At 35.5% G+C, this 64434-nt stretch overlaps 4 protein-coding genes across 5 annotated transcripts in view; 3 read left to right on the top strand and 1 right to left on the bottom strand.

Annotated features, from left to right (window-relative positions):
• Positions 1-3721: 3721 nt before the first annotated feature.
• On the top strand, positions 3722-26299 carry LOC136797932 (importin-5-like). Its single transcript, XM_067054519.1, has 25 exons — positions 3722-3986; positions 7080-7157; positions 8115-8304; positions 8399-8501; positions 8952-9150; positions 10727-10852; positions 12415-12538; positions 12952-13039; positions 13286-13392; positions 13602-13826; positions 14664-14830; positions 15446-15664; positions 15966-16182; positions 16552-16730; positions 17203-17248; positions 17507-17566; positions 18062-18174; positions 20059-20170; positions 21357-21412; positions 21928-21957; positions 22272-22364; positions 23008-23082; positions 23846-24219; positions 25508-25649; positions 25907-26299. Exons 1-25 carry the CDS (start codon positions 3906-3908, stop codon positions 25979-25981), a joined length of 3279 nt encoding a protein of 1092 aa, XP_066910620.1. The 5' UTR covers positions 3722-3905; the 3' UTR covers positions 25982-26299.
• An 87-nt stretch (positions 26300-26386) lies between these two features.
• Positions 26387-30807, top strand: LOC136797947 (homeobox protein MSH-D-like). Its single transcript, XM_067054531.1, has 6 exons — positions 26387-26926; positions 27166-27261; positions 27508-27659; positions 28062-28130; positions 28369-28711; positions 30321-30807. The coding sequence occupies exons 4-6, from the start codon at positions 28125-28127 to the stop codon at positions 30695-30697; spliced, it is 726 nt and encodes a 241-aa protein (XP_066910632.1). The 5' UTR covers positions 26387-26926; positions 27166-27261; positions 27508-27659; positions 28062-28124; the 3' UTR covers positions 30698-30807.
• A 7149-nt stretch (positions 30808-37956) lies between these two features.
• LOC136798230 (phosphatidylinositol 3,4,5-trisphosphate 5-phosphatase 2A-like) overlaps positions 37957-64434 on the bottom strand; it is a 48594-nt gene continuing 22116 nt past the window's right edge. Inside the window, exons 15-37 of one of the 2 annotated variants that reach the window (XM_067054811.1) lie at positions 53776-53878; positions 52740-52942; positions 52142-52259; positions 51596-51692; positions 50805-50937; positions 50177-50285; positions 49699-49787; positions 47586-47667; positions 46755-46844; positions 46446-46504; positions 45552-45609; positions 45024-45157; positions 44473-44557; positions 43541-43637; positions 43224-43291; positions 42687-42725; positions 42431-42484; positions 40469-40921; positions 40254-40302; positions 39949-39982; positions 39146-39190; positions 38462-38617; positions 37957-38127 (exon numbers count right to left, since the gene is read on the bottom strand). In XM_067054811.1, coding sequence (XP_066910912.1) covers positions 38071-38127; positions 38462-38617; positions 39146-39190; positions 39949-39982; positions 40254-40302; positions 40469-40921; positions 42431-42484; positions 42687-42725; positions 43224-43291; positions 43541-43637; positions 44473-44557; positions 45024-45157; positions 45552-45609; positions 46446-46504; positions 46755-46844; positions 47586-47667; positions 49699-49787; positions 50177-50285; positions 50805-50937; positions 51596-51692; positions 52142-52259; positions 52740-52942; positions 53776-53878 — 2412 coding nt within the window. In that variant the 3' untranslated portion in view covers positions 37957-38070. The remainder of the gene's footprint in view (positions 38128-38461; positions 38618-39145; positions 39191-39948; positions 39983-40253; positions 40303-40468; positions 40922-42430; positions 42485-42686; positions 42726-43223; positions 43292-43540; positions 43638-44472; positions 44558-45023; positions 45158-45551; positions 45610-46445; positions 46505-46754; positions 46845-47585; positions 47668-49698; positions 49788-50176; positions 50286-50804; positions 50938-51595; positions 51693-52141; positions 52260-52739; positions 52943-53775; positions 53879-64434) is intronic. The other variant, XM_067054820.1, reaches the window with a different exon arrangement.
• The window catches only part of LOC136797857 (uncharacterized), a 3030-nt gene continuing 1444 nt past the window's right edge, over positions 62849-64434 (top strand). The window contains exon 1 of the mRNA XM_067054441.1: positions 62849-64434. This exon is cut by the window's right edge and continues 33 nt beyond it. Within this exon, the coding sequence (XP_066910542.1) occupies positions 62908-64434 (1527 nt within the window). The 5' untranslated portion in view covers positions 62849-62907.

Genomic DNA, 64434 nt, shown 5'->3' with positions numbered 1-64434 from the left:
GGCAAGGGTCGTAAAATTCCCAAAATTTTCCTTTGTTTTCTCCTTTTTAGTCCCGGTAAGGGTCCAAAGTTCGAAAGTCGGGCGGCACCCCCCCCGTCAGATCGAAACCCTAGTACCCCCTGACCCCCCCCGGATCTGTATCCACAGACTGACTGCTGAATGGGGAAGTCTGCAATCTATGGTGGACTGAAAAACACTTCGAAAAATACTTCACTAATACACGTATTCAAGTAATGTTACATTTGTCACGAATGATGACATGTGGCTTTCCCTATCTACTTCGTGCTATACAAAGCGTAACAAGCGACGACTTACACAATTCATACTACACTTCCATGAATATTTGAAACATAACCTCACTTTATTATGAATGCGTGTCATACTATCATACTAAACTTACACATCACCCTCTACAATGAAAACATAATACAAAGTGAGTATTGCAATATACCCCTCAGGTAATGGTAATTGCAGTAATTTCGGTAATCACGGTAATCACGCCCTTACGCCACAATATATCGCCCTTTATAGCGCCACACCATAATAAGACAATGTATACAATATACCCCTCAGGTAATGGTAATTGCAGTAATTTCGGTAATCACGGTAATCACGCCCTTACGCCACAATATATCGCCCTTTATAACGCCACACCATAATAAGACAATGTATACAATATACCCCTCAGGTAATGGTAATTGCAGTATGTCGGTAATCACGGGTAATCCCCACCCTTACGCCACAACATATCGCCCTTTATATAGCGCCACACCATAATAAGTATACAATACCCCTCAGGTAATGGTAATTGCAGTAATTTCGGAATCACGGTAATCACATCGCCCTTTAATAGCGCCACAACCATAATAAGACAATGTATACAATGTACCCCTCAGGTAATGGTAATTGCAGTAATTTTCGGTAATCACGTAATCACGCCCTTACGCCACAACATATCGCCCTTTAAAGCGCCACACCATAAAAAGACAATGTATACAATATACCCCTCAGGTAATGGTAATTGAAGTAATTTCGGTAATCACGGTAATCCCACCCTTACGCCACAACATATCGCCCTTTATAGCGCCACACCAATGTATACAATATACCCCTCAGGTAATGGTAATTGCAGTAATTTCGGTAATCACGGTAATCACGCCCTTACGCCACAATATATCGCCCTTTATAACGCCACACCATAATATAATAAGACAATGTATACAATATACCCCTCAGGTAATGGTAATTGCAGTAATTTCGGTAATCAAAGTAATCACACCCTTACGCCACAACATATCACCCTTTATAGCGCCACACCAATGTATACAATATACCCCTCAGGTAATGGTAATTGGCAGTAATTTCGGTAATCGGTAATCGCCACCTTACGCCACAATATATCGCCCTTTATAGCGCCACACCATAATAAGACAATGTATACAATATACCCCTCAGGTAATGGTAATTGCAGTAATTTCGGTAATCACGGTAATCACGCCCTTACGCCACAATACATCGCCCTTAATAGCGCCACACCATAATAAGACAATGTATACAATGTGTACCCCTCAGGTAATGGTAATTGCAGTAATTTCGGTAATCACGGTAATCACGCCCTTACGCCACAACATATCGCCCTTTATAAGCGCCACACCCAAAATGACAATATAACAATATACCCCTCAGGTAATGGTAATTTCGGTAATAATGCAGTAATACTTTTATAGCGGACACGGTAATCACCCACGGTTACGCCACAATATATCGCCCTTTATAACGCCACACCATAATATAATAAGACAATGTATACAATATACCCCTCAGGTAATGGTAATTGCAGTAATTTCGGTAATCAAAGTAATCACACCCTTACGCCACAACATATCACCCTTTATAGCGCCACACCAATGTATACAATATACCCCTCAGGTAATGGTAATTGCAGTAATTTCGGTAATCACGGTAATCACGCCCTTACGCCACAATATATCGCCCTTTATAACGCCACACCATAATAAGACAATGTATACAATATACCCCTCAGGTAATGGTAATTGCAGTAATTTCGGTCAATCAACGGTAAATAAGGTACACGGTAATCACGCCCTTACGCCACTTACGATACAATATATCGCCCTTTATAACGCCACACAATAATAAGACAATGTATACAATAAACCCCTCAGGTAATGGTAATTGCAGTAATTTCGGTAATCACGGTAATCACACCTACGCCACAACATATCGCCCTTTAAAGCGCCACACCATAATAAGACAATGTATACAATATACCCCTCAGGTAACGGTAATTGCAGTAATTTCGGTAATCACGGTAATCACGCCTTTACGCCACAATAAATCGCCCTTAATATAGCGCCACACCATAATAAGACAATGTATACAATATACCCCTCAGGTAATGGTAATTGCAGTAATCACGGTAATCACGCCTTTACGCCACAATAAATCGCTCTTAATAGCGCCACACCATAATAAGACAATGTGGCGTAAGGGTGTGATTACCGTGATTACCGAAATTACTGCAATTACCATTACCTGAGGGTTTCATTGTACACATTGTCTTATTATATTATGGTGTGGCGTTATAAAGGGCGATATATTGTGGCGTAAGGGCGTGATTACCGTGATTACCGAAATTACTGCAATTACCATTACCTGAGGGGTATATTGTATACATTGGTGTGGCGCTATAAAGGGCGATATGTTGTGGCGTAAGGGTGGGATTACCGTGATTACCGAAATTACTGCAATTACCATTACCTGAGGGGTATATTGTATACATTGTCTTTTTATGGTGTGGCGCTTTAAAGGGCGATATGTTGTGGCGTAAGGGCGTGATTACCGTGATTACCGAAATTACTGCAATTACCATTACCTGAGGGGTACACATTGTATACATTGTCTTATTATGGTGTGGCGCTATAAAGGGCGATATATTGTGGCGTAAGGGCGTGATTACCGTGATTACCGAAATTACTGCAATTACCATTACCTGAGGGGTATATTGTATACATTGTCTTATTATGGTGTGGCGCTTTAAAGGGCGATATATTGTGGCGTAAGGGCGTGATTACCGTGATTACCGTGATTACCGAAATTACTGCAATTACCATTACCTGAGGGGTATATTGTATACATTGTCTTATTATGGTGTGGCGCTATAAAGGGCGATATGTTGTGGCGTAAGGGCGTGATTACCGAAATTACTGCAATTACCATTACCTGAGGGGTATATTGCAATACTCACTTTGTATTATGTTTTCATTGTAGAGGGTGATGTGTAAGTTTAGTATGATAGTATGACACGCATTCATAATAAAGTGAGGTTATGTTTCAAATATTCATGGAAGTGTAGTATGAATTGTGTAAGTCGTCGCTTGTTACGCTTTGTATAGCACGAAGTAGATAGGGAAAGCCACATGTCATCATTCGTGACAAATGTAACATTACTTGAATACGTGTATTAGTGAAGTATTTTTCGAAGTGTTTTTCAGTCCACCATAGATTGCAGACTTCCCGCTGAATGGGTGTATTCTTAAAGTGTTCTATTAATTAAAAGCTAAGAGCTTTAGCTTTTAAAAAGTATCCTTGTTTCGAGAGTCAATGTACATACATTAGATCATCAAACTTCTGGCTTTTAATTTACGAGAACCTCTGATACAAACACTGCAAACAATAGCCGTTCCAATGACGTAATGAGGCTAGATAGAAAGAAAGGAAAGTATAGATTGCCTTCGCGGTATTTTTAGAGAAATTGAAAAAACGCGGGAAAAATAATTTGTCCACGGTAATTTCCCCGATATTAGCCCGATTTATGCTCAAATATTGAGATATTTAGGTTTCGGATTCACACATTCCTTTTTACCACGCTTGCGAAAAACAAAATGGCGGATCAAGTACAGCAGTTTCACGAACTTGTACGTTCTCTTATGTCAGCAGACAATGAGACAAGAAATAATGCAGAGGTATATTTTCTATTTCTACCCTATTTATAACCCTAACTTCTATTTTTTTTGTTTCACAATGGTTTCTAAATGATAAACATTAGGAAAAGATGGTTCCAAACAGAAGGGCGGTGGTTATATGATGAAATATTTTTTCTCTAGAGAGTTTGCTTGAATATCACACCTTCAAGACAATATTCAGGGAGAAAAAAAAGCAACGTGTCCTGAATCAGATTTATAAAGACATTTATTTGTGCAGGGATGTCCTAAGCAAAATAAAAATTGAAAATTTACTCCACGTTTGACGAACTTCCTTTTTTAGTTTTCAAGGCAGAAACTAAAAGTTACAAACTTTAGTGCGAGAGTTTTATATTGTAGATGGGGTTTTCCAGCCACATCGTTAGAATTTTAGAAACTTTGGTATGTCACTGGGCTACAGCGTGACATTTTTCAAAAATCCATTTAGTATAGGTGCCGTCCACCACACTGCTCTAACTTGCTTTGGGGCGATTAGTTGAAACATGGGATTGTTGATATCTGGCCTGTATTTACTGTTAAATCTCTTCGACAAGTTTGTTTTGATAACTCTACCTAAGTTTATCAATCAAACTTTCTGTCATAACATGTCACGATAACTTTCATTGATAGAGCATGCCCGTTTTAATTTTTTTGTTTTCATTCAAAATTTTGTTTTTATTCAAAATGACCGGACGCAGATTGGAGAATCAGAAGCAGCCAACGAGCACATTTACCCAAAATATCTGTTTCCCTTTTCCAGGAGGAGAGCATTTTTCGAAAAATGGGGAAGCAGATCTGATTTTCTAGGAAAGACCTTTTCTAGGAAAGATCTGTTTCCCCGCTCCAACTGATGACGTCATCAGAGAGAAACAGATCAATATTTCTAGGAGATGACATAAATTGGGAAACATATGTTTCCAAAAAGATGATATTGCATTGGAAACAGATTGAACTTTCTGAAGGAAAAACAGATATCAATCCCAAAAAGCAAAGGGAAACAGATGAAAATTTCCAGGAGAGGGAAACAGATATTCTATTCCTTATCAGCTTGGGAGAACAAATCAAAATTTTAATTCTGAAAATTGTGGAAACAGACCAAATTTTCTAGGGAAGATACTTTTAGATTGAAAATTTAGTTTTTGAGGAGAAACAGATTTTCATTTCTAGGAATAAGATTTTTGAAACTTTTGGCCAATAGATCACATTTTCCAGGAAGGCTATGTCTGGGAAACAGATGTTTAAAAAAAGGTCCTTGCTGGATGCTTTTGGAGAATTAGAGAACACCTGCCATGTAACCGCCTATCGTCTGATAGGATTAACAAATAAGTGACATCAAACGCTTAATCGTTTTGCAACTAATTTGTTTTTCTTTGTTCCTCATATTTCCTACTGCGTGATACAAATTGCGTATTTTCATTGGATGTTGGAAATTTATTTGTCAGTATAGACCAACTCTTCATACAAAAATTACGGAAAACACATATTTGGACTTTGTACCCTATGCTGCACGCAAGCACGTACGCTAAAGTCCTACGAAAGCAGGACAAAAATTAGTTTTTTGAAGTTTGCAAAAAAACACCACATAGAAGATCTTTCAAATTCAGTATGTGAATAGAGCAGTAAAAAATACAACTTTTCTATTTTTCCTTCTTTTTGCAAAAGTTCTAGGAATGAAAATAAAGGAATAATGATAATTGAATATTATCCACTGATGATCCGCGGCACTATCTTAAAGCTAGAATCGCTTTGTCTACTCTTCGCTTGAGAAAATGATTGACAGATTGAAGTTTTTCACCCGCGCTGGCGTTCTGCGAGCATTCTCGGCTCAATCCTCGGACCACGCTAAAAATGGTAGACGTAGCTGTGATAGATCATTTCAATGAAAGTTGTTGTAATGTTTACAAGGCTCTTGACAGAAAATCGTTTGTTTTATTGTCAATGATGACAGTGTCGTTATTAATTTTGTTAGATCTGACATATTGATGTTTGTAAGTGCACTTTATAGTTTTGATTCCCATTGAAGAATCATATTCTGGTTTTCATGTTATTAAATGCTGTTTTAGAGCTTTAGAGCTAGCCTGTTTGTCACATGAAAAGAAGTTCTAGCTTAACATTTTTTTTAAATAAAATGGCGAAAGGATGTTTTTCAATGTATATGGATTATGGAAAGAATTGAGTTGATTTAAAGGTTTTAATTATTTCTTTTCTATGTGTACTAAAAGATTCTACAATGTTTAAAGATTGGATATCAATTATCAATTATGGTGGTTTTTTCAGGGTTTATTCTAGAACTATTTGGGAGTAGTGAGCTTATTACAGATCTTAAAGGTTTATTAATTCTTTAGATGTAGTCAAAAATTTAGATATTGGTGAAAACTTATTTCTTCGATCAAACACTGACACACGCATTTCCAAATCAGACACGCGTGAACTCAAAACCAGGCTTTTGCCAAAGGCCTTTGTTTTAGCTGAGTATATTTTATGTTTTTAGTAAATGGATGGTCAACATGGTCCTTTGCTCTCACTATTATATCACACCTAGGTCAAAAAACATTGATAAAGCCCATGTTCAATGTTTCTCATCGACTGTCAGCAAGTTTTATTGACTGTGAAATACTAATTATTGACAAAAAATTCTTTACATTGACTGTCCATTACTTATATTGACAGCCGGTAATGAATAAAAAAATTGACTGTCAATTTACAACAGCTTCATGATAAAAAATAAATATTGATGGTCAATATAAACACTTTGTTGTCAATAATTTGTATATTTGAGAGTCAATGAAGACATTGAACATGGGCCTAATCAATGATTTTGGACCAATTAGTGTAAAGCCCTTCTTCTTTTTTCAATGACGTATCTGTCTTATGGTTGGGGAGATGAAAATGCATTCCTGTAAACCTAAGCTTGGAGATTATCATTTTATAAGACAATTTTCCATGCCTTTTTAGAGTTCGTTTATGGGATGCTGCTCCTCCTGAAATGGCTAAAATTTCAGTAAAAACAGCCTTTCAGTGAAAAAATGAAGAAAAATTATTTCGTCTTTTTTTGGTATTATACTCTGATATTATTCAATACTTTCCTTTTTATAGTCTCAATACTTCAACATTGATGAGCCAACAAGATTGCAATTTTTATTACAATGTGTTATTGCTGGAGATGCAATTGAGGTATATATTTTTCAAGTATCTTTTAACATATGTTGGCCTGTTAATTGGAATTGATAAATTATTCAATTTCTAAGTTGCCGTTACTATAATTACTTTAACCCTACCTACTGAGAGCTATTTAGGTCCCTTAGAACTGAAAGGGGGGGCACATAGTGCCCCCCGTGAATAACTTAGGATAGGAACATTATTTGGTCATGAAATTTGGTACAGCAATGCTTTAACCTATAACAAAGAAATTTATCAAAAAATTTTTTTGCAAATTTAATGCAATTTTTGATGACGTCATCAATTATATCAACAATTGACAAAAATCACCCAAAGAACTAAAAAAAAACTATGTTTCTTAAAATTGCTATTGAAACAGATGTAGAAACACATTCTCCTTCATTTTGCTTTTATTTGAAAGCTTTTACAATGTACTAAAAGGAAATTGAAATCTTATTCAACAATTTTGTCGTGACGTTCTACTATAGCGCGCCAAAACCGAAGAAAATTTTTTAAACTATCAAAACCGCGTAAAATCAGAACATTTCAACTTTTTCAAGTCGGTGATACTTTTTTTTGTCATATTTATATTTATTTTTTGCTGCTAATTCTACTTTAAGATGTAATAGAAGCAGTACAAATGAAATGGACCATTAAAGTATACCTGGTAACATGTTATAGTATCTTGGAGTAAGCACATAAAACAGAGCAAAATAGCCTGCGCTGCTGTTGTGGGATGGTAGTGGTCACCGACAAACCTGTAATTGGGACTAAAATAATTGACCAATGAAAAAAAAATTTTATTCAAAACATTCCCCATAAAATTTGATGAAAAGTCATAAAATTTCAGCTTCATAGCTTCATTAGTTAAAAAATGCCAGCCAATTTTCTAACAGGGGGGGGGCACAAAGTGCCCCCCCTCTCAGTAGGTAGGGTTAATGCTAAAATTGGATTGCGTTTGTATTATTTCAGCTCCGAACAATGGCTGCTGTACTGTTCCGTCGCCTCCTTTCCAACATAGATGATTTTGCGGGAACAGTTCCAGCAAATGTTCAAGATATCTGCAAAAGTCAATTGATTGAAGCTGCCCACAAAGAACAAGATGAGTCAATGAGAAAGAAAATCTCTGACAGCATTGCTGAACTTGCTAAGTGCTATTTAGGTAAAAAGATCCATTTTTTAGAAAATCTAAATTACCTTCCTATTCCTTTGGCTTATGAACCCAGTTTCTGTGAAACATTCTTTTTATCAAACAGGTGAAGATGGCAATAACCAGTGGCCAGATATTTTAAAGTTCTTATATGAATGTTGTAACTCAGACCAAAACACAATGAAAGAAGTTGCTCTGCATATTATCATGTAAGCTTTGACTCTTTTTTTGTTAATTTCGTATTCTATATACTAAGTTTTTTTAGAATAACATTTTATTTTAACTTCTCGAGTGAGTTTTACATAGAATTTCATTAAGAAGATAAATAATCATAAATAATTTAGATCTTCAAGCTAGTATGCCCAAATGTCTAACTCCAGTTACCTATATACGCTGTTGACAAATCAAAAAGGCAAATCTTAAAATTAGTGCTTAGAGTCAGCTTAGAATTTTTCTTAGCTGACTATAAAGATTGAGAACGACCCTGTTTCATGTAGATGGGACCCTTCTCATTATATAAAAAGGGCAAATCTCAAATTTAAGGTTAGCTAAACAGAAAAACCCTTAGCTTTCTCCAACACTAATTTTGTGATTGGTCCTTTTGATTTGTCAACAACAATACAAAATATTTTGGTTTCAAAAACTTAATTTCATATTAGTGCTTTCCCTGGTATTTTTGGAACTCAACAAGATACATACATCCAAGTTATCAAGGAAATGTTGGTGACATGCATTCAGCCACCAAATGCTGACAAAGTACGATTACTCTCTGCAAGAGCTGCAGCCACTTTTATCACTGAATGTCTTGGTGAGGCAAAATTCAAAAGTTTTGCTGAACTTTACCCTGGAATTTTAGAGGTGAGTATTCTATTCATCGCCATCAAAATAACTTTCTAATGAAGCAAAAATATATGTCCTATCAACATGATATGATTGGCTTTTTGATGCTCAACCAAGGGGGCGGGTACCAAGTCAGTGAACTGGACCATAGGGCACTAACTTAATTTTTGGATTTTTTTCCAAAAAAATAGACCACCACCCTTTTTAGTACACTGTACTAACTTTCTCCCACGGCCGGGGCTTTGACACCACCCTTTTAGTACACTGTACTGACTTTTCTTTATGACCAGATTTTTGATACCACCCTTTTAGTACACTGTACCAGGCTTTAAACACCACCCTTTTAGTACACTGTACTAACTTTCTTCCACGGCCAGGGCATTGACACCACCCTTTTAGTACACTATACTACTGTTTCTCCACAACCAGATTTTTATTTTTATTACCACCCCTTATGCACTGTTCTACTTTCTTCTTGGCCATACAAATTTAATTGCCACCATATATAAAGGTTTTGAAGCATTTCGCTAAGAAAAGCACCAAATTATATAAAAGGAAAGATTTGAATATTAAAATATTTGAATCCTTTAGTAGTACAAACATTGAAACAATGAGTAATTAGCTGAAATTAGCACATCAAAACACTCAAAATCAACTTTGAGTTATTTCCCTTCTTATGATTTGATTTCTGGTTGTCTGGCAAGCTGTAGCAGTTTCTTTTTTGAAAAAAAAATAACTTGGTTAGACTTGACATGTTCACAAACTGAAATGGAAAATCTTTTATCAAAACATAATATTATACCAAAAAAGGTGCTTTCGCTTATATACAGATTCTTTCCAAGTATATGTCCAACAAGGTTACTAAAAAACAGAAAACAAAAGATCGGTTTTGTTTTTATAAAACTTGAAAGCTTTGATTCAAACGTTTACACATTCAAATTCTTTTGTTGACATAATGTAGATAGGGCCTTAAAGAAAATATAAACAATATTGGACTTAAGGCCGGTCTCCACTTGCGCACGCTGCAACTCTGAAACAAATCCAATCAAGTAAATTGGAAACATTGGGAGAAATCAGTGTACCAATTTGTATAGCTTAACGAGCCTTGACTTAAAGTCTCCGACTAGCTTGGACCTGGCAAATTAGGGCAAATATACATGGGAATTCGCTGGGTTCGTGTGTTTTTACCACTGAAATTAGTACAATGTACTAACTTCTCAGTGTATCAATTCAGAACACCACCCTTTTAGTACAGTGTACTAACTTTTTCATTATATTTTTCTCAGAGGACCACTCTTTTAGTACACTGTACTAACTCAATTTAACCTAAAAAATACACCACCCCACCAGCTATGGGCCAGTACACTGACTCGAAACCCCCCCAACTGGCTCAACAATAAAGCATTGACATTGTCTGGTTTGAAACTAGTTATTTTCAGGTTGTTTTTTTGTTGTTGTTTATTTTTACAAGTGTTGGTAATGCAATTAATGCAATTTTTACACTCAATTTTTTATTTTTCATGGTTTATCTTGGCTGGAAATGTATTCACTTCCTTGGTAAAGCTACATGATTGTTTATACTTCTCTTTATCAGGCCATTGGTATTGCTGTGAAGAGTGAAGGGGATGATAATGTCTTGAAAAGTTTTGTTGAAATGGTGGAAGTTGCACCAAAACTCGTCAAACAGAATCTACATGGAACTCTTGGAATGATGCTTGAGGTTTGTTCATTTCACATTATATACTTTCCTTTCTTTCTTGAACTTTGGTCTGATGAGTCAAAAAGAACCCCGTTGTTAAAAAGATTTAAAAATAATTGAAACCCATATTATGTGCGTTGAACAGCTAAGTACAGGTTCTATTATCAAATTCTTAAACTAGATTGATTGTATTGATGAAACTTTCAGGGAATGATCCATAAAGGTAATTTTTGATTGAACCTGCAAACTTTGAAGATCGAAGTACAAAAAGAGTTTGAAATTTTATGCCAATTTTTCAACACCCATTGAAAGCATCCACCAGAACTTCAAAATATCTGTTCTGAAGGCACGTTCCAGCTGGATATGGTGGTCTGTTTTTAGTGAACTGAAGAAAAAAGTCAGCTGGAAAAAAGTGGCCTGTTCTACTGAAGATTGGGACCAGCTGGAAAAATATGGTCTGTTCTACTGAAGATTTGGACCAGCTGGAAAAATATGATCTGTTCTACTGAAGATTGGGACTAGCTGGAAAAATATGATCTGTTCTTATGAAAAAATAGTTTGATATCCAAAAAATAGGGTGTCTAAGAATTTCCTATCTGTTCTGAGGGAATTTCAAAAAAGTCCAAAACTCTTTGAGGCCTGTTCTTTTCTAGCCTGGATATCCAAGCTCAAAATTTAAGAAAAAACAAAATTTACCTCAACATACAAAGTTCTTAAATTATAGAGCTTGGTCTCCCTAGAGAATGAAAGTGAAAACCCATGTTTCCTAGCCAACCCAGGGCAGCAAAACAGAAATTAATAAAAAGCAGTCTTACAAGATCTAAAACTATTTAAAACATCCAAAGATTACACCAAAGTCCATAAAAAAGTTTGCATGCATTATCATGACCAACCATGTTTTCTTGGAAAATGAACTTGCCTCTGTTTTCTTCTTTTTCATGTTTTCATGTAACAGAAAGCCCTATCTTCACAAGCAACTGGAGGACTATCCTAATTTTGCTTTAGAATTGCTCAACACTGTGTAGATTGGCCCTTACGGTTTTAGCGAAGTGAGCGCAAGCAAGCAGACTGCATTCTCTTAAAGAGAATGCAAATCGCTCTAGGGAGACCAGGCTGTAAATCAGAACATAAAATATCTAAAACTAGACTGTGAAATAATTTACAGCCTGGATATCCAGGCTAGTTCTTTTCCTTCTGAATGTGGTTGCCTGGAGTGGCAGCTAAAAATTCTCCATGTATGTAGAACATCTGGAAATTGTCGATCTGTTCGCACAGATAATTTAAACTGTTAGCTGGAAATTAAATTTTTGTTCTTAAAACTCCTTCAATGTCGAGCTGGAATTTAGCAATCTCTTCTTATAAGATTTTGTCAGCCCTGGTAGATAAGAACATTTAACTTGCATAAAATCAATCGCCTGGTAATTTTGTACCTGTTCCAAAAGTTTTTTTACCTCCTAGCTGGAAAAATATAACTGTTCTTAATTTCGGGAAAATTTTTCCAGCTGGCAAATCAGAACAGATATTTGCAAATTTTAGGTCGGTGGCTGCTTCTGACCCAATATCTGTCTTTTTTTTCCGTTCAGATCTTAGCTAACACAAATTTGGAAAACAGTTGGCGTCACCTTGCTTTGGAAACCATTGTTACTTTATCGGAAACCGCACCTGCAATGATCAGAAAGAACAGTGCTGATATGATCCCTAAAATCAGTAAGTTAAAAAATCGTTCAAATCATTCTTTGGTAGTGAAATACTTACCAACTAACAAGATGAACAAAGCTTTTCTGATTGGGTACTATTTGAGAGATAAGCTTCATTATTTCACAGGCTGCTTCTTGTCCAAGATAGCAGCCTTTGCCATTTGAAAAATTCAGGGATGTGGTTAATTTCAAACCTGAAACCTATTTTGGAATTTAAGCATCAGTGTTCAACTCTTAGTGGTAAAGTATAAATTTTTGGCGTGTTGTTTTTGCATTCCTTGAACATTTTTAAAGGTGTGTTTGGAGGGGTTTGCGTGCTATGGCACACCTCAAACGATCCAACCTGATTAGAAATTTAAAAAAAATTCTTTTAAGTTAGATAAGTAAATTCAAGACCTTGTTTTCTACTCTTCAATCTTCCAGTCCCTGAAATTCTTGCATTGATGGTGGACTTAGATGAGGATGAAGATTGGAGCTTCAGTGACGATGTTGAAGATACTGATATGGAAAGGTACTTGCATTTTGTTTGAGTTTGATTTGGGACTAACTCTACTTTTTATCATCAAAGTTGGAGTCTCCCAAAAAAAATTTAGTTAAATGGAAACTTTGTGACCTCACCTTTATTACAACATTTTCTTTTACTGTTTAGCTGAGAGAATTTTAGGGTTTCACTCCTTTCTTAAACTAGGGTAGTATTTCAAAAATTACAAATTTTATTTACTTGGATATAAAAAAGAGAAAACCTTCATTCTTTTAGTAATCCAGTGGCAGGTGAAAGCAGTTTGGATCGATTCACTTGCGCACTTGGTGGTAAAGCTGTTTTACCACACATCATTGCTACTATTCCTCCTATGCTTGAACATGGTGAGTATGGTTACTTGTGTTTCAGTGTTATTGTTCCTTTTCTAACAAACCAATTTGTTTTTTATTCTATTATTTGGAGTTGATGTCTTTTTCATTACTAGAAAAGATTACATGCACAAGCACAGAATAATTGACGATAAGATCTCTCTAGATGAAAAGGTTTGCTAATAATGATCAGTTTCTTCTAATTCTTTTTTTCTCGCCTTCAGCTGATTGGAGATACAGACATGCTGCCCTAATGGCAGTATCAGCAATCGCTGAAGGTTGTGCAAAACAAATGGAACCATTACTTGCTAATGTTGTTGATTCAGTCTTGCCATTCTTACAAGATCCTCATCCAAGAGTCCGACATGCCTCTTGTAATGCTTTGGGTCAACTTGCAACTGATTTTACTGTTCTTTTTCAAAAGAAATTTCATGCTAAAGTCATGCCAGGTAATAATACTTCTACCAGCTTCTCCTCTCAGGCCTTACTTTAGAAAGGCAGATTTTAAAGGGGAATCATTATGGGGGGCTAAACAAAAGCGGCATTCAAAATCGCCTGCCTCTCGTGCTACCCATTCACACTGATGATTCACGGTATTGTTCAATTCTGCCCATTTCTGACAAAAGGAAGTAACTGACATTTTTATGAATTTTCATTTTTTTTGCAAAAATGGATTCTTTGGGTCAAAACTTATTTTTTTAGCTTAGAAAATTTTTTTTTTGTGTTGTCAATCTGGAGAAATTTTTTGAATAACAAAGCAACTGACAGTTTTCTGGAGAATGTTTTCTGACAAAAAGAAGTAAATGTCTGTTTTGCTTCTTTTTGTCAGAAAAAGGTATCACTTACTTCCTTTTGTCAGAAATATTCTTCAAAAAACTGGTCAGTTACTTCTTTCTTCAATTTCTTTTGGTTGAGGTTTACTGACAAAACAAGGGTCTTGTTTTTCTCTGCAACAGTGAGCATTGTGAGAAAAGCAGTGATGCTCAAAGCTAATCTTCAATGAGTAGAACAATAATCAGTCATTTGTTTTTTGATATGTACTATCTGCATCCGATGCCAGCATAAAACGCGTATGGTCAATTTTCTCAATTTCGACTTCATGTCAGTTACTTCCTTTTGTCAGAAATGGGCAGAATTATTATCACAAATATCAATTTCTGGTAGATTGATTCTACGTTTAATCTAACAAAGGGTTGCATTTTAACTGTGTTATAGCTATTCTATACCAATTAGGACTTGTTAAGGTTGTTGTATGAGATGACTTGTGCATTTATTCGTTCACTTAGGTCTTGTCAATTTATTGCTTACTGATTCTGCACATCCACGGGTTCAAGCTCATGCAGCAGCTGCAATGGTCAACTTTTGTGAAGATTGCCCACCAAAGATTATTGAACCTTATCTCGATTCTCTTGTTGATGCCTTGGAGAATGTTTTGTCATCTAAATTAGAAGAAGTGAGAATTTTTTTTGTTAGATTTCTAAACAACCACTGGCTATATCATATGGAAGAAATATTGCTTTGCTCTAAGAACGATATGACATAATAAATGAATAGTTGGGACTCCCCCCTTCTTATGACACCTTCCGAAAAAATGAAGAAGGGGGGGTCAGAAATTTTTATGAAAAAAGGAGGGGATAGTAAGGAAGGGGGATAGTTTAAGAAGGGGGATAGTTTAAGAAGGGGGGCAGTTTAAGAAGGGGGGCTTACATATATTGTAGATCATTTTCAAGCACTGATATGAAATTAGGTCTTCATGAAAGGAAGTTTTCTGTTTGAGTAGTCTGGGTCAAAAGAAGAAAAGTTTATTATTTCGCTTTCTCTCTCTAAAGTTATATCACATATATTTGTTGGCTATTTTTGTCCAAATCCTTTGGGGATAGGCATTTTTAGATGTTGGGGATACCAACAAGGGGGTCAGACCCCTTTCCGCACTATGAAATGAAAGCTGTCTAAATTTGTCTGTCGTATCTACCTATTCATTCTTATTCTTATCATTACAATTATAAGTTTTTGCTTATTTTGATTTTTTAATCAGCTGTTTATTATATCTTATTTTTTTTGCATCAAGCTTCTAAAGAGAGGCGTCAAATTGGTTCTTGAACAAGTTTTGACAACAATTGCTACGGTTGCTGATACAGCAGAATCCAGATTTATCAAATATTATGATCGATTCATGCCAAGTCTCAAATACATCTTTCAAAATGCGACACAGAAAGATTATAGACTTTTACGTGGTAAAACTATTGAATGTATCAGTTTGATTGGTCTGGCTGTCGGTGCTGAAAAGGTAGAACAATGTTTGTTTAATTTTATATTCGTGAAAATTAAAATTTTGTGATAATGCATTGAAATTTTGTTAGGCTTCGCTTAGTTCATCTTTTTAGTGATTATAGTTTGAAACATTTAAGCAACATTTCAAAAAGTATATACTTTTTTAGTTAGAGCATCTCTAATAAATTCGATTATACCCTGACATAGCAAAACAAATACTTGACTGAATTTATTTGAAACTTTTTAATATTTTGAATTTTCTCCTAAGAAAGTTCATCTAAATATCATGAATCTTGAATATCAATAATTATTTTCAGTTCTTACCTGATGCATCAGAAGTCATGCAATTGTTATTGAAAACACAAACCGACGCGAGTGACTTTGACGATGACGATCCACAAGTCTCTTACCTCATCTCAGCATGGGCTAGGATGTGTAAAATCATTGGCAAAGACTTCGTCCAATACCTCCCTGTTGTCATGCCACCTGTATTGAAAGCTGCTCAAATCAAACCCGAAGTCGCCCTATTGGATTGTAAGTCCACGTCAGATCTTTACTGTTTTGTGTAACGACAATCAAAAATCTTGAACAGTTTAAGTTCATCAAGAAGGTGGAGCACATGATGACAAAATCTCAAGAAACTATTCATTTGTGAAAATCAGTAGCATACAGTCCATTGCATGTGTCCATTGCATGCGTTTTCGATAAATTTAAAGCAGATTGTATTGCTATTAGGTGTTAAGACAATAAATGTGTTAAACATTAGGTTCACACAATGCATTAGGGAACAGTAGGGAAGCAAAACGAAAAAATTTAAGACAAAATTCAAATATATAATACAATACTGCATGCATCCGAGAAAAAATAATATGATTGATATTATAAGTTCAATTATTTACTTAGTGGACGACCCACAACACCAAAATGTAAATGAGGATGACGGTTGGGAATTTGTAAATCTTGGTGAACAACAAAAGTTTGGAATCAAAACAGCCGGTCTAGAAGATAAAAGTACTGCTTGTCAAATGTTGGTCCACTATGCACGTGAGCTGAAAGACGGTTTCGTTGATTATACTGAACAGGTTGGTAAAATTTTGCAGTCATCCCCTTTTTTAATCACTGTTTATAGCCTGTTTTGCATAGTAGAGTTTGTTCAAATTTTTTATTCATATACATCGGATGATCATCTCTGGCGTGAAACAGCCTGTTGTGTTTCAATTTTCTACAAAGAAAAATAAATTTTGAATTTAGCTCTACCTTGTATAGAGCACTTTTTCACCACAGATGTTTTTGGTAATCATCCCCTTTGTAATAAAGCTCCATCTTGATGATTTGATTGTTATTAATAATTTGCTCCTTCCTTTTATAAGCTCGGAGATTCTAAGTATCAACCCCCTAATTGTGCTTGTGGACTTCTATGGTGGCTCATCATTATCAACTGTTTTGAAATTTGAATTTGTTTTTGAGTTTGATTTTTGGATTAAAAAAAAACAATGATAACGATGGGCCATCATAGCGTTCAGTTTTTTTTCACTTCAATTTCTTTCCTTACAGGTGGTCAAAATCATGGTTCCATTATTGAAATTCTACTTCCATGACAATATCCTTTTCAATTTGAAAATTCTTGTGATTTAAACTAAATGGTCACTCTGAATAACCATTTACAATCAAATAGTGTTCACAATGACATTTCATTATTCAGGGGTTTCCAAGAGGCTTGTCATCTATTGTATATTGGATGCTTAGGTTGTTATTACTGCTAATAATTCAAAACCTCTTGACTTGAAATTACTAGATAGTGAACAATTTTAATGAGAAATAGTGTTTTCTGGTGAATTCTTCCTTGACTCCAGTGCACCTGTTCGAGTTACAGCCGCAGAATCGTTACCTCATTTACTGGAATGTGCTAAAGTAAGAGGTAAGAAATTCAATCTACATTTAACTTATTCTAATTCCAACTTCTATTCTTCGAATCTTTCTGTTACTCAAACTAAACATTGGACATTGGTTCCCTCAGCTGGGGAGTGGCGTAAATTACTCTCTCTAAGTCGAATCTTTCTCCATTCCGAGGAAAGCTTTTGGTCACTTGAACTGAAGATCGAATTAGAGAGTCAACTGTATATCCTTTGGTTTACATTTGAATATTGAAGATTGGATGATTCGATACTAATTGCTCATGTGCTAAGCAGTTTTTCTGTACCTTGCCAATTTTCATGTGAAAGTACTTTGTGGGAATACTGATGATTGCACTGCTTGCTGTATGAAAATGAAAAAAAGAAATCAGTTCATGGACTTTCCCTCAGCTACTTTTATTCAACTAAGTAAAACTGCATTTCAATGAAAAATGTACTCTGCGAGATTACTGATGATTGAACTGCTTGCGGTATAAAAATCTCCTATACTTTCTGCTCAGGTGACGAGTATTTATCGCAGATGTGGTCGTTCATAGCAACGGAACTGTTGACGTCCATCGAACGCGAACCAGAAGAAGCGGTCGTTCCTGAAATGATGGAAAGCTTCGCAAAGGTATGCTTCGATGTTTACACTCGATCTTTTTTTCTTCTTTGCGTAAAGCTTTTCCATTTAATAGTTTACTTTCCACTTGTAGCGAACAATGAAAAAATATTGAATTCTTTGATAGTCATTTGATAGTTTTTATTCCGACGGCGAAAAATTTTGAGTATTATAACTTACAGTAATATATCTAGAAAGGCCGCAAATCACCTATTTTATTGGGTGATGTACCCCTTTTTGAGCACTGAAAAAGGTTACTCCCCGTGGAGTAAGTGCTGGTGGTGGTGGTGTGACAAAGATTTTCAAAAATGATAGTTACTCATCCCAGTGTCAGTGGAGTAGCTACATGACCCCCCCTGGTTTAACCAATTTCGAACAATTTGAGGACACCCTGCTGGTTTTAAAAGAATTAAAAGTAAGGGAAACACCTTTTGGATATTTATAACATTTTCGATCAACATTGTTTCAAAACTTGATTCATAAACTACTTGGAATTTTCACTTCTCTCATTGTCATTTGATCCAGACTTGTTTTGCTCTTAGCTGTCAGGTAAGAGAGGGATTTATATTTGAGCTTTTAGGAATCGAATGCGCAGAACTAGGTTAATTGTTTCATTTACAAAAAGGGCATTAAAGCAGGGATTTCAATTTGATTCAATGCTAAGTAATAGTAATGATATGACATTGAGGGAAGTTACGTTACCTAACGCAACCTAAATAAAATCAGTCATATAATTAATGCTAAAATAGACAGAAATGATCCATAATACTATCACAGCAAAAAAAGATTCGGCACACTTGTTCTTTGGGTGAATATTTGGGTTCTTTTTCGGGTCCTTTTTCATTTTCAAAAGTTTTGATTTTTGGGGCCTGGGGACCAGCTTTTGCACTTTCTACAATCTACAAATTTGGGCTACGAATGATGCAGATAATACTGAAGTTGAGCACAGAGCACGTTCGACTGTTCAAGAAAAGTACACGTGGATTCATTCTTTTATGAACTTATTAAAATCGCAGGAGATGCGATATAGATTAGCTATTGAATCGACCCAAACGTTTGATAACGTGTTTCGTCAACGAATTATAAAAGTATGGTTCAAGAACCCTCCCCTGTATAAAAAAAATCCCCGTCATCGCCCCAGCCCCCCATCTCCCCGTCTCCCATCTTCTTATGAGAGAATAATACTAAACAATCTCAACTGGAATTTTGTTAACTTTGGTGTATTGTGATGCCCTGAATAAAATACAAAAGTTTATATTGATATTTCTGAACTTTCCATTTATTGTATAAACGTTCACTTCTGTTTTGATTATTCATACTGAATAACATTTTTTTGCATCTCTGTATTGTTCATTTACATTATTCATGTTCGAAAGTTTTTATCTTAAATCAAAGTCATGCTCGGGCCTCAACCACAAGTAGTTTTTCAATGCTATCTTCTAAATAGGAATGAAATTTCAAAAAAACTAGATCACACGATTATATCTCCAAATTGTTATATAATTTTTGGACGGTCTTTACAGGCCAAAACGATGAAGAATTGAATTATTTTCATTCCTTCGTGAAACCCAATACCATATTATTAAGCGAAATTTCAAGAAAAAACGAAATTTTCTGTTCGTTCTTGTATGTACAAATAAGTTCTATCCAGGTGAGAAACTTATAATATTCCTATTTTTATGGAAGTTTTTATTCAAAAGAAACAGCAGAATCATTATTCTGCTGTTCTGCGGAAATATCAAAAATAATCTTTGGTAAAAAGCGGTTATCCAAAGGGTCGAGTATCCTTTTTGAGGGAAGACAAAAATTCTAATCATCGATAGATATGTTTTTGTGTTTTGAAATGCTGCTTTGACGGACTGGTATAATAACTGATATTTTTCTTCTCTTTTCCAGTGTATCGAAGTTTTGGGTATCGGACATCTTGCACCGGACACTCTGACACAATTGGGACAAATTATGCACGATAAACTTGAACAACATTCCGAAAGGCAACACGAACGACACGGTACATTGTTATGTTATGTTATAATTTGCCATTTTTCTCTCTCTCTCAAATTCGTTGTCCACGCTTAGCTACTGTGACCGTGGTGCAGTGGTAGAGCACCCTGCTACGGTGTGTAAGGTCGTGGGTTCACTCCCGGCCTGGTCATACCAAAGACTTCGTAGAAAAATGATACTTGATGCCTCTCAGCTTGATGCTCAGAAATTAAAATAAGGATCAAGGGTAAGTGGAGCAAGCAGAGAGAAAGAGTATCGCTCCCCTACGTTCGGGTAGATAGCTATCGAAAGAGGAGCCTTCGGGTCGCCTCCGGCTACGGTCACAGACTTACTTAGCTTCTGCTTCAGTTTTATTTTTCACCCTAGTCATTCGTCACAATACTGCACAACTATAGAAAAGAGAAAAGAACTCTTTAATTTTTGAAATTAGGAACATTTTACTATTCTTCCATAAAAGACACATTTGTTTGGAGAAATTTATCAACTGTACAAAATACCAATGTGAGCCCTGGAGTTTTCTAAGCGAATTTGTGTTAAGGACTTATCAACCAAGATTCAGTTTATACAATTCTTGATCTTATTTTCCCACGCTCATTTTTATTTCCTTCTTGGAAAACTTTTTTCTGTAGTATCATTTTTGTTTTTTAATCACTCACAACAGCAATGAGCAGCGTGACTTCTTTCGTACGATAAGAAGGCACTTTGCACAAAGTAGTTAGACACTGACGAAACTTCTCTTCCTCTTTGATAATGCTCTGTTATTAGCACATTTATTTGTATCATAATCACAGATGCAAAACTATCTTAAGAAACAAAATTATCTCTTTAATATCTATTCACCAACACCTATTTTTTGAAAACAAACAATCCTTTTGCGCAGTCTTACACCTTGTTCTTTTGAGTATCTTAATGCAACAGCGCTTATTTTTCACCGACGAACGAACGAAACAGTGTTTTTCACAATTGTATACCGTCTACTCTTGCATATAATTCCAACAAAATACTTTTTTTTCGGATATTCTTTTTTACTGTTTCACACTTTGCTTCGTATTCTTATAAAATTGTTCTTATCGAAAAAATCGTGTGCGTTACATACGTATTTTCAGACAAATAAAAAGGTGCTTTTCCAGAATTTTACTTTTCCAATTCTTTGAACTCTACTCTTATTATCTTTCCAACAACTTATTTTTCAGACAAACGAAACGACGAAGATTATGATGAAGAAGTTGAAGAGGGTCTTCAAGATGAGGTGAGTTGCCGAAAATGCCGGCACCGAAAAACAAACCCTGGGTTTTCTTGATCACGCAAGTTTGTTGGATTCTGTACTTATGTCTTGAAAGCCGAAATCTGCCTTAAGCTGTTTGCTGTGGTCATGCTCTGAAATCAGAAGAAGCAGCCGAAGAAATTATAATTCTTTTGAATTTAAATCCCGTCCAAGTTTCTTCACAATTTTTTCTGAAGACTTACGATTTTTGGTGTCCAAAAAGTAGTTGTTAATGACCATAAATTATGGCTTATTGAGTCAATTTAAACGTACTTTTTGTAATGAATGTTTCTGAAAGATTTTAAAGTCTTTCAATCACATCATTATCCGTACATCATTTCAAAGCAATGGAGCCTCAATGTCTGCGAGCTACCATGCGTAATTCATCGCTTTTGACATCATCATTAGTTAAGATGGATGTCAACTTCACTTAAACACTGATTAATCTGTCATAATTAGAAATTAAGCAGCTCGTTTACTTTTGTTCTCTATATTTTTAGCACGAAACGGATGAATACATTCTAAGCAAAGTAATTATGCTTTATTTCTTTTATTTTTCTTTCTTACTTAACTTTTTACTCTTGTCGCCTGTCATTAGAAAAATTGGACTTAAAATGATAGGTTTTGACTGATTGATTTCATCGCATAAACAAACGCAATTACTTTTATCATTTTTTCTCGCGTTGTTTACGAACAAGAATTTAACTGTTTAATAGCTCGTTCAACCTATTCATTAAGTTATTAAGATTTTTCTGATAAATTATGAAATACGTATACATTTGTCGTTCCTAAAAATAAGTACCTCAGCGTTCACCGAGTCTAAATCCTTGCTTTTACCTCGCAGGTATCCGACATAATGCATGCCCTTTTCAAAACACACAAGGAAATCGCACTACCCTTCTTCGAGCAAATGTTACCCGATTTCTGCAAATTAATGGTAAATATATGTTTGTTATTACAAATCAAATTAGTAATTTAGTTCAATTTACTAATTTATCTCTGATTTAGTTGTAACGACGTACACTTATGATTTGTGTAATATTATCACCCCAATTTTCATGGTACTCTAAAGATTGGGATTTTCTCATACATGAATGCCAATAGTATGCACTTCTTGAAAACAAATACCGAATATTGGAAGGATGATGTTTAAAGTTAGTTTACTCTCGGGTACCTAATAGCCGTGGGGGGGGGGTCGACCGACCCTACCTCGAAACCTGCCGACCCAAAAAATGTTATTGCCATTTTAAAGAAGATTTCTTTTTCCTTCAAAAACTTCAAACAATAAAAAATCAAAACTCGTATCTTGTTTGTCTCAAGCATAAGAATCGTAAATTCCCTGCTAGCACTTCTGTTTTTTATTCAAAATTACCTAAATGTAAACAAACTGTTGACCCTTCCATGGACGAAAATTTCAAAAATCGCCAAAATAAAAAAAAATTCCGACCGACCGACCCACCTCCAAAATCTAGGGTCGGGTGACGGGAAACCTACAATTTTTTAAGCCCAGCCCCATAAATGTCCTATTAACCCCGTCGTTTTCCTTTAAAAATTCATTTTTTTATCTTTCTGTCCTTCAGACCCCACAAAGACCGGCATCAGACAGACAATGGGCTTTGTGTATTTTCGATGACCTCCTCGAGTATACAGGACCGGTGAGTTTGTCTTTTAAATTACTTTCCTTTTCACTTTTATATCAGCTTTGTATACAAACTGAGTAGACCAGCTAGAGACTTGTATTTAACATTCTTTGACCTAATGTAATCTTTTTGGACCTACCCCGGTGGGGTGGAGGTCCTATAAATTAACCTTTGTCCGTTCAGGTCCGTTCGTCCGTTCGTTCATTCGTTATTAGCTATTAGATTTTTTGCAACAATTATTCAATCCTGTAACTATATCGTGCGGCCACCTCCTTAGTTTAGCTATTTTGTCTATGAGTGTGGTCGCTCGTCTCGCTTATTAGGACAAATAAATCATTTATTTACTTACTTACTTACTTGCATGAAAGTAGGGTACCATCATTGGTAAAAAAAATTTTTGGCTCAAAAAACGCATGTTTATCTATAAGAATCACTATTGATAAGCATACATCAATGTTCTGAGCCAAATTACTCAATTTTTTGATGAGATAGATGTTTTTTTGCTCCCAAAAGTCTTGAATATGAAAGAATATTTCAAGAGCATGAAATTTTGGTTTTAAACGTTTTTTTTATAAGAAACAAACGACTAATTTTAATAGATCGTCACTATTTGTGTTCTGAATGATTGTTTGATGGTCACGCTCACGTAGATATCAATTATATATGTGTTAAATGCATAACTAGGTAGATCCATAAAAGTATCACTTGTTAAACTTTTTTTTACTGTTTAATTTTCCTTGTCCAGACTTTCAAAATAATTCACTTTTCCTTGTCACAGGTATCATGGAAATATCAAGGATATTTTTTGAAAGAATTGATCAGTAGTATCCAGGATCTCAGTTCTGAGGTGCGCCAAGCGGCTGCCTACGGTTGTGGTGTGATGGCGCAGTTCGGCGGTAATGATTATGCAGAGGCTTGTGCTAAAGCTGTTCCTTTATTGGTGACAGTCATTGAACACGCAGAAAGTAGAGCTAAAGAGAATGTCAACCCAACCGAAAATTGTATTTCAGCTGTCACAAAAATTTGTAAACATAATAGCAGTATGATAAACGCAAACGAGGTCATTACAAAGTGGTTGTCATGGTTACCGGTTACAGAAGATCAAGAAGAAGCACCACATGTATATGGCTACCTCTGCGATTTGATAGAAGCGTACGTTCTTTATTTTTTCCTCCGGTTTTCTGAAACTTTGATAAGATTGAATGAAATAAAATTTTTTGATAGATTTCATTAAACCTACTACTAGAATAACCTGATAATCTGAAACGTATTTTTTAATCAAGTTTTAAGGGATCTCTATTTCCACTATATGTTTTGTTGTTAACTGCAAATTCTTGATCGTGATTTGTATACAGAAAGAATGAGAGGTCACCGAGTAACGTTGTTAAAGTGCCTTCACTTCATTAGTTTAATCCAATTAGTGTCAGTTTCTTAACCTCGTTATTTTACTCCTCCCTTTACAAGCTCTTCATGGATAAGAGGTCAAATATGTAACGAGCCTATGGCTCAGGATGATAGTCTTAGTATAGACCATTAACCCTTTTTAATTCGTCTGCGAAATAATAAACAGACTGACGTGTTTCGTGTCGTCGATGTTTGGCACAAAGTGTCTACTCTTCAGCCTGATTTCGTTCTCACGTGAGGGCTGTTAATAGACTTTCTCTTGAAATAAAAAGTCTCGTTTTTTTTGTTGCGTGGTTGGCTCGCAATTTTCTGTCTCCAGACCAGATCAATCATGGTCCATTGATCTCTGGTGTTAAACCTCTTAAAGGATGATTAATCTTTAGTGTGAAACCTCTGAATGGGTGATAAGCAAGATCATTTAATTAGCAAGTTTCCATTAATGACTGCTCTCAATTGATTATGTATCTACTTAACAAGTTTTAAATCATACTAAAGTGGAAATCTCTTTTAAAAATCATTTAAATACGTTTTCTGATATGAGTTATCTGTGTGAGACTAAGGGCGATCAAACTCTTTTTAATGATACATTATATTCCTTAAATTCTCACGAGCTTTGAAATCAGGTTTGATATATTTCAATGTCCAGTCATTTGAGCGAGCCAGTGTTTTATGAAAAATGTAAAAACTCTCCCCAAGGACATTTACAAATGAAGCTCTAAAGTAGATGACCTTGTTTTTAACAAGCTGATTAACTTGACAATCTTCCCATCACAAACTCTCAAATCAGTGGACATTAAAATATTTTAGAAGAAAACATTTTTAACTCCTCAAACTGTACACATATAAAAGGGATGGGCTGGAGTTTTTACAAGAGACTTCACTAATTGGTTATTTGAAGTAATAGAGATGACGCGTTCTTTAGAAAAAGTAACAAAATTGTTTTATTACAGGTTAACGACCAACCAAATCAAACGAGAGCTTGTAAAAACTCCAGCTTGTCCCATATAAAAAGATTTTCTTTTTCTTTCTTTTTAAGGAATCATCCTCAAGTATTGGGTGAAAGTAATAGCAACTTGCCAAGTATAGTGAAAATTATAACAGAAGCCATTGCAGCGGATGTCTTTGAACAATATCCAGACTCTGCTACCAGAATCAAAGCTATATTTGCCACAGTACAGGTAAAATTGTCCTCACACAAAAAGTTGAAAGAATTTCGATTAGTATTTCTTCGGAGAGTAACGCTCATCAATCTGACTAGCTCAACTAGTCTGACTTAGGCAAAGTTTATTGAGGGTCCCTGCAAAGAAATTTTTGGGATTTCCCCCTTTTTTGGCACAAAGAACAACTGTTTTTTTATTCGGTAGGTGAACGAGGTCACCATACCACAGAATTTCGAGCTCAAATCCGTCAATTTGATTTTTTATTTTATTTTCAGCAAAATGAGCCAGTATGGACAGCCTGTTTATCCATGCTTGACGAAAGACAATTGGAAGCGCTCAAGAATTTCTGACATCAATAAATAACCAATAATCAATTTTCAGACACAACAGATCAAACTGTATTTTATATTTTTTTCAAACAAATTGACTTTATATTATATAATTTACCCGACCTTTAAATTTTTTGGATTTAAAATTTTTGAATTTAAAATGAAAATCTACAATATTGATTAGAGAGCCTTTATTGTTTAGTGTTTGTGGAAAATGTTGTGATTCTTTGGGGATGGATGACCCAGGATGATATTTTGTAATTATTAAGAATGTATATTGTTTTCATCTATTTTCTATGCTCCTCTTTTAAAAAGACTATCTGATCTTTCTAAACTTAACGAGCAGTACTGTTTACATTTTCTTATTTTTCTTTGACTCCAAATTTTAGCTTGATTAAGATTATAACAAGGGACTTTGTGGCCCAGAGAGCAGTTTTATTCGATTTAACAGGCCGCCCGGCGGAAGCGGGAAGACTGAGGATACTTCGGCCTCCCCACTTTTGAGCAAATGAGATTCTTTTCTCGAATTCTTAGCGAATTTTATCTCATTTTGAGCCTTCAGCCTTCCCACTTTTACGGTTGTTCCGCCGGGTCTGATTTAGGACTATTCTTTAAAAATTTAGCTTTATTGATTCGTTTTCGTCGTAATTTAAAGAGTTGTTTTTGAAAGGTTAACGATTTTTTGGATTTTTATCAATTTGATTTCGCAGTTTTTCGCATATTGTTGAATAAACTGTCTCCATGAAAAATAAATTTCTATTCCGGATTAACTTTCCTGGATACTTTTCCTTATGATATTGATATTCTTTTAAAATTATTTTTTAAGGTTTTTAACAAGCTGATTAACTTGACAATCTTCCTATCACAAACTCTCAGATCAGTAAACATAAAGAGGGCTGTAAGAAAAAAATATCAAAATTGAAATGATATATCTACAAGCTGGTCCCTCTACAAGCCACATCAAAGGTTAAACGATATTTTTACTATATCTTTTTAATCAAACAATTTTTTGATGAGCCAGGGTAAAAATCCTTAACTCTTCTAAGATGGTCGATGTCTTAATCGCCCCCAAACTTCCTTATCACGTTCCGTTTTCGGCCGATTTAGTCCTGTTTTTATTAGATCTTTTGAATGAAGGGGGAGAAAAAAAGAAATATCAAATTTTGTTAATGAAATTTTGATTAAAATTATTCTTTGTTTTTTAGAGGGAATTAAGCATCATAAAAATATTTGTGAGTGATATTTATCACATTGGCAAAAGTATGGCTTATACTTCTTTCGCAACCACACCAGGGAGATTTGTATGTTTGTTATTTTTTACAAAATATTGTTTAAATGAAATTTTCTAATTTTAATAATATTGCACACATTTGGCGTTTGTCGTTTATAAGAACCTTCACTGCAAAGGCCGTTGATTTTTCGAAGTAGCTTCACTTTGTATCAGATTTTTACTTGGCCATACAAGAACAGACTCTAAAGCTGTTTTAAAAATCTTGCCATTGTGTTTTTCAGTATGCTTAATAAAATTCTCTTTTAATTTATTTTAGGATGCTCTACCAAATGGTTTGATTGAACTAATTGATGAATCGATCAAATGAACCATCATGCAATGCTTCAAGGGTTGTCTAGATAGAAATCTCCCTCCCAATCGCTCATTTCAGCATGCTGTCAAAAGAAATCGTTTCCATCATATCTTAACGTTAGTGAGCCTTTCAAAAATTTGATTGCTCTCTATTGATCATTACAAAACCCCCGTCTTTTAATGAATCTTATATTCACTTAAACCCTTTTGAATGATAAGTCTTATGTTTGAAAAACCTTAAACCCTATCAGTTGACCAATCAGAATAAATATAAAAATCAGAGAAAGAAATTTTATAGTTAAACCCTAAAGCTATCTCTATCTATTCTTTGTTTTAAAGGTGAAACTTTTAACTGTAGGTCATCGAGACAATTCAGCAATTGTTTTTAATTGTTCATTAAGAACTCATCTTCTTATCGTTGGGGTTCAAGAATTCTTTTATTCTGTTTATTATTCTATTGTGTGTTGATAACAATAGAGTGAATACCAGCTTGATTAATTGCTATTCATATCTCTCTAGTTGACCTTCAAGATCAAAGGATATCAACTCGTGAAAATTGTTTTAAAAGAAGACGCACACTTGATGATGGTAAGTTTTCATCGTGTATCTATTGATGAAGAGCTAGAGTGATTTCAAAGAAAAGATCTGGCGGTCTACAGATACAGAATTATTGGGTTATTTTCCTTTTTCATTTGAACATTGGAAGGTTTTGAAGACGAATTAGACGGTGACATAATCTCCAATTGGCTGTATTGACCTTCAAGAACGAGAACTTCCCAATACGCTAGTAAGGAAAACTTATTGGAATACTTCTGGTAAATTGTAGCTCAGTATGGATAGTCCTACACGCGATTCACCAACGACCGACAAACGTCACTCGACGTCTCCCGTTACACGTCACTCCACGTCTCCCGTCAACAGTCCATCTCCTCCGTTAGAACGTCAGAAGAAACCGTTCTCGATTGACTATTTACTCAATTTCTCACCGACAAAGAAAACCACCCTCATCCGTCAATCACCACCTGTTGAATACATCCAACCGCCCTTCCACACTCGGCCTTCACACTTTATTAATGACCGGTTAAAGGAGCCGGAAGATGAAGCTAAAGTACCATCACCGACTTTATTGACTAACACCTCCAGGAAGAGAGATCTTGATCCCACCATAGGTATGCAGCTTGTTCATTTCTTTGGATTCACATATAATATCTGGTCTCCTTTACTGAGCAGTAACAAAAATTTACTGATCGATCAATGCCTCTTTGAACCAATTGGATTGAATTCACGCTGTTTTAGTCCACGGTGGGGGTACTTAAGCAACAATGGGTGCTGGGTATGTGCGGACGGTAAGGGTCGGGTTTTTCACCTTTCAAAGTCTCTAAGAGTCGCAAAAATCAGAAATATTTAAATTAGTCTCTTTAAGGGTCGGAACATTCACAATTTCTAGGAAAGTTTTTTGATTTAGAGTGGAAAAATTGTAAAAAAGTCTCTCTAAGGGTAGGGAATTTTTCAGAAATTGAAGAAAATTAAGCATTAAAGTAAACGATTTTGATGTGTATATAAGAAACTTCCTTGGGCATCTATTAGAAAATCTCAGACCGTTTTCATGTTGAATTCTTTTCCATCAATTTAAGGCGGTTTTCACAATCCTTCAAGAAATTAATTAATTTGTTTAATTGATTGAGGTCAATAAATTGGCAATAAAATGTCGAAATATCTAGCCTATATAGTAGTTAACTTGGTTAAGCTGACGTGTCTAGATATCTTTAGAAATCGACAGTATCTAAAGCTTTCAGTGAAGGTGGAGATTAATCTAAACTTTCTTTGAATATCCCTGAACACTCTTTTCTAAAATTTCCGGACAAGAATGTGGTTTTATCTTGTGTAATTTGGCTCCCCATTGAAGTCAATCAGTCATTTAGGTGACAACTGGTGACGTTGCACTACGCGCCAACTCAAGGCGTGATTTTAAACGATTAATAAAATTAAAACCCCTACTTTGTAATAAATTAAGGTTCTTAAAAATTTTAAGATGGCTCGTAATTGTTGCGTTAATATTTCAATGTCTTTTTCCGCTCGTGAAACTTTTGTCTACGCATTTCTAATTGTCATGTTAAACTTTTAAAGCTTAATTAATTTGAAGCTTACAAATTACAAAATTAAGTCTCGACTTTTAAACCTTACGAAGCCTTGACCTTGGAGCCTTGGCCTACAACTTTTTTATAAGAACATCCACAATTTTTAAATATGCAGGGAGCTTAAACCTGAAAGCCTAAGCTGAACAAGCTTTGAACTTATCACTTGCACATGATAATAAACCAATTATAGTTAATGAGTAATTGATCACATAAATTACCTAGTTGGCGACACGAAATTTTTATCATGTTTTAAAACTCAAATTTTGTCATTTTGTGATAGTGGTATAGCTCCTCCTCAAACTTGTTTCTTCTCACTTAATTTGCGTTTTATCATTTGATTGGTTAATTGCTCTGACTTAATTTGTTTATGATCATGTCATGTATGCCATTTTTACTGCTAATTATCATATCCCTTAATTAGCTGACTTGAAATGAGGTTTGTCATCTTGTCACAGACCCCTATACTAAATACTAAAAAGATGGCGAAAGTAAAAACATTTTTAGGCTTGAAACTCAAAAAGTTAAGAACATCCCAAGGCTTCAAAAATCTTGGATGTTCTTGCAAAAAAAACGTGTAACCAGTAGCGGAGCTTTCTTTGAACTTCGATGCCATTATAACGCTCCTACTTTTTCATTACAGAATTCCAATGGGATTTGAGCAAATGTTTCCTACGAAAACACAAGGCCAATCGTAAACCACGAACGCCCTTCTCCGCCAGTCAACTTCTCACCTTGGAACAGAAATTTAAACGTAAACAATATTTATCAATAAACGAGCGATCAGAATTAAGCGCTCAACTGAACTTAACTGAAACACAAATCAAAATTTGGTTTCAAAATCGTCGAGCGAAAGAAAAACGTCTTAAAGAAGCGGAACTCGAGAAAACCGTAAGAACATTTTCACCGGGAAGTGTAACATCACCAAACTATTCACCGTGCAGCTGTTGTTATTCGGGCTCTTCCGTATTCAACTATCCACCTGTATCGTGCTCTCGGATATCCCGTTTTATGCATTAGTTGAAAATTCATGTGGGGATGTCTGTTTTGCCTGTTGTTGTATATATCTTTAATTTCTAAGATTTTAATTTTGTTAATATTTTGTAAGGTGGCCTCATGTAAGGTTCGTGATCGACAACCGCTTTTCACAGACCCGCTAGGGTTTTTTCAGCCAGCGGGGTAAAAATAACGGACCAAATTCTCGATGAGGATTGATCGTCCCATGTTTTCTTATGACTAGGGATTTGAATTCCATTGTTTTTGAGCCAGAAAATTGAAATCAAATGAAATTGCTGAGCAAAGCTATACTTGAAAGCGTTTCAGCTGAACATTTTTCTAACGTGACTCAGTTGGATATAAGAATATAATGTATGCTAGGAAATACTTAATCTCCATAAAATCTTATTTGATAATCTATAATAATATTGTAAATATTCAGAAAATAAAATTTATTCGTTTCGATTATATTGAGACTTGTAACACTTACTGTAAATAGCTCGTATATTGAATATAATATTTCACTTTTGATCGAACCGTTATTCAGCTGTCTCGTTTTAACAGCCCTGTCATACACGAGACTCATTATCGCAATTGAAGGAATTGTACCTTAAAGAAAGAAAATCCGCAAAATTTTCTTTCCACCAAAATTTCTTCCATTACTCGAACTTTCCGAACCACGTTTTTACTCAAACTTAAAAGTTCGATTAAGTTGAAAAATGAAAATCTGCCAATCCTAGTTCAACTATGGCTTCTATACCATCTCATTAAATAGGAAAGGTTAGTTTCTTTTTCCTCCTAAATAGAAGGGAATTTTTCCTCAATCCAAAATTTTCCTCAATCGAACTTCACGAACTTGAACAAATTTTTGAAAATTTCCAAAAGTTCGGGTAAAACTAAAGACTTAAAATTTTAAAAGTTGAATTTTCCTTAAAAAATACATTTTTGCTCTCAGTTTATGAAATGATTTCTTCAAGTTGATTAGCAATAGACGATATCGGCTTTCCAAATTCTCCTCCCCGAATGATTACCCATGATGCATTGCGCAAAAAAATTCACGGACGATATTGACTTTCCGCGCAATGATTCATTGGGAGAATTTGGAAAGCCGATATCGTCTATTGGAAGATTCTAAATATAAAGTTTTGGTCATCTCAATATGTACATTGAAACTATTTGATCCTTCACGTTTCATTTATCGACAAACATTGCTGTACTAAAGACAGACTGAAGAACCCTTTTTTATAGATGATAAAAAAAAATTGAAAGTTTGAGATATTTAGCAGCTTTTTATCTAGCCTGGATATCCAGGCTGTAAACTATTTCACAGTCTAGTTTTTGATATTTTATGTTCTTGTTTACAGCCTGGCCTCCCTAGAGCGATTTGCATTCTCCATGAGAATGCAGTCCGCTTGCTTGCGCTCACTTCATTTCACCAATCTACACGGCGCGGAGCAATTCTGAAGCAAAAATAGGATAGGCCTTCACTTGTAGATAGAGCTTTCTGTTACATGAAAACATGAAAAAGAAGAAAACAGAGGCAAGTTCATTTTCATAGAAAACATGGTCTGATGGTTGGTCAAGATAATGCATGCAAACTTGTTCATGGACTCTGGTGTAATCTTTGAATGTTTTAAATGATTTTAGATTTTGTAAGGCTGCTTTTATTAAGTTCTGTTTTGCTGCCCTGGGTTGGCTAGGAAATTTTTGGAAACATGCGTTTGCACTTTCATTCTCTCAAGCTCTATAATTTTAGAACTTTGTATGATGAGGTAAATTTTGTTTTTTCTAAAATTTTGAGCTCCAGGTTCCAGCTCCATGTAAGGTTCGTGATCGACAACCGCTTTTCACAGACCCGCTAGGGTTTTTTCAGCCAGCGGGGTAAAAATAACGGACCAAATTCTCGATGAGGATTGATCGTCCCATGTTTTTCTTATGACTAGGGATTTTGAATTCCATTGTTTTTGAGCCAGAAAATTGAAATCAAATGAAATTGCTGAGCAAAGCTATACTTGAAAGCGTTTCAGCTGAACATTTTTCTAACGTGACTCAGTTGGATATAAGAATATAATGTATGCTAGGAAATACTTAATCTCCATAAAATCTTATTTGATAATCTATAATAATATTGTAAATATTCAGAAAAATAAAATTTATTCGTTTCGATTATATTGAGACTTGTAACACTTACTGTAAATAGCTCGTACATTGAATATAATATTTCACTTTTGATCGAACCGTTATTCAGCTGTCTCGTTTTAAACAGCCCTGTCATACACGAGACTCATTATCGCAATTGAAGGAATTGTACCTTAAAGAAAGAAAATCCGCAAAATTTTCTTTCCACCAAAATTTCTTCCATTACTCGAACTTTCCGAACCACGTTTTTACTCAAACTTAAAAGTTCGATTAAGTTGAAAAATGAAAATCTGCCAATCCTAGTTCAACTATGGCTTCTATACCATCTCATTAAATAGGAAAGGTTAGTTTCTTTTTCCTCCTAAATAGAAGGGAATTTTCCTCAATCCAAAATTTTCCTCAATCGAACTTCACGAACTTGAACAAATTTTTGAAAATTTCCAAAAGTTCGGGTAAAACTAAAGACTTAAAATTTTAAAAGTTGAATTTTCCTTAAAAAATACATTTTTGCTCTCAGTTTATGAAATGATTTCTTCAAGTTGATTAGCAATAGACGATATCGGCTTTCCAAATTCTCCCCGAATGATTACCCATGATGCATTGCGCAAAAAAATTCACGGACGATATTGACTTTCCGCGCAATGATTCATTGGGAGAATTTGGAAAGCCGATATCGTCTATTGGAAGATTCTAAATATAAAGTTTTGGTCATCTCAATATGTACATTGAAACTATTTGATCCTTCACGTTTCATTTATCGACAAACATTGCTGTACTAAAGACAGACTGAAGAACCCTTTTTTATAGATGATAAAAAAAAATTGAAAGTTTGAGATATTTAGCAGCTTTTTATCTAGCCTGGATATCCAGGCTGTAAACTATTTCACAGTCTAGTTTTTGATATTTTATGTTCTTGTTTACAGCCTGGCCTCCCTAGAGCGATTTGCATTCTCCATGAGAATGCAGTCCGCTTGCTTGCGCTCACTTCATTTCACCAATCTACACGGCGCGGAGCAATTCTGAAGCAAAAATAGGATAGGCCTTCACTTGTAGATAGAGCTTTCTGTTACATGAAAACATGAAAAAGAAGAAAACAGAGGCAAGTTCATTTTCATAGAAAACATGGTCTGATGGTTGGTCAAGATAATGCATGCAAACTTGTTCATGGACTCTGGTGTAATCTTTGAATGTTTTAAATGATTTTAGATTTTGTAAGGCTGCTTTTATTAAGTTCTGTTTTGCTGCCCTGGGTTGGCTAGGAAATTTTTGGAAACATGCGTTTGCACTTTCATTCTCTCAAGCTCTATAATTTTAGAACTTTGTATGATGAGGTAAATTTTGTTTTTTCTAAAATTTTGAGCTCCAGGTTCCAGCTCCATGTAAGGTTCGTGATCGACAACCGCTTTTCACAGACCCGCTAGGGTTTTTTCAGCCAGCGGGGTAAAAATAACGGACCAAATTCTCGATGAGGATTGATCGTCCCATGTTTTCTTATGACTAGGGATTTGAATTCCATTGTTTTTGAGCCAGAAAATTGAAATCAAATGAAATTGCTGAGCAAAGCTATACTTGAAAGCGTTTCAGCTGAACATTTTTCTAACGTGACTCAGTTGGATATAAGAATATAATGTATGCTAGGAAATACTTAATCTCCATAAAATCTTATTTGATAATCTATAATAATATTGTAAATATTCAGAAAAATAAAATTTATTCGTTTCGATTATATTGAGACTTGTAACACTTACTGTAAATAGCTCGTACATTGAATATAATATTTCACTTTTGATCGAACCGTTATTCAGCTGTCTCGTTTTAACAGCCCTGTCATACACGAGACTCATTATCGCAATTGAAGGAATTGTACCTTAAAGAAAGAAAATCCGCAAAATTTTCTTTCCACCAAAATTTCTTCCATTACTCGAACTTTCCGAACCACGTTTTTACTCAAACTTAAAAGTTCGATTAAGTTGAAAAATGAAAATCTGCCAATCCTAGTTCAACTATGGCTTCTATACCATCTCATTAAATAGGAAAGGTTAGTTTCTTTTTCCTCCTAAATAGAAGGGAATTTTCCTCAATCCAAAATTTTCCTCAATCGAACTTCACGAACTTGAACAAATTTTTGAAAATTTCCAAAAGTTCGGGTAAAACTAAAGACTTAAAATTTTAAAAGTTGAATTTTCCTTAAAAAATACATTTTTGCTCTCAGTTTATGAAATGATTTCTTCAATTTGATTAGCAATAGACGATATCGGCTTTCCAAATTCTCCCTGAATGATTACCCATGATGCATTGCGCAAAAAAATTCACGGACGATATTGACTTTCCGCGCAATGATTCATTGGGAGAATTTGGAAAGCCGATATCGTCTATTGGAAGATTCTAAATATAAAGTTTTGGTCATCTCAATATGTACATTGAAACTATTTGATCCTTCACGTTTCATTTATCGACAAACATTGCTGTACTAAAGACAGACTGAAGAACCCTTTTTTATAGATGATAAAAAAAAATTGAAAGTTTGAGATATTTAGCAGCTTTTTATCTAGCCTGGATATCCAGGCTGTAAACTATTTCACAGTCTAGTTTTTGATATTTTATGTTCTTGTTTACAGCCTGGCCTCCCTAGAGCGATTTGCATTCTCCATGAGAATGCAGTCCGCTTGCTTGCGCTCACTTCATTTCACCAATCTACACGGCGCGGAGCAATTCTGAAGCAAAAATAGGATAGGCCTTCACTTGTAGATAGAGCTTTCTGTTACATGAAAACATGAAAAAGAAGAAAACAGAGGCAAGTTCATTTTCATAGAAAACATGGTCTGATGGTTGGTCAAGATAATGCATGCAAACTTGTTCATGGACTCTGGTGTAATCTTTGAATGTTTTAAATGATTTTAGATTTTGTAAGGCTGCTTTTATTAAGTTCTGTTTTGCTGCCCTGGGTTGGCTAGGAAATTTTTGGAAACATGCGTTTGCACTTTCATTCTCTCAAGCTCTATAATTTTAGAACTTTGTATGATGAGGTAAATTTTGTTTTTTCTAAAATTTTGAGCTCCAGGCTACTTTTAATCCGGCCAATTTAGTAAACCCAAGCCTCCTGGCTACGGGACTATAATACATAAGGCTGACGAGCAATCTGTCTGCTGCTCCCTCTCCCCTAGTTTTGAGAGCTACACAAATACTAGCCCAGGGGCCACTTATAGCTTTTCGATTCACTGGATGGCGCTGATAAGTGGCGCTGATAAGTGGCCCGGTGTAATTTGGCAGATTTTAATTTTTTGCTTTGCTTGAGGTGGTAGCAAATACATGCCACTCGTTTACCATCGAATTGCTAAGAAAATTCACAAGACATCCATCAATCATGGAAGTACATCGGGTATTGAATATATCTTTTATTTTACATATAAAATTAATATAATAATTCAATTTTAAATTATCAAAGTCCCCAAGTATAAAAGACAACCGAATATAAATCTATCTGTTGCACAAAGAATATGTCAAAATAATTACAAAATGCAATAGTAAAAAATTACTCAAGAAAAACTATTCAATTTTTGTTGGTTCATGTAAAAAAAATTTAAATCCTATTCAGCAATGGGCTTTTCCAGAAAAAATTTGAATATGGGGGGAGGTGGACGATACAACGATTTTCAGTGATTTACCCCCTGGATAAAGTGACTTTTGGCCCCCCGGACAACGAGTTTTACCCCCCCCGGACAGGCATCAGTTGACCCCCGGACAACCCAAATTACACCCGGACAGAGCAAATCTACCCCCGGACAAGGCAAATTTTGATGATTTTTCGCTACCATCCCCCCCCCCGGACAATATATCTTCCACCCCCCATACGGACATTTTCTGGAAGAACCCAATCTTGGAAAAAAAACTCTTTAGTGATTGCTTTTTTTTTTTTTTTTTTTTTATTTTTTTTTTTTTTTTTTTTTTTTAAAAAAATCAAAAATAAAAATACATTTCTAACATTACCAAAATCTATAAAATATTGCAAAAAAAAATTATCTTTAAAAAATATGTATCATATCTTATAGTTACAAAGTTATAAAAAATTTACAAAATAGAAAGATATACACCAGAATATCAAACTAGTCTGCGGTGCATGATAAAGAGAATTGACTTTATAGTCCTAAAATCTTTTCTAGGATGGAAAAGAAAACCACTTTTTTCCCATTTGAAACGCGGTTAAAAATACCAGATTGAAGGTAAAATTTGTTGCCAGATATCGAAGAATACACTGATAGGATTCACTTTTCCTGCTTGGGAAATCTTGAAGATTCTACTCTAACCCTTTGGGGCTTTAGCAAAATAGCAAAGGGTTAGTGATCAAAAATTTAATCACCCAAGAAACCATAATCTTTTTCATCTTTTTCATTCGACGAATAGGTAACTGGGGAAACAGAAAAGGGAACATAGCCCAGGTTAAGGAAGGCTTCAATATATTCTAGGTTGCTTCTCACTACAGCATGGAGCTGAACATGAAGCTGAAAATATGGTAGAGTCTTTTAACCCTTTAAGTGCCGATGTCGTATATATACGACATGGGCTATATTGGAGGGCGAAGCCCTCCTGTAATGCCCAGTTTGAGTTAGAAATCGTTATTTTTGGTCGAACTCGTAGGAATTAGATTGTCCTTTATGGTCAAGCAAAAAAAAATTCAAAAGTGAGTCTTTCCAGCGAAATTTTAAGCAAAAAAGTCAAAAAAATGCAAAAAATTGACAAAAATTCACTTTTTTGAGATTCTGACCGTTTTTTGACTATTTTTGGTCAACGAGTGATCTAAGAACCTCCAAATTTGGCCCTGTTTTACTTTATTCTGTCTTCTAGTGAATTGATTTGAAATTTTACCACTGGGCACCTTTTCATCAGTTCAGTCAGGTCCGCGCAGCGGGCCTGACTGCTTTAATTCCCTAACCTACCCCCCCCCTTGGCCGCCGCCCACCACGCCCTTCCTAAATCGGGCGGCGCCGAAGGCGCCCAAAAGAAAGAAGAGACTCTAAGCTATCCAACGAGCTATATACGAGCTTCTAATTCCTTCTAGATCAGGAGATATAAGCCCTTAAAGTTTGAACTAGCGATTTTTTAAAAAAAACTTAGAAAAAAGGACCCTGGCACTCAAAGGGTTAATGAGACTGCATAGTGAGCAGTATATACCGAACCGACATCGAGTCAGCATGAAGTGAAAAATCACGGTGAAGCATTTTAAGGAATCTCACCCACTTGCTTTACGTGAGGAACCATTATCATACTTTAAACAAGCCTTTGTCTTTCATCCCCAAACTCTGAGCATTCATCACGATCTAGAACAAATGACGAGAGCAGTAAACCAGTGAGAATACAGTAGCTAAAGAAATAGATTCATAATTCCAACGACTTGTTCGCGTTGAATCGATTTATGCTCCATTGTATTTCTTAAATTCAGACAAAACGTAATCTTTATACTTAAATTCATATTTTAGGTCACGTGATGTACCTTCCAGCCAATTAGATTTGATTATTTACAGGGAAAACGAACACTGTAGTTCAACTCACTAAGAAGATGCAAGAGATTGTGTATTTATTGAACACACAAAATCAATCATTAGCGAGTTAAAGAGGTACTTTTCTCATTTTGAAGCATTCAAAAACACTAACCTTCACTCGATCCGCATCATTTGAAATACCGATTTCATGGAGGTCTTCAACTGTCAACGCATGGTAAAAACTCATATCATCATAACCATTACTGATCATTGCGTCAAAGTATTGTCCACAGTTTATTGAAACTAACCAATCACGAATCTCGTTGGCCTGGCAACAAGAATGTAAACAAACGCTTTATCATTTTCAGGCTCGATTTTTATGTACAAAACAATAGAGAAAATTGTAAATTGAAGTGCTACATGTTATTTTTGAAGTACTTTCTGGTAAATGAATTTCGAATTCTAACATGCAATATATTAGCGTTCCATTTATTTTGAAATTGTTCATGTGCTTATTATACATATAGCTCGAGCCTGCTCCTTTTTATCAAAAGCACAAGTGGAATGAATGAATGATGAATGATGAATGAACGAACGAACGAACGAACGAACGAACGAACGAACGAACGAACGAACGAACGAACGAACGAACGAACGAACGAACGAACGAACGAACGAACGAACGAACGAACGAACGAACGAACGAACGAACGAACGAAGAACGAACGACGAACGAACGAATGAAACGAACGAACGAACGAACGAACGAACGAACGAACGAACGAACGAACGAACGAACGAACGAACGAACGAACGAACGATTAAGTGTATGGGTGCATAAAAGAGTACTGGGTACCTTTTTCTTAACCCTTCTTTTTGGTACAGGGGCCGGATCATTGTCCTGAGAAAAAGAAATGTGCAATTACAACAAAAATGACAACGAGAACACATTTCGTGCATTAAATTTTAGTATTGACGTGATGATGTATCGTGTGCGCCACTAAAAAAGTTTCTCTTTTTTTTGTTTCTAATTTGTGCAAAAGCTATCGCGACAATATAAAAATTTGATAGGCTGATTTCGAACGTTTTCTTGCACTTTTTGAAAGTGACTTTTTTATTCAATGGAGCACTTTTGATTTAATGAACCAAATTTAATAAATGACCCATCAAAATTTAAATTAAAATCTTTCATCTTTTCAATAAAAAAAGATTCGTTCTTAAATTTTTAGATGTCGAAAAAAACCACCTGAAAGAAACTATTTTGTGGCGCACCCGGTATGATAAAAAAAATTAAAAATTATAAAATTTAAAGAGTAATAAGGTGTCAGATTCAGTGATTTCTTCTTGAAGAATGATTATTCTAAGACATTGGGCTGTTCCATTAAATTTTCACACTGGGGGGTTGGACGAACCTTTTCAAGGCAAAAAAAGATTCTTAAAAATGTGCGGATACCCCTGGAAAATGACACAATTCGCGTGAGGGTGGACGAACTAAAGTTAGTCCCCCTAGAAATTTTAGAATCTTAATAATAAAATTCTCCTTCCTTCCACTAGAAATCTTATACTCCCTTTACTGGAAATGTTCGTCCATCCCGTATGGATATAAAATGGAATCGCCCTTTCCCCATGGGAAGTAATTCAAAATACAGATAAACTCACCGAATTTACATCATCGTCAAACACTGGTAATTGCCTGCAAAAAAAGAACGGAGAAATAGCCGTTTTACACCTGCTAATCTGGCCGAATATTATTTAAACTTTAGGGTCACTTTCCAGCTGGCAAACAATGTTGTTTCAACGTCCATACAACGTTAAATCAACGTTGTTCGCCAAATGGAATCGATTAATTTCTCTGAGGAGCACAAGAACAAAGAGTGACGCATGTATGTGAATACTTGATCAAATATGGTGGCAAGTAGAGAAAATTTGAGAGCTAAAGTGAGATTAGCTACTACATAACTTACCCGCGGAAAGGTGAGACGGATGGAGGAAGCGTTGGCGACGATACCCCTTCTGTTAAATATGAAAATATCAATAAGATTCAATAACGGAAAATGCTGAACCACTAAACAACTACAAATTATAGAGTTAAATTCGATAGACAGCTTGGAAATCAGGGGGCAACAAAAAGGTTAGTTTTTATTAAACTTGTAGACCAAAGAATCCTTTAAGAGTATACCTGACGAGCTATTGGAAGGAGTTAGGCGTTTCTTAGGAGGTAGCTTAGGAGCAGAATTCACTCTGTCCTCTCCTTCATCGATTGATCGTTCGATTGAATGGACGCGCATTGGAGGAGCGGGAGGCGTTTCTTCTGCGGTACTATTGGGCGGTTTTTCCGTTTTGGAAGAGGGCGGTGGTGGTGGTGGATTTGAATCGTCCCTCGTTGTCTCTCTAATTAAAACAGGTTTATTGTGTGAAACAGGGGCAGGTGCGGGCGCGGGCGTCGGAATGAGACAAGGTCCATTTGCCGGGTCATCCATTGATATTCGTAAAGTTGGGTTATCGAGACCAAGACTTTGCCTTTTCAAAACGTCAGCAATCGAGACACGTTTGTTTTCGACCACTCGATTTTGAGGGTCGACTTGTTGAATGCTTGAACGGTCCATGACTGGTAGAGGAACCATGGTCATGTCTAATGAGAAAACAAGTGATACTTTTATGGACCTACCTGGTTATGCATTTAACACAATTGATATCTACATAAGCGTGACCATTAAACAATCATTCAGAACACAAATAGTCACGATCTATTAAAATTAGTTGTTTGTTTCTTATAAAAAACACGTTTAGAAACCAAAATTTCATGCTCTTGAAATATTCTTTCATATTCAAGACTTCGAGAGCAAAAAAACATATCTCATCAAAAAATTCAGTAATTTTAAGAACATTGATGTATGCTTATTAATAGTGATTCTTATAGATAAACATGCGTTTTTTGAGCCAACAAAATTTTTTTGCAAAAATCTGCTTGAACCATCTTTTACCTATGATGGTACCTTACTTTCCTGCAAAAAATCAGAAAAAATCAATGATCCAATTTTTCACAAAGTCCAAAAAACCCATTTTTTAGCCGTTTTTTGGCCCAAATTTGCCCCAGAATTTATTTTTTGAAAATCGGGCTCCGTCACATTCGAGGGTTTATAGTTATGCATCTTTGTTAAAAAAATCGTAAAGAATGAAAGAGCCAATCTCGAAAAAAGCTAATACCTAAGTAATTGATAATGTGCTTATAAAAAAATATCGAATTTGGCCAGTTTTTCTATAAAAACACGCCAAGCAACCAAAATTTCATGTCGAAACACACATATTCTTTAAAAGTAAGCCCTCCTGAGCAAAAAAAGCATCTATCTCATAAAAAAATTGAGTAATTTGACTAAGAACATTGATGTATGCTAATTAATAGTGATTCTTATAGATAAACATGCGTTTTTTGAGCCAACAAAATTTTTTTGCAAAAATCTGCTTAAGCCATCTTTTACCTACGATGGTACCCTACTTTCATGCAAAAAATCAGAAAAAATTAACGACCTAATTTTTCACAAAGTCCAAAAAACCCTGTTTTTTAGCCGTTTTTTGGCCCAAATTTGCCCCCAAATTTTTTTTTGAAAATCGGGCTCCGTCACATTCGAGGGTTTATAGTTATGCATCTTTGTGCAAAAAATCAAAAAAAACTAACGAGCCAATCATGAGGAAAGCTAATAACGAACGAACGAACGAACGAACGAACGAACGAACGAACGACGACGAACGAACGAACGAACGAACGAACGAACGAACGAACGAACGAACGAACGAACGAACGAACGAACGAACGAACGAACGAACGAACGAACGAACGAACGAACGAACGAACGAACGAACGAACGGACGAACGGACCAAGGTTAATTTATAGGACCTCCACCGGGGTAGGTCCAAAAATCATGGTTGAAAGAGATAGTAAGGTGAAAGAGAGGTTTATATTTTATAGACTTTTTGAGTCTACAGTTGAGGCTCTCTAGTTCGACTTTCAAGGGGGATTGGACTTTCATCGAATAAGGGATAAGCACGTCGAATTAGACAGTTTCAAATGTATTTCATATCTTTAAGACTTTCAATCAAATCAAAAAACGTTCATAAAAATAACTGAAGAAAGCCTCATACCTTTAGTAACAATGGTCGATCTGTCAAGAGTCTTTGAACGTTTACCAAGGGTATCTAGAAAACCAAACGACATTGATAATGATAAAGGAGGAGTTTACTTAGCCCTGAAGCTTACATAAATAAAAACGAATTGACAGACAAAACGATTGAAATCAACTGATATCAAAAGACAGAAGAATAAGTGTTTGATATTCTGCTAAGTTTGACGAAAACACTGAAAAAATATTCCGAATGAAATTAAAAACAGTAACCAAACCTCCTTTGTTATTTTCGTCATCTTCCACTTTGATCAAACCTAAAAAAAACGGAAATAAAAGAAACAAAAGCAACTTCAAAATCATCTTTGTCATTAAAGTGGTTATAAGTTTATAAAGTTTTTTACTCAATGGAAAGTCGTTTATGTACCTTTTGACATTACATCACAGACCCAACAGCTGATTGGTTGTAAGTGACGTAAAATCAGTCAATACGTAACGTAAGTGACGTAAAATCAGTCAATACGTAACTTCCAACCAATCAGCTATTTGATCCGTGGAAGACATTGCAATGGTGCATATCATGAATATAATTCAATCATAATTCATCTTTAGTGGCCATAGTGCACCTTTTTTCACCCGAGACTCACGTCATGGCGTATCAAAGAATAAAGTTGTAAGTATATAGTGCTTGTACTTAGCCCCGTCAACCTGATCGAGTTGAGAGTCAACACAACCTTATATTATATTATAGCAAAATTTAGAGTTTATATTTATTCAACGTAATATCAATGATTGACGTCAAAAATTTCACTTACTATAAATTTGTTTTTGTATGGACGGTTGATAGGACAAATTCTGTGGTGTTTTCATTGTCGCTACAAAACTGAAATAATAAAATAGATGAGTTCGTTCTCAGAAGGAGGCCCAACCATGGTTGGGCCCGAGGGAAAAAAATTTGAAATCTAGAGCTCTAAATTGGCTAAAAACACACTCAAAAAACTAAAATAATTCGAATAAAGGCAAAATTTAAGAGCAAAATACGCCATTTTATGAAAAAAATCACTCTGAGATTTGACTCAAGCAGAGAGACTAAGGTAGAAATCACGTAAAAAGATTTGACACCAGTACTTACTGCAGTGTACCAGTCTCCAGTCCAAAATGTGTCAATGGACAGTTGCATACTTGCTCATTTCCACTGAGAAAGGACTTCAGGGACACAACACATTCTCCTAAAGTACAGAAAATGGACTTGAGATATCCATTATATTTCTGGGCTACAATCATGGTCAGGATATTTAGACATTTCTAAGTATTTTAGTATTTTGCAGAATTAAAAGCTCGGGCGAGAAAGACATTTTCAGGCTTGCTACTTTATCTAATCGAATATTTCGATTTGGAAGGCTTCCAGCCTAGTGGAACCATTCCCAAGTCTTTGGATCCTCTGATCCTAAGGTTCTTAGTTTTAAGTCTCATGCTAAAACTCAGAGTTAAAACTCTACTTTATAACTCAAGTTAAGGCACTTAAAAACTAAATTTTTAAATTGGGAGCGAAATTCTATTTTTGCCATATATTCTGCGGATGATTGTGGCACTGTTAAAGCCGATCTCTATACATACGAAGCTGCTTACTGATGTTGCCAAAGCAATGCAAGTTATTTACTTGAACCATCAACAAATGCAAACCGTTCTTTTTGATTCTTACTCGACATTTCTAACGTCAAAGTGTTCTAAATTCATGGTCTGCATTATATACTTTTTTAAAGAAGACATTCCATTGTCAAATGAAACAATCAACCAGATCAAAGCACCCTGTTTTTTTTTTGTTTTTTTTTTTCGTTTTAACGACTGGGTTGTTTTCGTAATCTCAGCATTTTTTTCGAAGCGATTCTGTCCTCAAATTAAAAGTCCTTTACGTGGCTTTCAGCTTTTTACAGAAGTAAGAAACCGCAAACAGAAACGAATTTACTGAAGATCGAGACAGAAATACCATTAAATACTAGAAATTTTCAACATGGTTTTACTGGGTAATGATGTTTGATCTCAACCAATCAGAAAGCAGCTCACCATAAGATTCTTGATCTTCTCCTTTGACGGCAATCAATAAATGCTGAGTTTCTAAGTAGTATGGATCTTTGAGAACAGGATTCAGCTACAAAGTATACAAAAAAAAGTACTTGTGGTAATGAGATTATAAAGTTTCCAACATTGCTCGGATAAAAATGGTACAAGCGTATCGACAAAATATGTTGATAAATTAAGAGAAGTTTAAAACGCTTTCCGAAGATAAAATAAAGTAGACAACATGGTCACCTTAATTTCTTTATAAAGGGATTTGATCTCTATTATTCTAAGAAGTTGGAAAACGATTTATGTGATGGACCCTTATCATCGCCAAAAGGTATACAGAATGCAATGTCTCCAATAGGGTGAAAATTGTCTTAACTTTGTGTGAAGTAACACATTTCTATGGTTAAAAAAGCCGAAATTGTTTTCGCAGTGAACTCGGGTCTACCTAGTCTGAATCGCAAGCCTCCATAGATAAATTCCTAAAAGAGGAACTTTTTCAGCAGAAGTCTGGGCCTATGTTTAAGTGAAAAGCAAAGTAATTTTCATACCACAGGGATATCACTTTTAGTCCACCACGGATAAGAATGGTGAAGAGTTGCATCATTCGTCCCAGACCTCCTCATTAAACTCTCTTGTTGTCGTTTGTGGCTGTCTATACTGTTTTGTTTGCTCTCAACTTCATCTAAAGAAAAGTTAAGAAAACATTCACTTAGCTCTGGTTTACTTTAGACGGCTTACTTTTTGCTCTACTAAATTGTGAATTGAAACGGGCAAAAAGTTTGCCATCTAAACTAAATGCATTGCCCCTCTTTTGCAATGGCTTCTGCCAATCTTTTCTAAGAAAAGGTTTATCTTTTGTGAGGCATTATTGGAAAACATGTGAATTCATTCAGGTTCAAGGTCTTAACCATAACTGACCTTCAAGTGTGATGTTTAGATACCGTTTTCGCAAATTTCAGAAACTAGAACATTTTAAAATGTTTGGTGCAAGAAGAATTGGGAGATCCTCATTGATCAATACATGATAAAGAATTTTTCTTTTCTCTCACAAAGCAATAAAGGACAAAATGTCTTACTTTCCAGACAATTTGAGCTGAAGGTGAGCATGAATTTGGAAGTGCTTCTCGTTGCTACCTGGAAAACGGGGAAATCAATCAACACAAAACTGAATTGTGGCCCGGGGGGGGGGGGTACTTAGGCAAATGGAGGGTACGGTATGTGCCGCCCTTAAGGGTACCTTTTTTGAATTTCCAAAGTCCCGCTAAGGGTTGGAAAAATTAGAAAATCAAATTTCAGTCCCACTAAGGGTAGAAGAAATAGAAAAATTTCAACTTTTAACCCCCGGAAAGATCGAAATTTGGTCAAAATTGGTAAAATTTGTCCCAGTAAGGGTCGTAAAATTCACAAAATTTTCCTTTGTTTTCTCCTTTATAGTCCTGGTAAGGGTCCGAGGGTCGAAAGTCGGGCGGCACCCACCCCCGTCAGCTCGCAACCCTTGTACCCCCCCCCCCCGGATTTTGCCTTATCATCTTTAAGTTGTATTTTGTAATTTTTGTACCCTAGGCCTAGATTTAAACATGTTCAGAACTCTCCAAAGATATAGTGCCGTAGCAACCGGGAGGGGGGAGGAAGGGAGCTGTTTCCAATAAATTGTCCGGCCATCTTAAACTTAAATATTCAAAATTCCGACCCCCTGTCCTAGCCATGGTGACCCCTCGCGATGACACTAAACCTCAGCCCCCCCTAATGTCAAAAAGCTTCCTAAAGCACTGGAAAAGTATCGTCTAGCGAGATAGAGAGCGATGAATTATGAATCTAAGGGAGCAATGGCCGAATGGTTCTCGTTTCAAATCCCCGCTTCTTTAAGTTCAAGTGGATCGAAAGACTGTCTAAAAGTCCAAGATATCTAGGCTATCCGTGCGAAATAAATTTATAAATGATCATCAACGGAAGAATTGAGTGTCAAATACCTTCGCTTCCACTCTGAAGAAAGCAAGTTTCATATCGTTCTCTGAATAAACTTTCTCCTCTGCAAAAAAAAAAAACATATGTAAAATAAGGTCAGCTGATCGTTCTTCTCCTGATTTTATTGGTTAGGAGATCCATTTCTCAAGCAAATGATGTTATTTCAAGACCCATTGCTCAGGCAAATGATGTTATTACTCTATATACTTCCAAAATGAAAAAGTGAAGAAAAATGTCTGAAAAATTCTTTATTACGCTTCTCACACAACTAAATTCAAAAGAAACACAAAACTGATATAAGATAGATGACTTACGAATGGCGGTAGGATTGGGAGCAACTGTACTGACTTTGAATGTGGAAAATACAGGCGAATGATCACTTGTGTATATACTGTCCGAACAACCTACAAAAGAAAGTCAACTAGCTTCATTGGAAAATACTGATATACATTTGAAACGAATTATGCCTTGCTAAATATTTTGGATGTTAGAACCATATTTTTGATTATATATACAATAGTCTCCATGACTCGAACCGCTCTCCTGTACAATACCTTAAGGGAAGAAATTTTCGCGAGAAGAAATTTTCGCGGAATTTAATTTCGCGAATTCGCGAAATCAAATTCCGCGAAACACACCAAAATTGTTAAATCTCGAAATTAAATTCCGCGAAATTCGATTTTTTTTTGTTCTTCTTTTATTTCGTTGTTTTTGACCAGGTGTTACCAAAAAAGATGGACACAATTGATTTTTAAGCATTATAACGTGTATTTTTTATCAAATATAAACAAATATAAACAACTCCGTGATGCTTAAAAGTTAATCTAAGTTGATAACTTCTTCTCAATCGCGAAATTAAATTTCGTGAAACTTTTGAAATCGGCTCATTCGCGAAATTAAATTCCGCGAAATTTGCCATTTTGAAACTCTGATTTGCGAAATTAAATTCCGCGAAAATTTCTTCTCGCAAAAATTTCTTCCCTTAAGGTATGTTAAAACCAAACATAGTTGTGGCAGCTGATCGTCAAAATACACAGTACTTTCACAATTGAAGCATTGACAAAAACTTAGATGCTGACGTTTAGAATAAAAAACCCGCAACATCACAAAAGCCTTCAACAATCAACAAAAGACTCTAAACGTACCATAAGTGAGATTACAAGAAGGAACGTCAGGGTAAGAGCGCCACAACACACGATCGCACCACGATGGCACGTTGATTCGAACCTTAAAATATAAATACCAAAAAAAAGTTGAGATCCGGCAGATAAAAAGGAAAATATATTTTAATAAGCTATGATGTTAACCCTTTAAGTGCCGATGTCGTATATATACGACATGGGCTATATAGGAGGGCGAAGCCCTCCTGTAATGCCCAGTTTGAGTTAGAAATCGTTATTTTTGGTCGAACTCGTAGGAATTAGATTGTCCTTTATGGTCAAGCAAAAAAAAATTCAAAAGTGAGTCTTTCCAGCGAAATTTTAAGCAAAAAAGTCAAAAAAATGCAAAAAATTGACAAAAATTCACTTTTTTGAGATTCTGACCGTTTTTTGACTATTTTTGGTCAACGAGTGATCCAAGAACCTCCAAATTTGGCCCTGTTTTACTTAATTCTGTCTTCTAGTGAATTGATTTGAAATTTTACCACTGGGCACCTTTTCATCAGTTCAGTCAGGTCCGCGCAGCGGGCCTGACTGCTTTAATTCCCTAACCTACCCCCCCCCCTTGGCCGCCGCCCACCACGCCCTTCCTAGGCTGCTGGCATCCACTAACGGATTCGTGCTCCTTATAGAGGATGCTTAATAAGCTATATTTCCTTTGTCCAGAGATTTGCCGCCTTTAGCCGATATACGGCTAAAGACATTTTTAGCTGGCGAGTGTCTACAAATATAACATTACGTAATGTTTAAATTTTCTGTGAGGCACCAAATCATAGATTGGAAAATATATTTGGATTTTGAAAAAAAGTAGGCGGAAGGAAGTTTGCTTGTTTTTCTTCCTCCTTTTTTGTTTAATGTGGAGATTTTGTAAAAGATGAGAAATTAGATTTATTGAATTTAAGTGCCCTAATGTATCTTCTGTGTGCACCAACAAAATTTTGCTTCATAAAACTACATTTTGATGCTTTAATTTGGACTTGCATGAGTGTATAATTTTTTACCACACTGGATTCGTTGATCACTTTGGCTCCAGATAATTGTTTTGTCAGTTCTACAGATATGTTGCAGATTATTTCAAGGTATTCTAGTTATGTATATACAGTACATTTTGGGGGTCATATTGAATATTTCTGACATTACTTCTTTATGATTCTACAAAAGGAAGTGTTGTTGTTCCTTCAACAAGGGCCTTTAAATGTTAAAACAAACAAAGAACTTTTCTTCAGCTTTGGCATTTCACTTTTTAATACTGTGTGGCCTTTGTATTTTTTCAGGTACTTAGCTTCAATTCTTTGAAGAGATTGGAGTGTTTCTGGTTGTTTTCTTTCACTTTTGTGTTCATATTTGTATTTTTGAACTTCGACCGAAGAGCTGATGGAAAAGTTTTGATAAATTTACAGACCAGATATCTTATAAAAGCAAAAGTCAAAAATAAATCTACAGACTGTACATAATGCGGGCATCAGATTGTTTTTTATCTTTTTTCTGTTTTGTTTTTCTGGTCTGGGATTCGAATTTCAAATGTAAACATTCCATTGAAAACGTTCGAAACGATCGTTTTTGCGCGCACATCAATGTCAATCAAATTACTCGCCAAGATTTCCTTTGCGAACCGGAAAGCGGTTGGTAGATCATTAAGCAGACCTATACTACCTGTGGTTTTGTAGAGGTCTGCGATTCAGACTACGCCCTTCCTAAATCGGGCGGCGCCGAAGGCGCCCAAAAGAAAGAAGAGACTCTAAGCTATCCAACGAGCTATATACGAGCTTCTAATTCCTTCTAGATCAGGAGATATAAGCCCTTAAAGTTTGAACTAGCGATTTTTTAAAAAAAACTTAGAAAAAAGGACCCTGGCACTCAAAGGGTTAACAAGTCTGGAATATGAATTTGATATTTCATTATTTCATAGGCTCGGCGGAAGCGGGGAGACGGGGAGACGGGGAGACTTGAGCAATTGAGATTTTTTTCTCTCAAATTCCTAGCAAATTTTATCTCATTTTTCATCTCACTTTAACGGTTGTTCCGCCTGTTTCATCAAAAAAACTTGAAGGGCCTCCATTCCGGTCTTGTAACCCAGATGAAAAATAAGGGGGTAAACCTCTGTTCGCTTTTCTTTTCTCCAGTCGTACACTGAACGATCTCCTTTCTTATATTTGTACGTCGGTGCAAACTGTAATTCCGTCTCATCTTAAAAGAGAAGAGAAGTAGCAGGATAGAATATGTTGGACGGTGAAAAAGAATGCGGCTATTATATTTTGATTTTTCCCAGGATAGAATATATATGTGTGTTTAAAATTCGTGTTTGACGATAGCCTGTACAAGACGCCACGGCTGTATTTCTACGCAGTAACAGAATGTAATATCCTGGTTATTGGTGAGGTACTCGCTAATTTGACGAAGGTTAGCCGAAGAAATATTCGCGTTTTCTTTGTAGAATTCCCTGGAATAAACGCGCGTCAACGAATGACAATAAGGAAAAAGAAAAGAAATAGAGCTCTGCGTACTACTGGATCAAGACAAGATTGTTTGTTGAACAAACTCCAACTGAAGCATAGCAAAATTATATCCTAACTTACTGAACCCGATAAATACTTGTTTCTTGTCCATTTCGTTGATGAGTTGATCATGATCTAAGAGACCTTGCAGATCACCTGTCATTCGCATCTTAATAATCATGGGAATATCCTGTGGAAAAGAAAGTTTTTTTAGTGTCTACAAGAGAGCTTGTATGTGAGTAGGTTGTGCGCAAAAACCTTTTATTGTAAGGGATGTGAATCAACTTTTGTTTAATTATTTTTCCATAAGTAAGTTTTTTTTCGGTTGTGTCCCCGAAATAGAATAAAAATGATTGTGCCCTTCCTTCAATAACGTCAACGATTCCCAACTCAAAAAACTTGCGAATTATCGAGCAGGCGTGAATATTGAACTTGATTTCGCATTCCTTAGAAGAAGGTAAATGAGAGAGTTGTTGGCAGCCAGTAGAATGAAAAATTGGGTTTTATTTGAAATTTCAAGATAGTAGGTTGATCGTTTCAGGCCATTCAAAGGAAGCGACATTTGAGAAGTGTTATAAAGTATGACCAAAGCAGTCTTTGGTTGTCAGCCATAACAATGATTTCCAGAAAGTGTGATATCAACACTATTAGGAAAAGGTTGAGAACAAGTAAGTTTCGTAAAAATGTGCTAAATCGAGCAAAGCCATACCTTTTCCTCAAGTTCAAGGCGATAATTGAGGTCACCCATCCAAAAGACATGATGAAACGCCAGCGTGATGTCAAACCCTTCGTTCTGTCCTAACGATAATCCACGTAATATATCCATGTAATTCTGATGCCTCCTGGAAAATCAATGAGAAAAAGTATTGACGATTGAGATATTCGTGAAAAGAAGTGAGAGACGGGGGGAGGGAATGGTGAAAAAACGAACGAATCACTAGGTGTTCACTTTATTCATAATTATGGATGTCCAAGTGGTCTAAGGTATACCTCGCTCCAAACGAAGGGCTCGTAATTCCAATCCACGCTCTTTTCAATGCTCGGTTAAAGGGACATAAAAGTACTGACGAAATTTGTAAACAAACCGTACTGTATGTAACGGGATACAAAATCAAAACAAATGTCACATGTCAAAATAAAAAATAAAAACAAATATGGCTGATTTTGATTGTTTTGATTGTTTCAATTGTTTTGGACACGTGATTTTAATTGTTCTCTTTAATGACACGTGGTTCGCGCAATGTTTACATTTTACTACTTTTAAGTTCTTAGATAGCAAAGCCAGCTGACTGTGGACACCATGAAAACAATCCAAACAAGGTCTAGATAACTAGGCTATAAAATATCGACTCTATTCAAATCGATAAGCAACATAATATCGGCTGGTGGTTTAGCCTGAGATTCTGATTCTCTATCAAGGATTCGCCTGAAAACAATATAATTTAATTTTAGCCCTCACTTGAAGTAACTTCAACACAAACTATGTGGTAAATGTTATACCTTTTCAGTCTTTCCGTACCAGAAGTGAGATGTGAATTAACGAAGCAAAAAGAAGTGGTTCCTATATTGAAGGACACTCCAACTGCCCCTTTGTTCCCTGTCAGAAGAGTGAAAAATGATATAAGTTAACAGTTTTTCATTCTGATGAGATAGTGTTGAATTGTTAGAAGAGGGGTGAATCATAGGAAGGAAGCCATTAGATGGCTGATGTGGAACATACAAGCAAACTACACGAAGCACTGTTTTTATTGATACATTTTCTCTCTACTCTATGGTAGAGCATCTTCAGATCTATCATAACTTTCATAAATATCCTAAATTTTTATTGTTTCTTGCCTGTGGTCCATTCAAATATTTAAGTTTTAAGTTTTAATGGAAAGGCAATAACTGAAGAGTTTTAAAACACTGTGTTTACGCGGATGTAAAAAATGTTTAAGCTCGTAGTTTAGCATGCTGGACGACACATTTGTCATAGTAAAAGATGCTTATTATCAAAGAAGAGGGAGAAGGTTTAGTTTGTTTCTTTGTATGTCCATCTTTACATACCTAAGGCATTGGCAATACCAGTTTTAACGGATGAATGTTTTATTGAATTCACTTGATGCCAGAGTTCTGCTTTGATCAAAATCACAATCCGAATTCCCCATAGTGAGCTACTGATTACCTAGGTGAAAAACAGGCGTGTTTATTGGGTTAGGGTTATAGCAGTGGCGGATCTGAGTGGGGATCAAAATTTATGACGGACAGTCTTGATTTCCCTTTAGGGAGGGGGCTAAAAGAAGCTCCGTGTCATTTTAAAATGAGGAATAGAGGTGCAGATAGAGTGGATGAAGATAAATATTGTCCTCTCCTATTGTAAGCTCCAAGAATGACTGTTTGAAGTTTGGGAGCGGACTGAATTTTCCAGGCGTCAGCGCCACAAACAAAAGGTTCGCAGTTCGAATCCTCGCTTCTTCCAATGTTCCGTTCAGTTATCAAAAAGCAGAGGGGGCAAAAGACCTCGTGAAAAATCTACTGTCTGAATGTCCTAGAATACTGGGCTATTCACGTAAAATATCGAATCTATTTATCCGTGGTATATGGAATTTTTTTTTTAACTTAGCAGGAAAAAATTTCCCTAACAGATTCGGAAGAGTCTACAAACCTGACGAAATTCTCTTTGGTAAGTCTTTTCGATATCATTTTTTAGCCTCGATGTCCATTCTTTCTCGTAATATGCGCTCTCCTGTGTGCCAAATACGTAGAGATCAGAGGCTATATGACCGTACTCTTGGACTGTGTTATTTGTTTTCCCTGATCCAATGCATTTATACCAACTTGAAATATCCTCTGGTACGTTTGAAGTAGCTACATAGAATAAATATCTAATTTACTTGAATGTTAATGGTGTATTTGTGACAAAGATCTTCTCTAAGTCTTCCTTAAAAGCTGTGTATTGCTTTTTAAGAAGATAAATGAAGGCTAAAGCAAAACCTTGATTTATCTTCCTTCTTGATTTCAGATAGATCATAAAGAGTAAGTGTAGTGTAACTGCTATTTTGACCAGACGGTCGTAATCGATAAAATCGATCATCGATTTAAATGATAGATAATCGATAACTAATCGATCAATCAGTTTTTGATTAAAATCTGTAATCGTTAGCTGATCGATATTCATAATTTTTTTGAACTCGATTGCCTATCGATTATAGATTTTAATCGATAACTGATCGATTGATTAGTTATCGATTATCTATCGACTTAAATCGAGTATCGATTTTATCGAATACGACCGTCTGGTTTTGAGAAAGAAGGTGTTTAAATGCAGCAGTACCAGATAATTTCAGAAAGTATAAAAAGAAACATAACCCAAAAATAATCAACTTCTTAGATTTCAAATAAAAATAACGATGAAATATGTTCGATATTACAGGAATATTTCGATGTGTCTTAAATACCAATATTTTCAACCAACCAACGAAGTTGAATGTTTGCAAATGAGATAAGTGTTTAAAGTGAACCAAAAAATATTTTGAGAAAGTGAACAAAGACCAGATGAGACTGGATGAGATGGAGTTTTTATAAGATACTTTAATAATTGGCCATTTGAAGTGATAAAAGTAACAAAATTGTTTTATTACTGGGTAACGACCAACCAAATCAAATAAAGTAAAACTCCATCTCGTCCCACAGAAACTTACCCATGTTCCATGTTCCAACGAAAACGTTCAATTCAGAAGAAGTAGGTTCGTTCGAATGAACAATCTTCACCTGTTGGATCGTCTGACAAAATTGTTCACGCGACTATACAAAATAATCAATGGAGATTTTTTCAGAATACAGTGGAGCCTCTAATTAGCGGACACCATCGGGGAAAGGGGTTAGTGTCCGCCTTTTAGAAACTTTTGATCTCGGAGCTCCAATTTTAAAATTAGGCCATCCCAGGGTGTCGAAAATACAAATTGGGGTCTAAAGTACTTATCTGCAGACACTAGGCCATAGAAGAACATAAGAAAGGTTATTTGTGGGTACGGACTTGAAGTACCAGTGATTTATGATTTCTTTGGCCCACCTAAATTCGTTGAATGGGTCAAGGGAAAACTGGAAATTTGTAGAAATAATTTGAATAATAAGACTACTTTAATCGTAGAAATTTTAGCGAGACTAATTTTAGCGTTTTGGCGAGTTTTCCCTATTTTCGCTAAAATAAATCTCGCCAAAACACACCGAATCGAGAGATCACTAAAATTTATCCGCGCGAAATTTCTGGTTATATTGCCTTGATACATTTTTATCAATAGGAAGGGTTTCAGTGCGAAAAAATGCTAGAAAAAGAATTCAATCAATAATGTTAATACAAGTATTCGCTAAAATTTATCGACGCGAAATTTTTTGAAATTGTGATTCGCTAAAATAAATCCAAAAAAAATCAAGACTTCCCTGATTCACTATTATACGCTAAAATTAGTCTCGCTAAAATTTCTACGATTAAAGTAATAAGGGCTTGAAATAAAAATATCTAAATTTTTTTTTTCGATTTTGGACGTCTGTGACCCGTTTGATATTCAATGTCCGCTAATTGGAGAGCTAAAATAGGGGTTTTGGCCATTTCGTGCGAAAAAATTTGTCCGCTAATCAGAGGGTCCGCTAATTGAGTGTCCGCCTTTTAGAAGCTTTTTTATGAGGATTTGACTAGGAAACGGCCGGGGAAAATGAAATTATCCGCTTATCAGAGGTGTCCGCCTTTTAGAGTGTCCGTTAATTAGAGGTTTTACTGTACAATCATTTTTTGATAAGAAAATCTATACGTACCTCTAGATATTACCGCAATTCAAAGGTTTCCCTTACTGATTTAAAGGATATTTTTAGAACTTCGCTTCCTGTCTACCCTTTCCGTACCGTTACCTTTCTTAGAAACCCTTCAGGACACATTTTAGAAAAGCAGGGCAGAGTCCGTTGGCGGTCAAAAAGGGCACTCTTTCTTGTGTTTTTCCTCTAAAAAGTCTATTCCTAACAAATTTTAGTGATTTTGGGAGGTTTAGCGTTCGTTGGCCGGACGCTAAAAGAGCATGAAAAATGACTTGCCCTTTGTATTTGTCAAGGGGTATAGAATTGTACGCTTGCATTATGTGCCAATGTCGGAATATCTAACATTGGAATTTTAACTCTCATTTGCGGATGTCGGGTGTATCCAGCATAAAATGAAATATTGATGTGTAGGCGAATTTCTTTTATCTCCTGAAAACGAATTGCATACTTGCTTGCAACTTGCGAATCGAGTGACTTGCCTGGATCGCAATTCTTATACATATTTGTTTCGAGATAGCAGTTAAACTAATTATTCGTGATATGCACCCATAGTGTCCTCCCCCCCCCCTTTATAAAGGGGGGGGGATTCTGATTTTGGCCCTTTTTTCAAAGTGTGGGGGAAAATGAAAAATTTGAAATTTGCTGGGGGAAAATAAAGAGGGGGGAAAACCATAGATTTAGGAAATTTTGACTGGGGGAACTTCACTGATCTCAAGGTGATCTTGTTGCAAAACCTGTTTAAGCAATAAAATCAGCAAATCTTTTGGGATAAACCAACTTTTCAATACAATTTCATTTTTCCAGCACTTTCAAGGCTATTTTTTCAAGCTTTCCAAAATTTCAAACTTGATTTAAGGCATTTTTATGTTAACCATATGGGGGGAACCGCAAAATCTTCAAATAGCTGGGGGAATTCAAAAAAGAGGGGGGAACCGAAAAATTTTGAAATATGGTGGGGGAAATAAAAGAGGGGGGAATGGAGAAAAATTTTAATTTTTAGCGGGGGGAACCAACCCAGGAGGACACTATGGCACCATTGCAATGTCTTCTACGGATCCAACAGCTGATTGGTTGCAAGTGACGTATTGACTGATTTTACCATGGAGGTAATAAAAATATAGATGGAGTTGCCATAAAGCCATTATGGTAATAACCGGGAGGGCACATTGCTATACATTGTAGATGGAGATACCACTCCTACTATTCTATTGTATTGTATCGTTGATAGCAAACTGTTGCTTTGTTGCTTTGGGAAAAAGCCATTAATTTTGCTTTCGCTCATGGGAATACTTAAGTCGAAGAGAATTTGAATAAAATCACGCTACATTTTTAATTTGTTCATTGTGTGATGACAGTTTTGTTTATAAAACATAAGAAAACCTTGCTAGAATAAGCACAGAACATCGAATTTGATATGTTCGCTGCTCAGGGAATCTTCGGCAAATTTTGTCAATTTTTACATATTTACTAATGCCAATCTTTCAACTATATTCTATCAAAATTTTGAGGCAGCTGCTATTTTAGATCTAAAGATATTTATAGTAAAGAACCTTCCACAAACAACATAGAATTCGCAAAATTTGAAGAAGTTTACCTCTCGAAAGTTTCCCGATAAAATAAAACTTCATTTAAAACTATAAACAAGAAGCCCGTTTGGCGTGAAGGCCCAGCGAAAAGTAACGTGTTGAAATCGAGCGTGCAAAACAGCAAATGTATGACCCCGTTGACATGGATCAAAGTGAAGACAGGAAAAAAATTTTCAAAATAACCGCGGTACTTCTCATTGGTTAGACGCTTGAAATTTTATTGAATGGTCCCCTACCAACCGGGACTACACAGGCGAATAAGGCTCATCCGGTTGAATACTCTCCTCGGGTACCTAATAGCTGGGGGGTTTTGGAATAAGCAGGGGGGGGGAGGTTGGAAAAAATCTCAAAACTTAATAAGTGGGGGGGGGATTGAAATAAAAATATCCTGGGTGGAAAACTTTTGAAAAGGAGGCTACATGTTTTTTTTTATAAGCATTTGTTTTTTGGGAAACAAGCTCAGTTATGCTTAGAGATATTTCAGGCTTGAAGTATGTTTATCATATGCTTATTTTTCCGAAAAATTTGAGTCTTCAATTTCTCCAAAATCTGCCATTGCTATACATGAGGATAATAAGTAATGACACAAAGATTTGTCATTACGTTTTCTAATAGAAAAAAAAAATTTCACTTACACACCTCAAAAGCAAGCTCAGTAATATGCTTGTAATATGCTTATTTTTTAGACAAATTTAGGTCTTGTTATGCTTATAAACGTTATGCTTATAAAAAAACATGTAATACAGCAGAATCAGGACAAAAGAGGGAACTAAAGTCTGTCCAGATATAATTGGCAGTGGAAACAAGAATGCCTGTAACTTTTGATAGTCAAATATAATTATGGAAATTAGTTTTGCTTGTTTTAGAGAATCAAAAGCGCTATATTTGAATGTATTTTTGGTTGAAAAATTCGCGATTTTTAGCGGTTAAATTTGCGATTGCAAAAATTGAGCTTTTTTTCTTCTTATGCTATAACATTCATTTTTACACCAGTGGTAGTTCAACTTTAGGTTAAGATGTTTGATAAATTTCAAGGCAAACAGAAAAGTCCTTCGGAAGATATGGGACCCGAAATACCCCTTGGTAGCACTTTTCTGTGAAATATCAAATCTCCAACTTATTACTAAAAACGGGGGTTATGTTATCTTTTTTGAACAGAGCAATTAAAAGTTGGAAAATTTTAAGTGTTGGTGCATTGGTATTATTGGTATCATTGGCTGCGTTTAGACCAGCCTGGCATTTGTTATTGCTTGCAGTATTCTTTTGAATTCTATTGTTCCGCGCAATTGTTCGGTTTGTCAAATGCCTAATGATGCCAGCGTGTTGGCATTTCGTTGGCATTTGAAATGCCATTTTGAGCAAAGGAATCCCCTTTTCTGGTATTTCAAATCAAACAAAGGAACCAAAACAACGAGAAAAAATGACATTTTTGATTTTTTAAAGTATTTGCACGTTTTTTATTCAGTTCTTTCTATAGATTGTAAAATTTTCAAGATTTGCCATAGCCTAGCCCTACGGCAAAAAGTTTCAGTCTTAATGACTGCAGTTTTTGAGAAATTCCATGCTTTTCATTGTTTGATATTTCAAAGTTGAACTTGAGGGAATCACCTTTTCAGTAATGACTCTAAAAAGACGATTCCTTAAATGCCATGACAGAAAATACAATAGAAAAGCTATTAAAATCGAATCCCTCATGACCAAATGCCAAATTACAAATGCCAGTTGGTCTAAACGCAGCCATTGATTATTTCGAAACGAAGTGAAATCACAGTTATAATTGTTTTTATTGAAAAGATAAGCATGAACTTATATTGCCTTTGTTATTTCTAAGTCATTAAAGAACTTTGCTAATTCCCAAAACACTAAACACAGATTGGCTATGAGATCATTAAAGAGATCGTAAAATGTGTTATGATCGAAAAACTGTTTTATCAATCATATCACTACCCCCGTTTTTAGTAATAAGTTGGAGATTTGATATTTCACAGAAAAGTGCTACCAAGGGGTAATTCGGGTCCCATATCTTCCGAAGGACTTATCTGTTTGCCTTGAAATTTAACAAACTTCCTAACCTAAGGTTGAATTACCACTGGTGTAAAAATGAACGTTATAGCATAAGTAGAAAAAAAACTCAATTTTTGCAATCGCAAATTTAACCACTAAAAATCGCGAATTTTTCAACCAAAAATACATTCAAATATAGCGCTTTTGATTCTCTAAAACAAGCAAAAAAAATTTCCATAATTACATTTGACTATCAAAAGTTACGGGCATTCTTGTTTCCACTGCCAATTATATCTGGACAGACTTTATTAAAATAATTTTCGCAAAGATCAATAAGCAGGGGGATGTAATAAGAATGTCCTGGGTAGAAAACGTCAATTTTTTTACCCATTTTATGCCTTTACAGTTTTGCCTGCAACGTCAGTCTTTGGCCAATAAAATATTTTACCAGGCCTTAGCAGCGGACCCCCCTCGAGAAAATGTCTTCAACTACATTCAACTTTCCAATAAAATTCTAGCCTGGGTATCCAGACTCAAAATTCCAGAAAAAAAACAATACAAAGTTTCTAAAATTTTAGAGTCTGGTGTAACCAAAAAAGTCGGGTACAGTTTGTTTGATACTGCCTGTGAGTGAACCCTTGTTGACAGACTATCAAAACTTTGAAAACCCAGGCAGACACACATAATTAACTTACCATAAAACCTCTTTCACAAACTCAAAAAACTTTCAAAACTACTTTAAACTATATACATAAAAACATCAGCCACATTTTATAAAGGCTACTTTCCAGCGGCCATTTTGTTTAGAAATGAACCTGTGTTTTCATTTCATTGGTTATCTTTTTCCACAAGGTCAGCTTTTTCCATAAATTATGCGCACCCATAGAAAAGCTGGAAAAATATAAAAAAATCTCGCAAATATTCTGCTTAGTGAGTGGGCGCTTTTTAACGAATAAACAGATAAAGTGCACTCACCTGCACTCACATATGCAGGGAGGAATATCCTAGACTAGTAAACTAGTCGGTTATTACTTGTAATAAAACTTTCAATCAAATAATGTAAACACTAATTAAATATTCAGCGTGCGTGAGAGAAAAGAAAAATAACCGACTAGAAGCTTCTTCCAACGCCTTTTTTTCTTCACCTAAAATCGTAAGGAGAGACATACAGATTTCTGTATGTCTGACCCGTGCGGGATTGCATTTATTTTTCTTTCTGTTTATTGCATTTTTGGAAATGCTCATTTATTTATATGTTCCCATGTTTAATGTTACTATGAAATATCATTTAGTCAAAAAAGTTGGATGGATTCTCAAAAACCTAAAAAAGGTTGTAAAATTAAACAACGTTTTTTGAGGGAAGAAGCTTCTAGTCGTTGAAATTCAGAAAAGACACGCAACCTCACCTCTTCGATTCTTTTTATTTGGAGTTTGAATTTTTTGTATATGGGTCTGCTTTCAACGACTAGTTTACGAGTCTAGGAATATCCCTGCAGGCATGTATGTTAGTTGGACCAGACCGTAACCAGAAAAATAATCTTAAGAAAACTAGACGGTGAAATAGTTTACGGTCTGCATATCCAGGCTAATAAAATTCAATTAATGTTCGAGTTAACAATTAATGTGACAGATCCAGAAATGACCATTTTCACTGTTCCTGCATTGCAACCATGAAAAATGTTACAATGAGCTGCATTTAAGTGTCCATTAACAGATTTCAGAATCAGTTTATATACTTTAAATAATTATGTGATTGATGTAAGTTGAGTTTGAAACCGACCGACCGTTTTAATTCGACAGATCCAGAAATGACCATTTTATTTAATGTGTAGAATCATGGAAAAAGTCCCAATCTTGTTCAAATTTACACATGAGCTCCATTTTAGTGTCCATTACCAAATTCCAGAATCAGTTTACTTGAAATAATTATGTGGTGTGTTTGAAAATCATACCACGTCCCACCACTACTTGAAATAATTATGTGTTGTGTTTGAAAATCATACCACGTCCCACCACTAGCATCAAGAAAAATGTTCCAATCTTATTCAAATTTACACATGAGCTGCATTTCAGTTCATTTATTTCTATATCAGAAGCCATTATTTTCTAGAAATAAAGTCTTTTTGAAAACAAGAAACTAAAAATGAAAGTGATTTTTAAGGTAAGGTAGAATTTTCACTCATAAATCTTTATGAAAACTTGAGCAAAGACTATAAGATATGGCAGAATGTTGAAAAAGGTTTATAAAGAAAAATCTTTACAAAATTTCTTTGGTTTGAAAATCTCTTGACCACTAAAGCAAAGAAAATGTTCAAGAAAGTATGAATCAACCTCCTCGCTTCGACCGCCTTCTTGTTTTGTTGGGAAACAATAATATCCCTTTTTGGGGATTTTTGTTTTGAAAACTGTTTTGAAGGAGCGCTGAATCAGAAAATATATCTTTTATAGCCAGTATCCGACTTTAGCAAGCTTTTCCCTGTCCAGACGGCAAAAAGTGTGGTACTGGTTTTAAGCGCAGTTTCTACCAAAACGGACGGACAGACACACGTACACACGTACGAACAGAACGTTGCAAATGAAAGGCCCACTCGCTTAGCGCTGGGCCAATAAATTATTACTAGAAAAAAATTCGCATTTTACCTAAAAATACGAGGTTTCGTTGGACAGAATAACTTTACTTTAGTTATTATAATCTATATCTTGACTGATTTTTGCTATCAAGGATTGGTAATCAAAGGAGGCCGATTTGAATGAAATTTCTAAAGAGTTTTATGACTTTTCTGGCTATTACAGAAAAGTTGTTATTCCATCTAACTTTTATTACCTCTATGATTTTACGTCACTTACAACCAATCAGCTGTTGGGTCCGTGATGTAATGTCAGAACAGATTGCAATGGCGCATATCATAAATTGTGTATTAAAGTCTGTCTCGAAATAATTTGCAGCTGGAGAAAAAAATGGCTGTAACTTTTGATAGAATTCCAATCAAGTTGCGATTTTGTGCTCGTTAAAAAGATATTCGTGAGTGGAATATTAACAAGTAAAAAACTTGAGAAAAAAAAGGAAAATGAAAATGAAAAATGAAGAAGAAAAAAATCAACTTTTTGTAGAAATGTGGTATAATTACCATTTTCACAGGAGTGACTCTTCAATCTTAGATCATCATCAATGTGAAAAAATTTTTCAAAAATATTCATTCAATCAAAAGATATCAAACAAAGTTTGTTGCTGATTGATCGACAAAAGGCTGTTTTTTTGTCGTTTTTTACCAGTTTTTACTATTTTATAGAGTCAACCAGCAATAAAATTTCTTTGATATCTTTTGATTGAATGAATATTTTTGAAGATTTTTTTGACAGTGATGATGATCTAAGATTGAAGAATCACTCCTGTGAAAATGGTAATTATACCACATTTCTACAAAAAGTTGATTTTTTTCTTCTTCATTTTTCATTTTCATTTTCCTTTTTTTTCTCATTTTTTTTACTTGATAATATTCCACTCACGAATATCTTTTTAACAAGCACTTAATCGCAACTTGATTCGAATTCTATCAAAAGTTACAGCCATTTTTGTCTCCAGCTGCAAATTATTTCGAGACAGACTTTAAAAGGTTTTGCTGTTTTAGATCTTGTCTATTTAAAAATAAATATTTCTAATAGTAAATAAGGGGGTGTACAAATACCGGCAATGGGAAATAAAGTCGGAATCAGCCGACATTGGCACTTGGAGTTTTGGTGTTTCTAAATTGACTTCTCCCTGCTGAAAAATGGTTTCTATTTTCTACTACTCCCCGGCAAAACAATCTGGGCTTATGATATTGTAAGAGGGAAACGCATACCAGTGTACTAAGCAGAGAAAGAAAAAAATGCAATAGAAACGGTATGACAACAAAGCTGATTTTTTTATGATGGAGTCGTTGCCAGGCGAGTGTAGATCAATTCAAACCGCAATTAAAAAAAAATCGTACGTGTAAAATCTAAAAAGGGATGTAACACGAGCCTTAAAATGCTTGAAGGTTTGTTGATTTAGCTTTTAAATGTTTCTTTTAGGAACAATAAAAATTAATACCCGAAAATTAGTTAAGAAAAGTATTTGCGATCAGTACCAATCTCCTTCAAGGTTTCAACACATCAAGGGGTCATTGATAAGTATATAAGATAATATAATGTTGGTTCGCTTACTAAAGCACGTGGTAGAGTATGATGGCCCTGTAAAAGAGATTATGTTCTAATGGAAAAAATAATTTTGTTATGCCATTCATGTTTGAACATATGAGTACATACGTACTATGGTTTGAATGACAGCAATCAAAATCAGGGAGAAAATGAGATGAACAAAAATGTCATGTGATGTTTTGGAAGGAGACACACATCAAACATAGAACACAAAATTTATGTGAGTGATAGTTGCTTTATAAAACTTATAGTAAAATGCTTGGTATTGTCAGTAAAATCAAATCGTTGAAACCAACTAAGATCGATCCAACAAAATGCGATCCAAGGAGATCTTTATATCAACAGATTCTGAGAAACAGTGAAGCAACATCAGAAAGACAAGAGAGGCAGTTCAATTTAGGGAGCACGTGTTTCACAAGTGATCCAGTATACGCGGCTAAATTCGTTCTTTGGAGAGAATACTGTGACAGCTCACTTTTCGTTGAAGGTGAACACACTAGTGTCTTCATACCTCCGACGTTTGCATCATGTCAGTACACGAACAATTCTCCAGTAGCTATCCTCGATTTTGAAGTCAAGGCAGATATTGAGAGACTTGTAAACAATTTGCTTTATCATTCACCAGACTATTGGCTGACGATAGAATTACACAATTTTATGCAAACACAATCCGGAGAACATCGCACTATCGACAAGAAGGAATTCGACCAGTGGGTTTTCAACCTTAAAATTATGTATCTGGTCATTGAAGAGTTGAACAATGAACAGTTGAATTTACCATCAACAACTTCCAGTATTGAAGTTTTCGTCCAAGCTTGCATTAATAAATTTCCTTCGAATTCACCAGAGTCGGCACTGAAAACTCTTCTCAGACAGGATCTTTCCAGAAGAATCTCCAAAGACAAAAAGAATCTAAAAAAACTGGTTGAGGATAACCCACCACAAGACTCGAACCTTAAATGGCTTTTTGATTTGGAGTTGTCGCAGTTGGGAGAAAAGCACGAGCAGTGGATTTACAATCAGTTGTTATCATTAAAAGATGACGTTCTCCAGGACACAGTTGTTCTTTCATCGCCCTGTTTTTTGACAAATGTGAAAAATAAAATGCACAAAGAGATGGACTTTTTGATAATCTCATGGAAGAGAAAACTCATAATATCTATTGAAGCAAAACGTTCGCTCTTCAGCGATAAAGCTTTTGATCAATTGGAATCGAACTTTCGAATCTTTGAGGAACGGCTAGGAGATCAACTAGGATCCGAGTGGATCTTTTTCCCCGTTGTCTGTGTAGAGAACGACTCCTATTTAATAAACAGTAAACATTACATCACCACTGAAACTGAAATTCAACCGTGGCTAACCAGTATTTTCAGAGGATTCCCAACCGCACCAGTCATCATAAAACCGACTCTTCTTGATGAGACTAAAAACCTCCTTCAGATTTTAATCTTCGCATTACATATCATGAAAAAGGACATAGTCGCACCTATTACCACCACAAACTGGGTCGAATACACAAGTAATGCGATTGACAATATCTCAACATGTCAGAACATCCTTTTCTACTCCAACCAACAAATGGCAATCATGAATCTTAGCGATACACGATATGGCAGGCTGATCATTTGTGGAAATTTTGGTGTTGGCAAAAGTTTATTGCTCCAGCAAAAAGCAATACAAATAAACCAACAACCTCGATATCAAGGGAAAGTTATGTTTGTATCGGATCGCGTCGGCCAGAGATTAAATTCGATACTGAGTTATCGTCTGATGGTAGATTTA

This window comes from Clytia hemisphaerica, unplaced genomic scaffold, assembly GCF_902728285.1.
Source record: "Clytia hemisphaerica strain Z4C2 unplaced genomic scaffold, Clytia hemisphaerica genome assembly, whole genome shotgun sequence".
Lineage (NCBI taxonomy): Eukaryota > Metazoa > Cnidaria > Hydrozoa > Leptothecata > Clytiidae > Clytia > Clytia hemisphaerica.
Note: the sequence above shows the minus strand (reverse complement) of the source record. Positions and strands in the feature narration are given on the sequence as shown.

Bases quoted from the DNA above. Each gene is read 5' to 3' on its own strand.
- LOC136797932 (XM_067054519.1), top strand. From the start codon at position 3,906: ATGGCGGATCAAGTACAGCAGTTTCACGAACTTGTACGTTCTCTTATG. The intron at 16,731-17,202 runs GTTGGTAAAATT...CTTTCCTTACAG, and splicing joins TCGTTGATTATACTGAACAG to GTGGTCAAAATCATGGTTCC. The intron at 24,220-25,507 runs GTACGTTCTTTA...TTTCTTTTTAAG, and splicing joins CTCTGCGATTTGATAGAAGC to GAATCATCCTCAAGTATTGG.
- LOC136797947 (XM_067054531.1), top strand. The intron at 28,712-30,320 runs GTATGCAGCTTG...TTTTCATTACAG, and splicing joins AGATCTTGATCCCACCATAG to AATTCCAATGGGATTTGAGC.